Consider the following 51,766-nt stretch of genomic DNA (forward strand, 5'->3'; position numbering starts at 1 on the left):
ACACCACAACCAGCGGCATCAGCTCTATGAGCTCTAGCCCTTCCAGGGAGACCGTTGGAAACCCAGAGCATCCCGACCCTGAACCAGACTCTTCTGACTGTGTGAGCCTCAACACAGTGGTGTCTGCCAAGACTGTCAAAACGCTCTCCTCCCTCACACCCCAGTCTCAGACCAATCACATGTCTACGTCTAAGTCCTCCACTGTGTCTCTGGTACCACCTGGCTCTTCGCACACTCTCCCACGTCGAGCTCAGTCCCTCAAGTCCCCTTCAGTAAACACCATCAAGAGTCTGGCTGACTGTAGTTTTATGTACACCAGCCCAAGAGATGCACTGGGCTACGCTACACTGAAAAGGCTGCAGCAGCAGAGGATACATCCATCTTTGTCTCACAGTGAAGCACTGGCTTCTCCTGCCAAAGATGTGCTGTTCACTGATACTATCACTATGAAGACCGGCAGCCTGGACTCTAGATTAACACCTCGCAGGTAAGTTGGGTAGCAGTCTCTATCATATTGATATTAAGCTGAATGTATCTGTTTTTTCTTTCTCTACAATCTATGCATTTATAACTTTTTTCAAATGATATGTATGTTTTGTAATTCTTGAGAAATGTGCTTCGATTTGTCCTAATTCAGCCTGTGCAGCTGTGTGCCTGGGCTGGGGCTTTGTTTTCTGTCTACCTGGGCAACAATAGGTGTGAGCGTGTTGTTTTTTTGTTTGCACCTTCTGCTATGTCTGTCAGGATATCAGATAGAAGGGGTACCTGTCCAGAGCCCAGCGTCTTAAGTTCTTACCGCAGGCTGTCCAGAACTTTCATCCCGCGGTGGGTGGACCTACCCAATGTCCTCCTTGTAGAAAGTAGCTTGATTCAGATACATAAATCAGTCTTTACTGCTTCAGTAGGAACTACAGCTGTATGCCTACAGTTGTGTTGCCATTGCTTTGACCCCTTTAGCCCAATGTAGAGTGTTGCTGGTTGTTGCCTCCCTAGAGCTTTAGATGTATAAATAACACAGGTAGAGATGAGCGTATAGATGTGGCTATACTGTGTGTCCTGATACAAAAAAGGATTTGAATTAGTCACTCATTTGAACCGGTGTGTAAGGCTGCCTTTACATGTGCATGTTATAGACGTATTAAACAAGGGTTTCACCTTGTTTAATTTCAAGATTTCAAGATTTTTATTTGCCATTTATGCACAAACAGTCCAGGCACATAGGAATTCTTGTCCGGGACTCTCCAGGCATTAAGTGAAAAATGTAAGAAAATTTAAGAACTAAAGAAAGAGCTCCTAGTCTAAGCATCAAAGGAGAGCGTTTAAACACTGTATAGAAACAATAGGGATATATAGCATAACATAATAAGAAATACATTTGAAAGACTGCACATGGTATTGCACATTGTATTTTTCTATTGTGTGTTGTCTGCTCTACGCTGTATGAACCAAAGTAGCACACTTTAATACTTACATTGTTTTGTCTGACCACCAGTTTAAATAGCTTAATTAACTCTCTGTCCTACAAAATCTCTGAAATGAGTGAAGAATGAATGAATGAATGAATGGAATATTTGTAGAACTCAGTAAATGTTTTTGTCTGAATTTTTTACCATTTACCATTTTTACCTAAGAACGACATTTATTTCCAAATTTTTTCTTGATAGGGCTATTTCAATATGCAGCTATAAAAAACGGATCACTAGGCACATTGGTGTATTTCAAAGTTATGCTAAGAGCCACTTGACACAAAATTTTTCCACATACTCCCATGTTCCCTTTCCGTCCCAGTCTCTCCCCCCAGATCCTCTCACGTACCTCTCCTCTTGCCCTCCCTAGGTTTTTGAAAGCTCTGAGCTTTGCCTCTCTGGATAAAGAGGAGCTTCTCAGTCCCATCAACCAAAGCACCCTGCACCGCTGCTCTTCAGTGCGTTCTATGGTCTCTAGTGCCACCTACGGGTGCAATGATGACTACATCGGTCTAGCACTACCCATGAACATCAATGATATGTTCCTCATCAGAGACTCAGCCTACTTTCAGCAGAGAATCAGTCCACCGTCTGAAGAGAGGAAACGCTTTCTCTTTGGGGATGGAGATGGTAAAAGCAGCTTTTTGTCTCATTAAACGAGAGAGAGGGAGAAAGATGCGTGCATTTCATGTTACCATTGTTCTTCGTTCTGTAGGTGACCGCCCTGCTGTCCCAGTACTTAGGCAACAGTTCAGTATCTCTGAATTAGTTGTGTGCCGAGGTGACACCCAGAATTTCACGGTGGGTTCGGAGGAGACTGGACTGCAGGAGCACACTGAAGAAAACTGTCTCTATTGTGTAGGAGCCATCGTCCTCGGATACCCCACACAGCCACAAATCAATAGCACACACCCTCGGACTGGTGAGCCATCATAGCTTTCATCATGAATCATTCAAATGGATACTTGAAACTCAGTGTTGAATATAATAATTACCCTCTTTCATTTTTTTCTGCCAGACTATGTTGACTTTCCGTCGTGGGGAGGCCAGAGTGGCCATCGCCTGGAGGTGATGCCTCAGTCCAAGTTCTCTGGGGTGTCAGGTTGCAGCGATGCTGCTGTGTCACAAGGATCAATCTGTAGCACACCCACACCAGGTGACATTGTCATCGGTAAGGCCGTAATTAATCAGTCTGTCCCTTGATATATTTTCCTATTGAATTTTCCTTCCACAACAAAATATAAACACAAGCAACAATAAACACTTGATTGATGATGATGATAAAGGAAAATACAGATCAAATAAGGAAATGACAATAGAAACATGTACCTAAAGCCCTGGAACAGCTTTATTTTTAATAAATGAACTGTGGTGTCATTTAGGTGGAAAGTCGATATCAGAAGACGGCCCTGCCTCTCGAGTCTTGCTGAGGAAGGAAGTGCTCCGCCTTATCATCAACCTCAGCTCCTCTGTAGGAACCAAAGGCCACGAAACAGGGCTACTGACGTAAATCTCATTTACTTATTATACACAAGTTTTATAGGGGGGTGCTTGTTCAATCAGAACAATAACAAAAGGGTTTTAAATCTCTCCCCTCTTTTCAGGATAAAGGAGAAGTTTCCGTACGCGTTTGATGACATCTGCCTGTACTCAGAGGTTTCGCACCTCTTGGCTCACTGTATGTTTCGTCTGACCTCACGACGTTTCATACAGGAACTCTTCCAGGACGTGCAGTTCATGCCAGTAAGATACAAAATCACCTCTTTCCCTACACTTTCTGAGCCTACCACTACATGTATTCAACCATTTTTTCTCTTTTCCAGATGTATGAAGAAGCAGAGGGAATCCTGACAAAGCTACCAAAACCTGTTGAGGAGGATGTTGTCCCTCCGACAGAATCCTGATCACCCTGCCTCCTTTTGTGTTCCCTGCACAGCCCTGGTCCTGCCACTTTACAAACATGGAGAGAACACTGACTGAGAAAATATTATATATATTATTATGGCTCTAAGGATGGGAAAAATATGGCATATTTCTGTTACTCAAAACAGAGTAATATAGCCAAGGATGAAGAGGAAGTGGTCATCATCATTACCTTTCTTCTGGCAGATAGAAGCTGGAAACAAAGGACGTCAGTATCTCTAAACTAAATCTAACCCGACACGCCTAACGATGCTGTCTCAAGACTTTTTTTTTTTTATTATTTTAAGGAAAATGGGGGAGCAGTTTAACCAAATACAGATGGGTTGTTAATCTTGAGCAACACTCACAGATACATCAACGTAACGCTTAAGGACAAGTTGGATCATCAAGACAAAGACTCAAGCTGCGTATAAATAAAAAAGAAGGAAGAATCCTATCAACATTTTATCTCTTTCCAGAGGTGTTTTTCTGTAATGAAATGAATAAGGCATGTTGTTGTGTCTACCCAGTGATTCCTCAGACCCTGCGTTTTTTTCTCCTTCTGAAACAAAACACTACAGAGGGGTCGTGTTGTTTTTAAAACTTATCTGGGGCCTTCGTGGTTCTTAATCCCTGCCCGACCTGTGATCTGTTCTAGCCAGATATGTGCTTTTGCTTCTCTTGCCTCACCACTTCCTACAACCTGTAGCCTCTTGTCAGCACAGACAGCCAATTACTTTTCTATTTCTTGTATCTCAGACAATCAAACATCACTAGTATTGTATTCTCTAAAGCACTATATATATATATGTCACACTTAGACAGTACATGAGGAGAATAGCATGTAATTTAATGCTACTATATGCCATCCTTTACTTGCTTAGGACCTTTAATGTTTTTCTTCAGCCATTGCATTATTAGTAAGTTTCTCAGGAGATGGGTTGATCTTTAGGGAGATGCTCAATTGTAGAAGCTTCAAGATTCATTACAGATTTAGTACTAGACTCTGCTCACGGACACTTTTAAAACACAGCATAAGCTCTGCAGCTACCCAACTCTATGCCTTCATACATCTGTGTTTCACCTCCACTGCATGTGCAACAAGCATGGCAATTTTGTAACGTCACCTTAACGTGTTTCTTGCTTGTAAAACTTTAAAAAAACATAGGTTGCCATTACATGCTGCCATTACATTGTAGGAATATTATTATCCCTAAATCTGTTTCCACAATGCAATATCACTGTTTGTCATTGGCTGAGATGGAGGAGGGAGCAGGGGGTATCGTGATGACTAAAGGATTTGTAAAAGGTTTCCAGGGAAACGGGGGGGTCTCTGTTTCCATTGGCTTGTTTTTGCTATAATGCTGCTACACAAATGGACTCATAGAGAGATGATTCATAGATCAGCTGAGTGATGTCAGATCCGATCTATTTATTATATGTCTGTACTATAGAGTGCGCTCAACCAGAGAAGAAAAAAGTTATTTATATTTTTTTCCTCAAGACTGTATTATAATTTAATTTGTTTTTTGTTTAGTTTTTTGTTTTTGTTTTTTTGTTTGTTTTTTTGCCTGAATCGTGGTTTCCCTTGTATAATGTGTACAGTATGTTTTTGGGGGCATTGATGACCTAAAGAAACATACAATCCTATCAAAGGGATGCATTGTTAATAAAACAAAAGTTGAAATAACCCAGTTATAGATATTTTATTTTTTTCTCTTTTTACAATTTTCATTTTCAACTCTTAGATTACTCATTTGATGGCAATGTCATAGCATCTTTTTGGCTAAAAGTGCGTCTCCTATAAATATGAACCTTTAGCGATCAGCCACCTGGTTTTGAATTTTGTGGTGGACAGGGAATGCATGCAGCAGGGAAAAAATGTAATGCTGATCAACTCACTGATCAACAGGTATCACAAAACATAATGCATCACAGCTTAGTAGCTGCAGACGGTTACCCATGCTGCTTCCTGTGCAGCACAACATGTTGTGGCTAATTGTACATCTGCAGAGGTAATATTTCATCATTAAACTCCCTTTTTGTAAAGATAGAAAGATGCAGCACCGTAATGCTCAAGTTAAACCATCAGGTGCCATACATTGCAAATAGACACAACCTTACAGACTTAACCTTAGTCACTTAGATGTCTGCTGTTAAATTAGTTAAAAGAACAACCACTGCGATATAAATTTAACACTACATGAAAACACAAACCTTTAGTATGATGACAGCAGAGTCTGTGTGACATGCTCAGAAGACACTTGCAATTATCCTTGTTATGTTTGGGCAGCCCTTGGTAAAATGTGTGGGGTCTGCATAGTATTTCTCATGATCATAGTTACAGGATGTAACTATGCCTCAAAGGAAACTAATGAAATAAAAGACATAATATAACACATAATAAACACAGTTAATATATTTTCACTGATTGCATGTTTTACAGCAATAGCATCAAACTATAGCGTGGCATCCTGGAGTGTGTGTTGCTTTAATTCAATCTGACCAAAGTAAAAGTGTCATATAGTCACGCATATAAAATAATTTCATTCAATAAAAAATACAAAATTAATTTCGGGAACATCTGTTGACTTCTTATCCTGTTACACAATTCCACAATTGAAAACCAAATCTTGCCCAGGTGAGAGAGACGTGTCGTTTCATGTGCTGAGACAGGGAGGTTATTGTTTCTGCAACAGTCCACCTGTTTGTTGTTGTTTTCGGTCCCTTTAGTTCACTTCTGAGGTACAGTACATAGTAAGTTAATGATATCCATATCCATACTTGACCATTCCAATGTTGCTGCAGTTTGATACAGGTATTTTGTTAGAGGTATTTTACTCAGCAGAGCTTTTATAAACAGTTTCTATTGGTGATGCTCGTTTTTCTCCTCCTGCTGGTTTTCTATAAATCTTGAAGGTCTGCTGGGAACCTTAATGAAATCAGAGTCTCTGTCCTTTTTTCGTCTCACTGTCTTCATAGCTCATGTTATCATAGGTTGGACCCACGTTGCTCCTTGTCTCCAGCTCTTTGCTGGCCTTTGATTTGGCCTGCTGGAGCTGCAGCAGCACTGCCTTATTCACACCGGGACCTGACAAAAAGAAGCATAGAGAGTTAGTCCTTGCTCTCAGTTGTTAACCTGCACTGCATAGAAAGACCTGCAGAAAATGCACTATATACCAAAATAGCTGAGCAGCACAGGGAGGAATATGAGTCCATGAGCCATCCCCAGAAGTGTGATGACAAGGTTTAAGCGGAAGAAGAACATCTGGATGAGCTGCGCTTTAGCCAACGCCAGCACAAGAATGCCTGGTAGATTGGTCATAGCAACGCCAGCAAAGACCTTTCGGGTACAAATGAATGCAGTTAACTCAGACAGCTGGGGAGGTATTAGGATATTTACTGTATACAATAAACTGAGTGACACATTAACAATGACTTCTGTGGACAGAGTACTGTTACTTACTGCACTGCCCATATTGGCTGTAGCCTCCATAGCTCTTTCTGCATGCGTGGGCTTGGTGCTAAGTGCAAATGACCTTGTCATATGTGACACAAACTCCACAGAAATGCCTACGGCCTGCAAATGACATAATAAATGTAAGACACTTTATACTTTTATAAAGAAATGAATAAATAATAAAGAGGGAAAGAAAAATAAAACAAAAACAAAGAAGAAAAACATGTAAGACAGCCAACTAGGGCTTGGACATAGGAAGCTATTAAATAAAAGAATAAACTGTAGTTTAAATTCTTAGTTTGACTTAAGCTGGAAAAATACTCACTAATCATACACTACCCATAATACAACTTATCTTATGATCTTTGAGTGCTGAATTTGTAATGAGAATTAAAATGAATTGAACTTGTACAATCCTGGACATGTTCTTACCGTGACTAGATTGATCAGGGCTACTGCATTGTAATCGATGCCCCACAGTGTCATTACACCAACGGTATCCACAACGATCATGATTATGGTGAAGAGGTTGAGCAGGCCGGAGCACAGGTCCAAACCCAGCAGCAGACAGCACACCAAGAAGGTGGGCAACAGACACATGGAGATGTTGAAGAGCCCCTCTGGCACAATAGTGAGGTACTGTTCATAATATACATAAGTCACCCTGGAAGAAGGACGGAAGAAAAATAATGGTGACAAAATACGGACTGCTTTCATCTAACACCAACATGTTTGTAAAGGCGGGAGCAAGACATGAAGGCGCTTGGGAGGTTAAGTACATACGTGTAAGGAAATACTTCAAAGTCAGGCGAGGTGCCTGATATATTCCTCATGCCCAGGGTGATATTGTGGGCTAGCTCTCTGGCCGTCTTTAGTGCAGCAGTGTACTCCTGAGAGTTGGTCAGAGGTATGTGGTAAGCCATGAACCGAGAAGCTGCGAACACAAAGACATCATTTCTATTTACATGAATGTACAATAACGTAATAAGATCAAACAATGAGAACATTTTGAAACCACTTACCTATAATCTCTCCACTTTCATCTCTCACCACAGCTGTGTCATAGGCTCCTAGACCGCTGTTAGGAGACACAATAAGAAGTGAGAATGTACTTTGTTTGTTTGTTCGTTTGGTTGTTTTTGTGTATGTGTGGTACAATACACACCCTTTGGCGCACTTCAGGTCCGGTCTGTTACCCAGGAAGTCAGGAAGGAAGCGGTTGAAATCTTCCACACTGGGCCTGAGGACTCCATCTCCAGGAGACGCCATACAGTTGTTTGTACAGGCCCAGACAGCTAATAAAGGAGCAGAGAAGGTGGTGATGAAGTGTGTCGTCACACATAGAGGGTCTTAAATGGTTAAAATGGTGTTTTCAAAGCAGCAATCCTCACGTTCATTTGCAGAACAGAACTTCCCAGTATTTGGACCGATGGTGTACAGGCGACAACATTTGGATCCAGGGTTGAGCCAGTCAATGAAATCATCTACCCAGGAGTTAGCAGGAATAGCCAAGTAGGATCTACACATCACACGATTGATGGGTTAAGACAGCAATTCAAGCTGAGATCTACATCTAGATCACAAATACAGATGGGCTTCTTTAAAAGTTTCCTTAAAGAGCAAGTCATTAATTAGCAAACCCTGCTCAAACAGAGGGGATTGAAGCTGCAGTCCATGAGCTCAGCCTGACATAACGACTGAATGACTACGTCCATGACATACAGTATGTCATGTGTTGAATCTTTACAAAAACTCAAAGTAAAAATGTGTTTGTGGTTATTTTAAAGTCATCTAAATTTTCAGGTGTATCACAATGAACACTGTGTTAGATAGTTCTCTACTGTAAGTGTTACATACATAACAACAAATGCATTCCACAAAATGCAGCTATCCACGTAGTCATTTGCTTTATTGTAGCCATGTCATCTTTGTTCAAGTAGAATACAGCCTCTGACTCTACAAACATTTAGACTGTCTGTCTGACATGACTAGTCAGAGGCACCTTTATCTGCTCAGTGGTTTCATGTAAGTGTGTGAGTTTATCATTAACTGATCTGATTGGCATGAAAGAGGTTTCTACTATATCAGCAAGTTCAAGGATATGCCAATGGAAATTAATGATGATGTGAAGGACAAAGTTAGAAAATGTCTCTTCAACGAAGGAACGGGCTGATGAAGAGTTTTGCTGAGATTCAACAGCGTTCGCAGAGTCACTGACTCACCGATCAGGGTAGTCTGTGGCATACTGGATCTTCTGGGTCAGTGAGAACTGATCACAGCCCACACTGGAGCAGACTCCATTCATGCCCTCCACAGAGGTGAAATTGTAGCCTTTCCTTGTTACAAAATAAACAGGAACTCCGACTTCAAAGTATTTGTACAAGTATTCAAAATAGACCAACATATAAGAGTCCTGCAACAAAAACAGAATAATAATAAATAAAGTTATATATGAAAGAGCAGTGGGCAGACAGTGACATATATATGTTTATATTCATGCAGCTTACTGTGCTTACTGACCTTTGGCATAGCCAACTCCTGATCCAGACCCACCTTCACATGAAACATGAGGAATAAGCATCCGCAGAACGCAAAAATGAAAACAAACATCTGAAAAGGACACGAGACAGAGTGTATTTAACAAATATCATGTGAAAACACAAGCAAATAATATATATATATATATATTTTTTTTTTTTTATTAAGTAAGAGTAACGTATGCCATAGCAAAACAATTTGTAGCTTTACCACTATGATTCTGACGTAGCAGTTCAGTAGGACAGGGGCGTAGTATTTCCTCATGAGGGGCCGCAGAAACCCCTCATTTGGCTTGTTGGGCCGCTGGGTGGACACTGTAACACAGCAGAGCAGCTCGCAGCGGTTGCTGTCTTGGCGCCGGGCATCCAGGGACAGCAGTGCCACAAACGCTGTCATCTGCAGAACAAAGTCCATGACGACGGCCAGAGCAGCGTAAAGAGCAAAGGTTCTCACTGCTGGCATGGTGGACAGGGCCCCTTGGGTAGAGCAACAGTAGCTGGTTAACATAATGTAATGGCCCCTTCCTACACGCTGAATTGAACTATGTCAATCTTCCTACCTAGGAAGAAGCAGACGGACTCAGAGAGACTGCACAGGAGCATGCTGGGAGCTACGTTGCCAAGGACGCGACCAATCTGCTCCTCTCTCTTTTCTCCTGGCCTCCTTACATCTCTCTGCAAGGAATAAAGAGGAGGGTAACGTCCACATATTTCCCCAAATCAGCGATCTGGTACAGTTATGCTGGGCACAGATGAACCCACCTGGTACTCCAGAACAAAGATGAAGATGTTGTCGGCTCCTACAGCAAGGACCAGGAACGGAACGACCTGCAGAATGACCAGGGACGAGGGGATCCCTATCCAGGAGTAGAAGCCCATGGAGGCCAGGACAGAACAGCCGACCACCAAGATCCCACCCAGACCCACCAAAACCTTAGAGTCCACCTGCAGGACACAGAGATAAGATTCAACTCAGTGAACCTTTCCTGTTTCTCACACCTTTTGCTTTATCATGTGTTCAGTTCTGTATAACTGCATGGCCAATAAACCTGTGTGCTTCACTGCAGAGATAAGCACTATACTGCAGCAGTTTCTCCATATCGCACAGCTGATAAGTACGTTTTCAGATTTAATCTCTTCCTGCTGGCTTATTGTATCCCAAGCACACGTTCCAATTTTACGGTAGAACTAGTTAGTAGTTACCGATCCAGTTAAGACATTTTACTTAAAATCCTTTTACCAGAATGCGTTTCCATGAAGAGTACTCCCCCAGTGCCACAGCGATGTACACAAAGATCACAGCATAGCTGATCATGAAGATGGGGATGTCCTCTGCTGTTGTTCGATTGATCTCATCCTCCAGGGACCTCTGTGGAGAAAAAGCAAAAGACAAGGGATCTGAGTTGAGATTGTGATGGAAAATGAGAAGAGAACTCCACACGACCCCTTCAACAGCTTTGACAGCACAGCTTTATCAGCATCAAACTTTAGTTCTATAGCACCTATCGTATAGATTCATGCCATTCAAAGTTCTTTACAGACAACTTACAGGCTGATAAGACAGAACAAATGAGCACAGTAAAGACTATATACTAGGGTACTGATTTTTTTTTCTCTTCTGCAATCTTGCCGCAGTTACATAGGAGAAGAGGGGGGAGAAAGGAGAGATGACACAAGCAGACTGAAACCAGGGACATTAAAATGACAGGCTGAGGTCATAAAACCTAGGCTAGTGATGAATTACTGAACGTTATTGCCACAATCCACTTTAATTTTATTGTAAATTAACAGTTGTAAATACTGTATTTGTAGAAAGTAAAACATGAGATGTTTATTTTGTGAGATCCTATAATTCACTGTACCTCTGCCATGTACGCAAAAGTGAAGTTGCAAGCAGGGTCTTTCTGGTATTCCTGCACAATTCTGAGAAACTCTTTCTCCCACTGCATGGCCACTTTAAACTTGGGATTGTCACGTGCATAGTTGTTGAGGGAGAAGGTCAGGATGAAAGCCTCAGCATTAGTGTAGTCATCATCTGGCAAAAGCAACGGGTGTAATGTAAAGTGAGTTAGAAACGTGTTTTTGTACTTATGGGATGTGTAAAAGATGACATCGAGAGCCACTTACTCTCGTAGCCTCCCACAGCCAGAAAGGGAAAGACTGGAGCTCCGTAGTCAGCCATGCAGCTCATACCTAAATCAGTGATGTCTTTAAAGGACAGAGGAGAGCTTGAGAGTAGAAGGAAGGACAAATGGAAAGGTTATGTTAAACTCCCTAATTGCACGCGAATCATCTGCTTGCAATCCCGTTTGATCAATCTGTACCTGAGGCAGTAGATTAGATGGTCTCTCCAGTCCACCTCTTTGGTCACTCCGAGCTCTGTCATGTTCACTTTAGCATTAATGTTATCCAAGCTGTTCTGGAAGTACTGCGGCAGGCTGTTGACTGCACAGTCTGTCAGGGATGGGTTGGAAGGGTTCAGTGGTGCAAAACACACATCTTTCAGACTTGCTGTGCTGTTCAAATCGTCTGACCAGAACTCGATGTTCTAAAAAAGAAAAAGATGCGTCACAATAGTAACACAGGAAGCTTTTGGAAACACGGTAAGCTCTGAGCTTGGACATTTTCTTTTTACCTGTATTCGCTTCTGAAGCTCCAGCAGCTGAATGACGAGATCTTTGGACACAAGTCCGCTAAAGTTCTGCTGTCCAAACAGCAAAGAGTTATAAATATGGCCTTGTCTTCCAGGCGCTGTCAGGATCACCTGGTTTGTCCTGAAGAAGGGGTCAAAGTATGTGTCATGGAAGTCTTTCTCCTTGCGGGCACGACTGCTGGGAGCAGACCACAACTCAACAGGGTCAGTGGTGAGCTCAATGGACTTGAGACCAACAGAGAAAGCAACCACTATTGCAGTGGCCACCAGGATAACCTTGAAGGAAAGTAAAAAAATGAAAGATTAACATTGAGACAGAGGTCGTCCTCGTTTGGCTGATGAGTGTTGTTGATATTTATTTGAATTACTGCAGAACAATGAAGTGAACACTCTGCTTCACAGAGTTTAAAGTGAGAAATAAAAAAAAACCACTTACTGTGAGCGGATAAGAGGCTATGAAGGTTCCCCAGCGCTGAAACAGTAAGCTCAGGAAACTATGAGCTGCCAGGCTGATCCTGTCAGTGCAAGTCACCTCTGATGGATAAATGACCTGCTGTGTCACATCATTACTGTTTTGGTCTTTACATTTTGTCTTGTGTTTCTCTTCACTCTTTCTTTGTTTTGACCTCAGCATGAAAGAGACAATTAGGAAGACAAGGAAAGCCAATACCAGGAGACAGAATAAGATGACAGAAATTATGAAGAAGCCATCCACCCCGAACAGTCTGAGGGGGTCAGAGGGTGGTGGGGGAGGCGGCACAATCGGGCAGGACTCTTGGCAGTCCTGGCAAGAACAGACCTGACCTCCTGATGGTGTGGTCTCGTTACATTTAAGAGCGGTTCCGCTGTAGGGAATCACACCCTCTGGTAGAACTGTAGTGTCTCCCTCCTTCAACAACCTGAAGTCAATGTCCAGCGGAGCCAGACCATTACTGGAGTCTCCCTGGAAGTCATACCAGCGCTGGGCGGTGCACAATTTGGCCCCATATCTGCCGCACATGGTACCAACAGCAAAGCCTCCTGTGGCAGGGATCCTGACATTTTTACAAGACTGGAAGGCGCCTTCTGCAAAGCTAGCATTGATGAATGCCTGGTAGCCCACCACAGCCTCCTTTTCCCGGCCCAAGTAGGTGACATTCATCACCTTTGTCACTTTTACTGTCTGGGACTGATTAGGGCTACATGTGGTAATACAGTGCAGGTGGGCAAAGTTCTCAGCACAGGAAGGACAGCGGATCAGCACAACCTTAGAAAGAGTCAGACTCGTTTCCAGGGAAGTCAGCTGTTTGATGGAGCAGCAGGCGTACGTGTTGTTTTCTCCACGGTCCAGAATGGGACACACCTGCAACAGGAACAACACCTTCACAAACTGACAGACTTAATTACAAGCTTGATTTGTGTTAAACAAACAATTTTGATGTTATTGATCAAACACAGGCAAAGATGAGAATAAAGAATGGGCTGTGCTTCATTCGTCTCCGTGCACTAATCATAATCTACTGTACAGACCTGTTTGAGTTTCTTGTAGTGGTCTCCTGTCACAGGTCGGGCCTTGCTGTAATTGAGACAGGGGACGATAGGAGGAATGAGGGTGGGCCCCAGCAATGGGTTACGACCACACTCCTCATAGAAAGCGCAGTAGCCTGCCTCATGTTGGGCCTCTGAGAGCACCTACACGGATGACAGAATTAAGAAGACACACTTAATGACAACCAGAAATAAAGACCAAACACTTTTATTCACAACTCAAATACATTTTAAAACAATGATGATTTAAAGGCCTCCACAAATTTAAATAGAGAAAATGGGAAATTATTTGTACATATTTAATATTTGTCCATGAGATGTAAGATTCAAGCTAGCTTTATTTTCATGTCATTGTATTTTACAGTGGCATTATTTAATTACTATTTTGTATTTGTTTGACTAAATTTCCTACTTAATTAAACACATTTTATTTATCACAGTTTTGAAATATAAATTGTATATTCTGTAACTGTGTGTTATTTAATCTGGAACAGTTCACTGTACATGTCATTTTTTTCTTTTTAAGCATGTCACAGAAATAAAAACAGAAAAAAAAGGAGACAGGATCCTGCAATTGTAACTCTATTTTCTTTATATATATATATATATATATATATATATATATATATATATATATATATATATATATATATATATATATATATATATATATAACCCTATAAAAATTACCTACAGAAATGAAATGAAACGAAATACAATACAATAATAATCTAGATCCATGTATTTTTCATGCTTCAAAGAAAATAGTGTTACAATCTACATATATATATATATATATATATATATATATATATATATATATATATATATATATATATATATATATATATATATATATATATATATGTATTACTTAATATATATAAATATATATAATATATTACTTAAGTAATATTTAGTTACTTTATTTACTTTAGTAATATATTACTTGCACTTATCCATAATTTGCTTTTGATGCAACATTTGTCAAATATTTTCTCTTTGACATTTATAGTGTGTTACCACATAATCACATTCATGATTCGTAACATTTTGTTCTTTATTCATAGCTCACTAAATGTTCCTTATATCTCTAACTGCTTACAGCCTCAGTCTTTAATTTACAATGGAATTCACTACATTATTGTTCTTTTCAATCCTGGTCACAGATCATGTTTTACTAAAGATCTATTTCTGTACTTTTTAATAATATAGGCATGGCCATAAAGCAGTGTGAGTATTTGTTGACTGAAAACAGAGGTACAGTATTTTATAACAATGCACCATTTAAGAAGTATAAAGTACAGTTCCCAAACAACGACAAAATACTAGAATAACTTACCATACAAGTCAGAAAAGTGACCAGAGCTGTGACGCAGATCATGATTCCTGCAAGTGTTTCAGCAACAGAAGAGTTAGGGTCCTCAAGTGCAGTAGGATGGCGTGTACGTTAATTACTGCTGACGGGTTGAAGGATACATTAGACAAAGTCAGACAGTAAGAGGTGCTCTGAGACATCCGAGCTGTCCTCTACCTCCTATCGTCTGTCTGCCTGCCTGTCTAACAGTGTTAGGGTGGGGAAAGGGGAAACGTGGGGTCCGACATCACCACTTTCTGTGATGTCACAGTATTCTTATCTGGCCTGATGGGGCTGCTGGCCAATCACAGCTATGGATGATCAATTCTTCTGTGTAATAATTAATATGGGTGAGATTTTTGATAGGGTTGCTGGGAAGATTCAAAACAGCTGGGAGAAACCAAAGAATAATCCAAAACAGCAACCGCTCCGAGTTTTCCACACCTACCTCGTCCTTATCTAAGTCATATATTGTTAGTGACCCTTTGACCCTACTGGTGTTCCCACTGAAGATCTGATCAATCTGCTCACAGCATATTGATCAGCAGCATGCTACAGACTGTAATAATCAGTTCCCGGATCACATCCTGTAATCCAAGATTCATTTCATAATTACTGATATCACATGTCAAGGACAAGTCCAAGATAAACATGACAACCACGGCTCCATGGGTGCATCAGCGCAGTCAGGTCGAAAGTGCATAAGCATTTAAATTTCTGATAAACAGAGATGGTAAGAAAGACAAGGAGAAACGAGGCCAGAATGGTGTTGTTCTTTGTTCTCTTATATAGAAGCAGCAAAACACTTTTAACAAACTTTTCTCCAGGATATACAGTGGTTTACTCTGGTCTACTGTAAATAAAATCATTTATACATACATTCATTCATTTCTATGCATATTTATGTCTTAATTATTTTATTCCCGCTCAGTTTTATTATCGTTGCATAGCCTTGAGTCTTGTGCCAACTGATCTGAAAAAACATTTTATGATGACTATCAAGGGACTCTGCCCATTCATAAAAAATTGTTTACACCCATTAGCCAAAATTCAACAAGCATCTGGGCGTCTGAGAGAAATCATATTGCGAAAACTCCAAAAGGGCGCAGACTCGGAATAAATATTTGCTGCTACATTTTGAACTTTGTAAAGATGATATTAGAAAAGTTATATATGATGTACAATAATACATGTGTTATTTCATGATCTACTATTTTAAACGTACAGAAACATGTATTTATTTATTTTATGAAGAAATCTTTTCCTGTATGTACTGAACAACTGCTTCACCAATAATAAACGTAAAATTCATGCATGGTTTTATTCTAATGAATATTCTGCAAACATTTTTGACATCAGATAACTTCAATGGACAAAGTAAGAATCACAGTGACTTCCCTAAAGAGTGGATTGTTTTGCACTCATACTTCCATAGACAAAATATGAAATGTATTTTATTTTATGTTTATTAATTTATAAGTTATATAATATATAATATATTATACATATGTAATTGATAACACATACCTTTATTCCAATTAAACTGGGTGTCATCAATGAATTAGGAGTCACTAACTGTTGAGTGGACATTAACCAAAAAGCAGATTGTTTCCCTGAAAGATGCAACAAAGGGATGTGACAGCAGCAATGCACAAAAGACAGAATTTAGAAAAGAAAACAACACAAATGATCACGGTGTTAAATCAAAATTTCTCTGATGATCATTAACAAGAATCAAACACTTTCTATGAAATCTACGTCCAAGCAGTTTGAGTATCCAACAAATTATTAAATATAATTTGACAATTATTTGATGATATTCTTGTTGCTAAATTATTTTAACAATGTTTAGTGTTACACATGTTTTACTTATAAAAGCAACATAAAAGTTTTTACAGAGGGAATAAAGAATGTTAATATTGATAAATTAATTATGGTTCAAATTTATTTTACCAAACCATGTTTATCTGACACATATAACTAAATACAATTAGAACAAAGAGCACTTCTAAAATAATGTTTTGCATTTCATTTCTGTTCTCCATAATATTTATGTATTTTTTTCCATTTTGCACTATTTAAGAATAAGACAACACTGTTGTTAATTAGGTTCAGGTTATGTGCACTGTGGGATTATTGGATAAAAGAATGATTGTGGTTATATTAATTTTTTCAGACTGTAAAGAAAACCTACTCACGCAAAAAGACGTAAAATGTACAAATTGATCTTGATCTTTAATCGTTTTAACTTAAGATATAAACACTGACAATACAAGGCTCCATGATCAAATGATTTTGGTCGGACATGTATTATATTTACAGAAATATGATCATACAAGTATCAACTATCATACATTACTTTGCACGTCTGCTAAACTGTGCTCTTCAAGTGGGTTAAACAGAACTATGGAGGGATCTCTTGCCATCAATCCTCCACGGTACAGAGTGCTACAGGGTATCGTTCTAACCAATTTGTCTCTAAGACCTCGATGATCTCTACTCCCGATAAGACACACTTTCCTTTCTTTATGATCGAATCCTTATCAGGCATTAAGTGGTGAGCGTGCATTGTGCTGGTTTGTTGTTGCAGCAAGTGCTTGACTTTTTGGACTCCAATACAGGTGAAAGGTAGTTTTCTCAGAGAGGTACTGCCTATAGGCTGAAAATCATCTGTTAAGAGGATCATCACATATCTGCAATTACCATCAGGTTTGGAGGCTTTGATATTTCAGATGATTTGCTGAACTTACCTTCAATACATCCCTGAGTTTACTCTTAAACTACAACTGTTGATCCAGGCAGATATTCCAGTCTGTGACCCAAATCCTAAAAGTAAAACTGCTCCACATCAACTAAGATCAATAGAATCAACTCTTCGCTAGTCCAGCAGCTGTTACGCAAGCTGAAACTGTTGCAGTTCACTTCCATCGACACGGTCCTTATTTACAAACCAGACTCTCTCTTGTTTCTATGTGTTTTACCTTAGCAGTGACTAGATGAGGGGGTGACTTCATGAAACTCAAACACTGGATCATGATGTAACAAAAGTAATAATAAATAAAAAATTGACTGAAAATTAACTCAGTGCTTTTGAGTTGAGGTTTAACAACAATTCTGTGAAACTGGCCTGGAAGAAATGATGGTCCCTTTCATAGTTTGTTGCGCCACCTTTTAGGGCAACCACTGCAATCGAGCATATTCTATAACTCTCAATGAGACTTCTGCACCTGTCAACAGGTAACTTTGGCCCACTTGTCTCAGGTTTGAAAGGTGCTTACTTACTTAAGACTGCATGTTTCAGCTCTTTCCACAGATGTCCAATAGGATTTAGGATCAGGACTCATAAAATGGTCACTTTGTTCTCAGTCATTCTTAAGTGTTTTTACCTGTGTAAAAACACTGTGTATTATCCTGTTGGAGGAACATGAGGTGTGACTGAGACCAAGCTTTCTGACACTGGGCAGCAAGTTTTGCTCCAGAATGCCTTAAAAGTCTTGAGATTTCATTGTACCCTGCACAGATTCAAGACACCCAGTGCCAGATGAAGCAAAGCAGCCCCAGAACATAACAGAGCCTCCTCCATGTTCCACAGTCTACTTTTTTTTGTGTGCTTCATTTTTGCGTCTGTGAACATAGAGCCTATGTAACTTGCCAAAAGTTCCAGTTGTTCCTCAGCTGTCCAAAGGACATTCTTTCAGAAGCTTTGTGGTTTGTCAATATGCATTTCTTTATTATTTGCTTTCAACAGCGGAGTCCTCCTCAGTCATCTTCCTTAACTCCACTTTGGCTCAAAAAGTGGCAGATGGTGTCTCTTTAGTTTTCTGTGGTCCATGTTCAGTGTCGTACACACGATGATACCAAACTGCACAGTGACCACTTTTCACCCTTTAGACAGACTGACTGATTACAAGTTTGAAGACACCTGTGAAACTAATTACAGAACACACTTTAGTTCAACATGTCCCTATGGTCACATTATTTTCAATCTTATTTAGGGGTACCATCATTTTTGTCCAGGCCAGTTTCATTAGTCAGATGAGTTCATTTTTAGTACATTTTGATTTATTACATTTGTCAGTTTCAAGTTATTTCAGTGACCTTTGTGGGTTTTTCTTTCTTTAACAGAAGGGTACCAACATTTGTTTCACGTCTGTATGTGAGACTCCTGATGTGACGCAGATCAGCACTGAAATCAGAAACACTTGTAAGTAACATAGTATATTTACTCAAGCACTATTCTTACTAAATACCATTTAGATGTACGTGAACCTTAAAATTGTACTTTTCAGCTTTATTGCTACTTACTTTTTGCTGGTGTAGATTCTTATAAAAAATACACATCAACTAATAAATCATGTATTATAATGAACTACCCACCTGTCAGAACATAACAATGAAAATCAGAAAGTGAAATCAGCTCCACTTTTGCCAAGTTTCTATACAAACAGAGATCTCTGACATGTATGTGTCTTAGTTACTAACAATCCTCTGTCATAATGATCACCTTCGGGTTAAACATTTTTGTTATAAACAGCATCAGTTCAATACTCTTAGTGTAGTACTTGAGTAAAGAATTTTCAGTGGTATTTTTAGGAAAGTACATGCTGTTTTACTTACTCAGTTTGTGTACTGTTACTGCCACTACAGGAAATCAGCACTTGGAACCAGCAGAAACATCTGTAACCGTTTAATGCTTTTGTTTTACCCAAGTAAATGAAGCAATTCACAGATCTGTACATGAATCTCTACTTTCTGCAAGATGTAACTGTATTTTTCTGACTGCACGTCTTAAAAATTCTGTTTATTATGCAGGAACAAAAACGAAAAAGTGTCCAAATTGGACCCTAATACTTCCTCCTCCCCTTTGCCTCATTAGTCAATGCCAGTTACAGTAATAAGGGACTTTTTAGGACACTCTTCCTATTTACACTGTCGCTGCCCTCTGTATGACTTTAGATTGTGTGTGGGCTGAAACTTAATTCTTAATCCAGTGTCTAGGTTGATGGATGAGTCAGGAAATATCAGTCTGTGTTGAATTTCACTGAGTCACCTGTCAACAGAAACCAGGTATATAATCATAGGTGTAATCAGTAACATGAGTTATTAGGTCTGTTCCAGCTGTAACAGTGACGCTGCATTACAGACATTACATCTGTGCTTTACCTGCTGTGAAATTAACAAACATTTTGCTTAATTAGCAACTGGACATAATATTGTTATATGGTTAAGTGCCTCCTTTTTACAGACGTTTTACAGCAGCTAATAAAATTAACATTCATCAATCAGTTGGTTCAATGTTGGTACTCACATTAGTGCTCTATTTCTGTGTTTCATTACTATTTACACCGTACGCTGCCAACAGCACTGTTACACGGCATTACAAACTACTAATCTTTTAACATTGTTTTGCTCTATTTTGTGAATAAAACTGAGTTGTTGTGATCCGAGGTTGTGATCATTTGCTGCCACACAGAGAAATTTAAAAATCATGAATCTCTCTAATATGAATAAAATTCTTAAGGAATCATGAATTTATTCCAGAAAAGTCAACATATCCAGGACAAAAAAAGTTCTACCCCTATGAAAAATACATTGAGAAATTAAGTAAGACACATGGCTCATCTGGACTTTTGACATTTTCATACTAAAACATAATTCAAAAGTACAAATAGAAAGTAAAAAAATAAAAATACATGCAACTGTTCATGTTCATAAGCAATGCTCACCACCCGAACTTGAACATACAGTGAGTATGAAAAGGGGAGAGAGGGGGGAAAACAAAAAAAAAGTACATTACAATTCAAAATCTGCGTTGCTTATTAGGTCCATAGTCTCCAGGTCCAGGGAGGCCTCTGGGGAAGCCACCCTGGCCTCCTCCAGGCATATTGTTGTTTCCTGGACCTGGCATCATTGGCGTATTCTCAGCAGCCATGCCGGGAGTGCCACCAGCACCAGAATTGCCACCCAGTGAGTTTCTGTTCATGGGCATCCCATGGCCACCCATATGCATCCTCATTTCTTGCTCCCTGTTTTCAGAGAAGTTGCCTCTGAAGCCCTCCTGTTGCCTCTTCATCATCTCCTCGTTGCGCATCCTCATATCCTCCTCTCTCCTTCGCCGGTCCTCCTCCTGACGGAGCTCAGCCTGCTTCCTCTTCTGCACCTCCTGGCTGTGAAGCTCCTCCATCCGCCGCAGCTCCTCCTGTCGCCTCAGCAGGTCCTGCCTCATCAGCATCACCTGGTGCTCATGTCTTGCCGCCTCCATCTCAGCCTCCAGCTTCTCCCGAGCCTCCTTCATGTTGCGGTCGACCATTTCGTACTGCTGCTTCTCCATCTCCATCAGGGCCTTCCAGCGCATGGCGTACTCGTACTCAAAGGAGCCTGGCTGAGCAAATCGAGGTGGTTGCTCACGCTCTTTGTGATACTGCTGGTTTTTGTTTATGAGCTTTTCTGACAGACCCTCCTCTTCGTCAAACTGGTCCATAGGTTCTACTGTAATAGGTCGGGGAAAAGCTGTGAGAAGATAGGCACCATCAGTACACTTATCTAAAGCTTTTCTTGCAGCTGGCTTTGACGTGTACTCTACTATCCCCTTCCCTGTGGGTCTCCCTCTGTCATCCACTATGACCACAGCTCTCTCTATCTGACCAAAGACGGCGAAGGCCTCCTCCAGAAGCTCGTTGGACACAAACTCCGGCAAATTCTTCACAGACAAAGCAGCACCGTGTGTAGCAAATCTCACCCGGATTGGCCTTCCTCTGAACGGGGTATCATCCAGCTCGGCTCTAGCGATCTCTGCTATGATCCTAGTTTCCAGCCGGATGAAGCCGAAGCCTCTCTCCTTGTTGACAAAGATCTCGCTGGCCTTCCCGTACTTGGCGAACAGCTTCTCGATATCATCCTCGGTGACACCGGTTGGTAGGTTTCCTACAAACAGCCTGCTGCGCTGGGTGAAGGTTTTCTCCCCGGGCTTTCTGAAGCTCTGCAGGTCCAGGGTTAAGGCCTCATTGGGGTTGGTCTGCTCGCTGGGCTCAGGCTGCTGGCCGTTGGTGTTTGTTCCACCGGGTTTGTTCTGGTCACCCGGGCGGTTTGGGCCGTGGTTCTGCTGAGGGCCTCTGTTTCCTTGCATATTTGCAAAAGAATTAAAAGCCGAGTGGATGAATCACTCTATTAAAAAGACTCAAACCCTGAGCAGACACTGGCGCACAAAGAGCTGCGAAAATGGCGAAGCTGCGTGCTATCGCGACGCTATTGTGACCTCAATTCAGTGCGACATAAGTACATAAATAAGTGACGTAAATTCTGTGCGCCGATGCGACAAAAACAAAAGGCATTTCTCTGCTTTTGTAACGTGTTATATTATGAATGCTCAGTGAATTACCACTGAGCATTCGTAGGATCGATATAGCTAAGTCATTATCATTAATTTTATTCATTTATGTCCGTTCCCTGTTAGATTTGTGTGCTGGTAGCTAGCTGCTACGCCAATATTTTCTTTCTCGCGAGAAGACGTGTTCGCCTTGAAAAAAAAAACTGTTGATGAGCGGGCGATTTCGCGGGAGTTGTTTCCCTTGCTTGTTGACAGGGAATGAAATCTGTGATATCTGAAGTTATATCAAATTAAACCCGATTTACTGACTACTGACTGACTTCACAGTTGCTAAGGTAAGTTCGTGAACTCTATAACTATGATATAGCTCAGACAGCACTTAACGCTGTTCTTATCTGGCATTAACGTTAGCCTAAACTCTTGACCTGCTAGCATGTTAAAACCACGTTGTAAACATACACGGAAGTCATAACGTCTGTATGCAACAAAATACTCTTTTTAATATCTAGTCCTGTCTTCTTGCTTCGGGACAGTCATGTTCTCCGACCTGAGCGTCCAGAAAGACGGCTCCTCACTGCTTTGCCGCCCTGCATCCGATGACCAGGGGCCGGTGTTTGAGAGGATGTCTCTGACTTACACTCCCTGTTCCGACCACTTCAAAGTTGGGGAACGGAGCTTTAGTCGTCAATATGCTCATATTTATGCAGCACGACTAATGCAGATGAGACCCTTGCTTACGGAGAGAGCTCTGCAGAAGTGGGGTTAGCTTATTTTGTTTCTACATTTGGACAATGAAACATCTGACTAATTTTTTCATATGTTATTAACTTTCGCCCTTTCTGCCCCTGCTAGGTTCAGATGTGGTTATCAGGAGGCTGTGTGATCTTCAGATAGGGGAGCAGTGTTGCATTGTGGGGACCTTGTTCAAGCGAATGGACTTGCAGCCATCTATTCTAAAAGAAATCAGCGAGGAGGTTGGTAGTTAAATTTACCACCTGGCTCCCTGGATAAAATGAATCTGTTGTCATCATGTCAATGTTATAACATGTTTCTGTTCACCTCTGTTTCAGCACAACCTGCTGCCCCAGCCTGCACGGGCCAAATACATCAGTGATGTGGATGAATTGATTCTAGAGGATGAGCTCCAAAGGATCAAACTAGAGGGCAAAATTGACAGAGACAAGTGTGTCACAGGTCGGGGGACACTTTGAGAGAGAGTGACACTTTGTTACTATGATGTCACTAATGGATCACAGTGTGTCTTATGTGGATATAAACATATTCATTTAATTTGTGTCTCAGGTAGTGTTATTGCAATATATGGAGCTGAAAGGAATGATGGCAAGTTCACAGTTGAGGACTTTTGCACAGCTGATCTTCCTATGCAGACACCACGACCTGCACTGAGCTCTGACAGGTGAACACACACTTCCTCAGCTTAAATACCAGCAATTTGAGGTGACAGATTCTAAAAGCCTTTCCTGTCTTTGTCCAGGTTTGTGCTTTTGGCTTCAGGACTTGGTCTTGGAAGTAGTCGGGCTGACAGCATGCTGGGGCTACAGTTGCTGATTGACATGGTAACTGGGCAGCTGGGTGACCAAGGGGAGCAGAGTGGGGCAGCAACAATTTCCAGGGTCCTCTTAGCTGGAAACCTCCTGAGTCAAAACACCCAAGACAAGGATGCATCAACGAAGGTGACAAGCAGTGACTTAAAGATAAAACACATTTACACCTTCCTGTTAGTTGTACTTATTCATAAAACATTCAATGACCTGTTTCTGTTTTGCCAGGCCAAGTACCTCACCAAGAAGACACAGGCTGGCAGTGTAGATGCCATTCGTTTGCTGGATGAACTGCTGCTTCAGTTGGTGGTGAGTATGTCTACTATCCTGTGCGTAGGGTGTGTATGAATATGCAATTTGTCTTTATTCACAATTAATGATATTAAATAATTTTTCATTCATTTTTCATTTTATTAGAAATGTTGTCACTATGTTCACATTTTGTGTTATTACATAGAATTATTAAGCATTTTTACAACATTACTTATCAGCTGTACATGTCCAAATTGACATAAGGTTATGTACTTGACAGATTATGACAGAAAGTGAAGTGTAATACAATTATTATCTACTGCTGTGCATCACTGCCCCTCTTGTAGGCCTCTGTTCCTGTGGATGTGATGCCAGGCCAGTATGACCCCACCAACTACACCCTCCCACAGCAGCCACTCCATCGCTGTATGTTCCCCTTGTCCTCAGTGCACCCCACATTACTGCTGGCTTCCAATCCATACCAGGCTGCCATTGATGGAGTGAAGTGAGCAATACCACACACGCACTTCTTGACATGTAAATTTAACGCTTAATTTGCAGTGAGTGTGCAGATGTGTTTAGAACCTGGTTTTTGTTTGTTTTGTCCAAGGTTCCTGGGCACATCAGGCCAGAATGTCTGTGACATTCAGAGGTACAGCAGCAGGGACAGTCACCTGGAAATACTGGAGGAAACGCTGCGACTCAGACATTTGGCCCCCACAGCCCCTGATACTCTAGGTTTGTCAGACAAATTATTGTAGAAGGCAGACTTTCTGGCTGGTGATGGCTTGGATTTTTCACACTGTTCTATATGCATTTTGTAGGTTGTTACCCATTTTACCAAAAAGACCCTTTCATCTTGGAAGAGTGTCCCCATGTTTACTTCAGTGGCAATGCCCCAGTCTTTGAGTCCAAGCTTATCAAAGGTCAGTGTGTACTCGTAAGAAACTTGTTAGATGGTCACTGTGGTTTTTATCTAAACATCAAAGTATTTTGATTATTTGTGTACTGTTATTACATTTGATTTGATTTTTCTCCTTACTAATGTGCCAGTATATTTTGTTGTCTTCTGTTCCTGGCAGGTACTGATGGGCAGGAAGTCCTTTTGGTTACTGTCCCAGATTTTAACAGCACTCAAACAGTATGCCTGGTGAATTTACGTACTCTTGAATGTGAGCCAGTCACCTTCTCTGCCTTTTCGACTGACGATGAGGAAAGTGAGATGAACATCAGCCATTGAGGAGCACTATCCACAAACGTTCGGGCACCTTTTGGACTATTCATATATATTCAGCAGTCTCTCTTACCTACAGATCAATTCCGCCAACATTTGGCCAAGAATTATGAATTGTTGCTACACCGTTGCTGTCCAATATTATAAAGGTCAAACTGCCTTATAAGACTAGCTCTGTAAGGCTGCACAACTTAAACAAGTCAGGTGACATAAACCAGAAGAGACAGTCATTGCCTTAACAAGCCTTTATTTGAAAAATAATTCTTCTAACAGCTTTTCTGAGTAAACACAACTGAATACTCTTTCTCTCCACTGACACTCTGTTACCAACTGTGATCAAATGCTTTTTAAACCTTTGGTAACTGTTCATACTGTAAAAAAACATTTCTACCATAGATGAAGACTGTAAATAATTCATTTGTATTTTTATGTGCATCCACAATAAACATCTTTTCATGAAGCAGAAAGCATTCATACAAAAGATGAGATGAATAATGAGTCAGAAAAATGCAGTGTGAACTGTCAAACTGAAAGATACCAGTAATTAAATCAGTGAATTTCTGTGAAGAGGCATTTTTCAAGTGTTAAGTAACAGATACACTATACAATTAATGTAGTTAACATTTTGTGCATTCCCATTGCTCATACTGTATATTGTACAAAAGTTTCTCTTTAAACAACAGGCGGTGTGTTTTTGGTTTCATAGTCATCGATCTCGCCCTCGTAGTTATATTCCAGGAGGGTATCTGTGAACCCGTCAGGTGTCGAGGACAGTCCTTCCCCTATGAACCATGGCTCGTACCAGGATGTGGTGATCTCTGGTGTTGTGGGGATTGTGGTGGGAGTTGTGGTTGTGGTGGTGGTTGTTGTTGTTGTTGTTGTTGTTGTTGGGGGCAATGTTGACAATCTTGACATAGTTTTCCCATTTTTACGGCGTTGAATACGAGCTATCCTGATCCTCCTCCTCTGTTCAGGACTGAGCTGTGACAACCTATTGTTGACATCAACCCTGCGCCTGTTGCCATTAACAACTGTGGGATGCTGTGCTCTGGTGGTGCCGTAGCTAAGTCGTATTGGCTTGTTGCCATGGAGTGCCATGATCTGCAGGGAATTTAGGCAAGACACTTTTAGGTTTCAGTAATAAGTGTATGGTCAGAGCACTGTTTGGCAGGACCTTACCTGTTTAATGCGATCCCAGTTGGACTTGGCCAGGTTGAAGCTGCAGGCGGTTGCTCCTGACTGATAACCCACCACACAGAGTTTAGTTACGGGGGAGAAGCCCTCAGCTCGAGCCGTCACACGGTACTCCCCCGGATTCAGCAGCCTCCAGTAGTCTCCGGTGGGAGCTGCAATGGCAAGGGTGCAAACGTTTTACTTGAAGCAATCAGCAGTGAGTGATATTTAATGTCACAGGAGTAAACATGAGAATCAAAGAAAGGAATAGAGCGGAAGGCTTTCACCAGACCTGTTGTGACATCATGGTTTATTCCCTCTACAGATATAGTAGCGTTTCCAATAGGGTTCCCCTGCTGATCCTTCACAATGCCCCTGATGCCGCGATTCACCTGGATAGAGAGGGTGATTAGAGTAAGAGTAGTTACACCTTCTCTCCATTTAGCTTGTTACCATGTCAATATCTCTGTATGTGCACTGAAAACAAGGTGCAGCTGAGGCTGGTGGATATATCGTAGAATACGTATTTTGGTGACCACTGATACCAAATTCCAAACTATTCAGTAGTAGTTGATATATTTCAAGTGAAAACCAGTTAGTCAGAAGATGACCATAAATGGACCACACATTTCTGAAGAAAATTATATCATCCATCAAACAGTTAGTTGGTTGAGATATGTGAGTCTTAACCAGGTGGATGGAGTGACAGACCAAAATTGCAAGCCATAAAGACAGGGGTGATTAAAAACATAGGACTTCAGCTGGTCATTCATAAGGGCCAAAGGGCACAGGATGTGTGTTGAAATTCTCCAAAGCATTGTTCATAAGAGTTCAAGTTAAAAAATACCACCAGATCAATATGTCCTGCAGTATGTTCGAGTAGTCTGTCCCTAGTTAGTCAGCACACTGTACACCACCACTGTGTGAAGTGAGTGAGTGTGAGTCACCTGCTCCATGAAGATGAGCATCGCTTCTCTGTTCTTCTCCCACTCATACGCCAACTCACTCTGGTGAGGGAACTTATCACAACCCAGGAATATGGACAGTTCAAAACAGTTTGTGTGTAGGTAACTGAAGTCATTCATACCTGGGTAGAAACACACAGAGAAAGGAACCTCAGAACCTGTGTTGCACATATTGTCCACCAGAGTGTGTTATAAACAAATGCTGTCAGTTCAAATAAGCCTAGTGGCCTCTACTTACTGCCTGTGATTGGCTTCCATTTGGCCCGGTTGACGATGCCCAGGCCCCCTGCAGCAGTGTCTCCGTGGCAGGAGCTGAGGTAGTTGTGTGTCATAGTCAGGTGTGTGGAGGCATAGGAAACAGCTAGCCATCTGAAGAGGGACTCGTCTGCAATCACCCGAGCCTCATCCTCGGGTTCAGCATACTGATGGCCCGTGCTCCTTTCTCTGTCGTCCTCCTCCTCTTCTCTGTGGCCATAACCTTGATTGTAGCTGTGATCATAGCCTTGATCGTAGCCATGATCGTAGCGTTGTTCATAGCGTTGTTCATAGCCGTGCTCATAGCCGTGATCATATCCGTGTTCGTACCGGTTGTCACTGCCATGACCCCTCCACTCCTCCTCTGGCTCGGCGTATCCCCTACTTCTCCAGTCTTCCTCTGGCTCCTCGTGGTAACCCATTCCCCACTCTGTCCCCTCAAAACCGTCTTCCTCATACCTGTAAGAAGTGAGTCTACTTGAGCTGTTTGACTGTTGCTGAGTGCTTCATGGACAGTTAAGCAGGAGGAAAGGGATGTGCATTTTTAACTCAGAAAATTAATCATCAATGTGTGTGAAGCAATGAAAGGGTAAGTCATACTGTCTCTTCTTGCGGCTGTGGGGTTTCTGGTTCTGGGCAGGCTTGTTGAGACGTAAGCTGTCATAAGGATAGGCCACAATGGTCTCCCCGCCCTGGAAGTTCGCACCCAACACAAATGGATGGCTTCTCATCCAGGAGATTATGGCTCTGGTTTCCACAGCAATCTGGAACAAAAACAGGAAGATCGTAATCATACACAGGAGGAAAAACCAGTGTAAGATCAGTTACTTTTGTTTGCCGAGTAGACCAAAAAGCACAATCCAAAGATTATTTGCATCTGTTGTAGAGGAAAATACAAGAGCTCTTAATCAGAGATATTTTGTCCTCAGCAGTTATGATCAGCTTACTCTAAGACACTATAATTACTTTTTCCTTACTGAGCTATTAGTTTCTAAATTGTCTGGTATTGGCACGTGATGGTTGGGGGTGAGTTTGGGCACCATGCCCTTATCTTCAGCATCCCACAATATGTTGTTCAGGTCTGGGAAGTTCTGGAAGATGTCAAAGCCGTCGTTAGTGAAGTGTCCTGTCGTCCAACTACTTAGCTCTGGTCCCTGTAGAGGATAAATTAGAAATCACTTTAGACCACACGCATACTATGATTCGTTGGCATTTCCTGTTTTTGTTTGTCAGTTAAGTAGAAAGATGATGTTTTTTCTATCACTGACCACTTCAAAAGCTTCTTCATGTCCGTCAGGATTAACCGAGGGCACCAGGTGGATGCGTATTCCCTCCACCAGCTGCTGGGCTCTGGGGTTTCTGTCTTTGTACTCTTTGCACAGGTACTGCATGAGAAGTAAGAGCATCTCCCGGCCCACCGCCTCGTTTCCATGGATACCTGCTGTGAAGCGGAGCTCCGGCTCACCTGCGGAGGTAGACAAACAAGATTGTAGTTTGTCTCTACACCATAATCTGCTGACTTCCACCTGGTGTTATTAGGATTTACAGGAATCATCGGTGGTGTCATGGAGGCCCAGCAGTCCTCAGGGTTGAATTTTAGTCAGTCAGCCTTTCAGACAGTTCATAATAATAAATACATGTCGAATATTGTTTTGATATTGATAGCATATAATAGAATACACTGCAATATAAGCAATGTAAGTGTCAAAAAACTGCTCTGCTTGTTTCATGGTCATATGAACGCATCCCCACCTATTTCGTGCTCCGTGGGGTTTCCGGAGATGACCATGGCCATGATTTCCCGACCCTTGGAGCTGCGGCCCAGGCTGTAAAGGCTGGTGATGTTGGGACACTCTTCATGTACTGACTTCATAAGCTGAACAGTAAAAGTGCAAAGTAGGTTACATTGGTGTTAGTGTGGAAAGCTCATGTTGCCCTCTGGTGGTTGAAATAATTAAGTTAGAAGTAATAAGCACTCTGGTTTGGCTTTAATATCAGTTTGTATTAACATGAAGTAAAGCAGGCCGACTAGTCCAATGTTATATTGTTTCACACACATTATTTCAGTTTAGTCCTTTGGGAATATAACAAAACCCAGCACAAGTTCAGGTGTTTGTGTGCAGGCATACTCACTGCAACCATCTCTGAGTAGCTGTGATGTTTGAACTTCAAATAATCCACTGGAGTCACTTCATTTTGCCTGTACTGCACATCAGCTGGATCTGTGCGAGAGAGAAAGGAACAAAAATGAATTGTTAATTTTATTTTAATGCTTTGATTATGTTTGCATAAATGTAATGTATGTGTTTGTGAAGCTCACCAGGCAGAGGGCAGCCTAACACCTCCAGCCTCATGCACAGGGAGCCGTTCCAGCTCTGGGGGATGATTCGGATGTAGCGGGCCACAACTGGCTCTGCCAGCTGGTTCATCACTGGAGTGTCCATATCACTGTTTCCAAAGAACAACTAAAACATGAGGGGAGAGATGAGAGGAGAGTGAGTCAGGAAGGAAGGAGCCAAAATACACAGTGCCATAAGTGCCATACTTTTAGGTGAACCTACCCAGTCAGCATATCCATCATGGATGGTGGTCCATTCTCTGCTGTCATTGCTGAAAGCCAGGTAGTAGGACGTCACAAAGTCGCTCCTGAGAAGAGACAGCATGACAGAAATATGTTAAATGTGGAAATGAAAGACAAATTCATTCATGTGTTTGTGTACTTACTCATTCAAGGAGTCTCGTCCCTGGGTTATGACCCCTGTAAACTCTGTATCCCTGCGAGCATCTATCTCAAACCAGTGAATCCTGTCCTCTGAGTTTGCACACCATGCCCCACCTCTCATGTTATCCTCATCCTCAGAGCCCTGGGAACCACAGAGACCAAAAAACATGCTGCTGAGTACCAACGCAGACACATCTACAGTGCAAACTGAAAGAAAATATGCACTGACATGCAAGCCATTGAAATTCAGATGGCTTGAAGCAAAAGATCAGCAATGGTAATCAGAACAATACTAATAAGCTTCCACCACTAAGCTGATAAAAAGATTCCTAGACCATAAAGATGGGTAACCATAAATTGTCAAAGCAGCTAATGGAAGTGACAGCAATACCTATTATTTCCTAACATGTGGCCGGTAGCTGGTGTTTATTTCAAAGCCTGGCAGAATGTAAGTGATAGCTGAAGTCTATATAAATAAGTTTTCCGACTGAGGAAGCCTTGCACTGATTGCTGTGTACCTGCATGTTGAGGCGCGCCCTCTGAGGTGCAAACCTATACTGAGACATGGACGAGGCTGAAAGCTGGTCTGACTCGATCTTATGGGACTCCATCCCCAGGGGAGGGCACTCTGCCACGTACACACACACACACACACACAGCAGAGAAAATCAAATATAAATTGAATTAGTAAAGCTCGTGCATTTCTTCTTTGGATTTGGACACTCTCTTTGGGATAATCTTACTCTTTGGCTCTTTGAAGACACGTGGACGGTTCTTGGCTCGATCCTCTGCCTCCTTTAGCTTCTGCGCTCTCTCTGGCAGAGGTCAGAAAAACAGTCTTAATGCAAAATAAATTGCACTGTCTTGGCTGAATATTCTCTCTCTCTTACTCTGCCCAGAAATGATCTAGGAACTCATCACTATTTTGGAGATGTTGCATGCCAAGAATCCCTAAAGAGGACCAAGAGGGCTTGAGTGTAGTGGAAAAAAGGCCAGATGTTGTGATTTCCCTCCCACTCCAAGTGTGTTCTAATCAACCCTAGATCATCCCGACCCATACCGTGACACAAAGAACAAAAATAGGATGAGTGCCTGAAGTTGTACAACGGGAAAGATGCTGCAAGCTCTCTCACTCACTGTACGCACATGCACAAGTGGGCATGTGGCACATGGGGTGCATGCATGGATGTGCCGACACACGTCTGTTTTTTTTTTTGTGTGTGTGTGTTACAGACGACGGTGGAAGCCTCATAAAGATCTGAACTTTTGCTCCAAGACTGCAGCGATCCATGCACACAGGAAGTGCCCTATTGACACCAATTCCGACAGTATTATATATCATCAGCTTCAGGCTTCACTGCGTAACCACCAGCTAACCTCAGTAATGCAGAAGACACGTGGCAAGAAAGAGCTGAATGCAATACGAATTAATTAGACCCTCAGTCACTGGATTCTGCCATATTATCTCTTTCTTTACCACTGAGTCTGATCCAGCTTATGTGGATCCATCTCCGCTGACCTCCCACTCACCCTCTTTGCTTTCAGTCAGCTTACGAGAGGTTTCTGAACTTTCTGCAGGCCTGATCTCCATTTAGTTATGGAGCAATGAACTTTTGTTTCTGTCATGCAAGTTTAACTAAATACCAAATATCCTGTGGTGTAAAATTACATCTGCTTTCAATTACAACACAAATTTGATCCAAAGGAGCAAACAAACAACTTTGATGTGTTACCTTCGCACCATTGTCACAGGCTGTGCTTTTTGCCACATTAGCACATATTTGTATATGTAACCGACATGATTAAGTGGTGTAAGCGAAGAAAAAAAACCCTTTACCTCTCTCTTCCCTCTCTCTTTCTTTATTTGCTCTCGCTCTCTCTTTCTCCATCCATTTTTCATTCATCTCATCTTCTTTCCTCCCTGCAGAAAAAGAAAATCATGCATAATTTGAAAGAAATACACCAGAGCAACGTACATAGTAAAAAGGTTACAAAGGATTATTCATAAATCTGGAAAGTTATGACTTTTTTCCCTTTTCATGCTGTTTGTTTTGTTGGCAGGAAGTGTCAAAGCTGCTTTACCAGTGGGTATAAAACATTTCAACACGGCTCTGATTCACGTGTGTCTGTGAGCTTACTCATTCCGTAGTCGTCATAATCATCGTACCAGGTAACCTCGTATGGAGGAGTGGCTGTGGGTTCCTCTGCGTAAAAACAAACAGTCAGACAAGTCATTCAGAAAGAAAAGACTCAGTGGCATTGCTGCATTACGAGTGAAATTTTAAGACATCACATGATTTATTCTGCAAAGTTTTACAGGTCAGTCCAGCCCTGATTTATGTAACCACAACAAGTGTTCTCTGTTTGGATGCAACTGCAACGACTACCATGTAATTACACTGTTAAATCTTTCATTTATATTTATAAGACTCATTGTGGGATCATAACACGGCTGTGCTCTGATGACAGAGCGTATTTTCACTCCACAACAAACGTATGGAAAGTTTTGTTGACCCTGTAACCCACCCACTCCTAAAGGAAAGTAGGGCAGGACAGCTCACAGACATACTTTAATGTTATCCCCATGTGCTGACAGCCTGAAGGCACAGATGGTATGAACATTTCATCTGCAGCTCAACTCCAGAGAGATGTTTTATTAGTTACTAAATAAGTGAAGACTTGACCTATAAATTGATGGGTGTAAATTGAATTTCTAATTTGCGACAGCAGTTACCTGGTAGAGTTTCTACTATGATTTCAGGGCTGACCTCTTTACCATCAGGGAACGGAAGGTTATCTGGTGTCTCATCTGCGGAAGTGGGAAAAGCAAAACAATTAACAGTGTGTACTATGTGGGTCAGAAGCAGACCGAGAAACAGGAGAACGTAACAGAGGAGACGGGACGGGCCAGAATCAGTGGAATCAGTGGAAATGCTGGAAGAGCAGACGTGCAGTATAGTATGATGGAAACACATAAGTACAGATCCTGTCCAGTCCAGACAGGTTCCACACAGCCAAATGAAACACTGTTTCCAGCTCCTGATCATGTGGAAACAATTGTTCTGTCGCTGCTGACTACAGGTGGACAGAGGCTGGAGGAGATGGCAATGGTCATAAACGGTTTTGAGCATTAACCTAAGTCTACAAATTAGATTAGAGTAAGCTGTGCAGCTGTGGTGAAGGTTCACGCTGCATTTCTGCATTTAGAAGATTGTGTATTCAGTAAATGCTTGTTGCTTTTCTTTTTAGCTCTCTGAGCTTCTCCACTTTCACAGAGAGGACTTTCTCTGCATAAACAACCACTATTGCACAATCCAATTTGACTAAATCCTTTTTAAAAATTTCTTAAACCTAAATTTGGTTTAAATCCAAATTTATTTTAATTTTGTTCTTTTTGTGGTGGCGTCTGATCCTGTTCATGTTTAATAAACTGTCACCCCACAAATGTCTTCAATCAAAACAAAGCACAGAGAAGTAATAACTCAGACATACATGTGGCGTCCCAGTAATCGCTGTCATCTGTCCCAACCTTTCCATCAACCTCAGGGGCAGGAGGTGTTGGTTCCACCTCTTTCCAGCTGTCATATTTATCAGTCACAGGATTGTATGGTTCTTTCTCATCTGGTTTCCAGTAGTCATCATAGTTGTCGGGTGTTGGTGCAGGTGGTTCTTTCTCATCTGGTTTCCAGTAGTCATCATAGTTGTCGGGTGTTGGTGCAGGTGGTTCTTTCTCATCTGGTTTCCAATAGTCATCATAGTTGTCGGGTGTTGGTGCAGGTGGTTCTTTTTCCTCTGGTTTCCAATAGTCATCATAGGCGTTTGTTACAGAAGCAGTTGGGACTTCCTCCTCTGGCTTCCAGTAATCGTAAACATCTGTGATCGGTATCTCGGGCTCAGACCTGGACGGTGTGGGCTCAGGCCCCCAGTAGTCATCCTCCGATTTCCAGTAATCATTGTCTGACAGAGAAAAAGATAGAAGGGCTGACTGACTGTGGGCTCACATGGTGTCTACATATTATTATGTTTTATAGTTCTCAAATTTGCATTTATAGATTTTTCACTCTTTGTATTTATACAAAACTACAAAAAAACTGAGTGACCTTCAGTGCAGGACTTAAAATTTCCAAGGGACTGTTGAGAATTATTATTAGGCAAGAAAGAAAGGTCAGATTAAAGAGAGTTATTTAATGGTTGGTAGATTCAGATGCTGTGTGTTAATGCTAGTAGCAGCAAACCAGCCTTAATGTGGAAAATGCGTCAAATTCTGCTTTCAATTCTTCACATTTAGCTTTTTTTAAGGAAGTTACCATGGGTGGATTCCAAATCAAATATTAATAATGCTGTGAAGACTCTTCCACAGGAAACTAAAACGTAAGATTGAATCCTCCTCCACTCCCACCTCACTGGTTTTCTTACAGTCCCTAACAATGTACCACTCACCAACATCAGGATAGGGGTAGTCAGTGTACGGCTCCGTGGGTGGTTCAGTTGGGATGGCTAGAGGCAGCACAAAGACACAAGGTCAGCAACATTCATTACTGTCTTTTAAGTACAAACACTGCTTATTAGTCTACTCTGTCATGTCCTCACGTGTGGTGGTAGGTGGTAGAGTTGTAGTTGTTGTCTTCTTGTCCTTCTTCTTTCCCTTCTTGTCAGCTTTGGGCTTTTTGGTAGCGTTGGGGTCTTTTGGCTCTTTGTTCTTCTTCTTGTCCTTCTTCTTTTTGCCCTCTTCTGGTGCTCTTTTCACCCTGCCCAGAAAACCTGGAAAGACGAGGAGAAGCAAAACTTGGAGAGTGACTCACTCTTATGTAGAAAATGAACTATGTATTAATGTAACAATATATTCACATGTAAATGACATTACATTATCATACAGCTATAACTGAGCATTAAATGTTTGTTTGTTTCCTGCAAAGTCAAAATGTAACACAGCTGTCGGGACATCCAGACAGACAGATGCATTTCAGTGGTCGCATGAGGACCATCAGCATTTCCTTCTGAGGTTGTCTAAAGTTCTGAGCCACTTTCATGGAAAACACTGCTCTGTTTCCATTAGTTGTACTCTGTTAACCACAAGTGAGTTTTAATGACACAAAGTCTGTCCAGATACTCAGAAGAAATATCAATCTCAGCTTAGCAGCACAACTTACCACTCAAGAATGAATCAGGGTGAGGCATTAAAGAGTTAGTTTGGACTGGTGGGTGTGACATCTGAAGCTTATTTAGAAAGCTCCAGAGAAGAGGTTAGTTCCTCACATCCGTTACTCCTCAAAATTCAGTCCTCCAGCATGAATGTACACTACAATCACGCAAGGTTACAGTATGAAAACTGTCTGACAGATATTTGACCTTTTCTTGTCAGGTGTGCCTGTTCAGTGTATTCGCTGCTGTAGTAGGGGACAGGTGAGCGCCCGGACTTGTTTAAGTGTGTCGGAGCTGTCAGACACTGAAGGAGCGGGCATCTCTGTCTATCTTTGCTCTTGCATGTCGTGTCATATCTGACCATACCCAAACAGCTTTGATGTCTTGTCTGTGTAACATATTTAAAATTTGAATTTCTCCACTCACCTGTCTTCGCAGCCTCATCTGTGTGTCTCTTGGCTTTATTGCTGTCTCTCAGTGGGTGTGGGTCCTCTGCAAGTCCTTGCTCCCTGTTAGGGTCATCCAGGGACTTGTTTTGCAGCTGGTCCCCTGCCTGCCTCTCCCCTTCTCCCGTCTGTTGCAGAGAAACTATCCCCCCAGCACTCTCCACCCCTCTGGGGATCCAGAGGCAGCACAGGGCCAGCAGAGCTACAGACACAACCACAGTCTGGCTTTTCATACCTGCTGCTCTTCCAACTGCAGAATCCTTTGGTTTGGAGTTTTTCTTTTGTCCGCCGCCCAATGCTCGATCCAAATTATCCTCCACAAGATTTATATGTCACCCTTTCTTCTCCTGTGCTCTTTCCACGTGATCCACACTTTTACTCCAGCAGGGAGATCTCTGCAGCTCCACACATACCCACAGCCACAGTGTCAACCAGGCTCACACTGGGCTAGACGGAGATGGATTGGGAGGGGGGTAGGGACAGGCACGGAAGGAAGGGAGGTGGGTTATAGAGAGAGGCAGAGCAAAGCAGCAATCCAGTCAAATGAATATACTTGGTTCCTAATTGCCCTTCAGCTACGGTCAGCTGAAAAAACAGCGTAAAGCTAGAGGATCCCCTTCACCTGGCTGACGAGTCGGAACAGGTGCCAGACTCAGACAGGATGAATGGGCAGGTGAGGCCCTAAACTCCTGGGTGGTTGGGGAAAAAGAGTCTTGCTTCTTTTCGTCTGCAGCTCCTGCTGAATTCCTCTGCGGAGAGCTTCAGCCCTGCACACTCACCACACAGCAAAACAGCAGGAGTGAGGAGTGACTCCCAGGATATTGAATTCCACAAAAGGAGGAGGATAAGAAAGAGGCAAAAGGAGGAGGATGGGGGGGGGGGGGGGGTTTCTGCGTGTGTTAACAAAACCAAACACCGCTAATCATTAGTGAGAGGAATTCAAGGAAAATGAAAACAGGCAAGAGAAGAACATGAATTGTTTCTCAGCCCAGAACTCGGTTAGGAGTGGGTCTTTGCTTTCCAACTCGTCTCTGTGGTGCTCACTCGTTCTTTCCTCAGGTCTTTGCATAGCTCGCTTGCTTTGTTCTGGAGAAAACGTTATGGCACAGGGGCCGCAGAGGTGCACGTACACACATACAGGACGAGAGAATTGTTTGAGCAGATGAATTAAAACCCTTAAAGATCTGGGGGTTATCCGCCTCCTCCTCTGTCCATTATTTGGAGATCCTGTCAGAGAGCTTTCAAATACTGGATGTGTAGTATAATTTACCACCAGTCTAGCCAAAGTAAACTTCTGTTCCTTCCTAGTAATCCAGAGCCGCCTATTCACAGTGAAGAATACGATATGATGTGATGACAGAGATTGTCAGAATTCTCAACAATCACATTTTCAATTCTAACCTTATTTAGAAACAGTGCAGTAAATGTAAGTAAGAACATGAAAACTGCGCATCAGTTCTAGGAAAAGGCTGTTTTGTTCCCCCACTTAAGCAGCCATTTCTACGACAGTGACCTCATCTCAAGCTTTCGTCCCAGTTTCCAAAAAACTCCATCACCACCTGTATTCTTCCATGACAGGAAGTTCAATACGCAGAAATGCCAGAAGTAGAAGCGTTAATTAAGTAATAAAAACACTGTACAGTGCACTGACGTTCGCTTGAATCTACTTTGGCAGTCATAACAATGATTTTCTTCCAAATGGGTTTCAAACTGGGATAATATGCAGACAAGACAAGCACACGCACGCACACACACACACACGGCTGCACTGCAAAATCCAATCATATCAATGGGGACATGACTGTGAAGAATGCAACAGATTATTCAGGCTACAGTGGCCGTGCAGAGTCACTTTTTACTGGCAATGACGCAGACACATGCAGGGGAGCTAGACGGGAATGTGTTTTCTTTGAACTCTATGTAAACATATATAAAGACAAGTTAAAGCATGGAAATCAATTCATAAGACTCATAAAACATGTAAATGTAAGACAGACAGAATAGTTAAGGAAAAAAATAAGAAACATCTGTTATCTAGTGGAGGGAAGAATGTTTTGAAACTGGATTTCAGTACATTTTTGGAAATTCTTGCACAAATTCTTGAAGACATCAGGGCATTGAACTAGCTTCATTAAAGAGAAACTGTGTAAGTGAAAATTTACAGTGTTTTGTCGCTTCAGTGGTGAACAAATGTTCTGTGTTTTAATTCACTGAATAATGAACTAATGTAATTAAATCTCAGATCATACAGCACACAACACTGTCAGGGGCCATTGTGTTTGCATAGTATGTACATTCACTTCTAATACTTACAGTTGGCTGCTTATATGATGAGCATGAGCACTAGACAGCCTTGAAGTAACTTACACATTGAGCACTTACACATAGACCAGGACACTTTACAGAGTTTGGTTTTAACAGACTTGACATCACTTTTACGTGCATCTGTAAATCTCTATAGGTCAGCACAAGAAGAGCGGTATGCATTAAGTGCACAGCCTCGAGCTGAGCGTCTGCATCTACTGGGCAGGAAACAATGACATCAGAGAGCGAGAGGGAAAAAAAAGTAGAGAAGAAGAGAGTTGGGGGAGGGAAGTCGAGGGTAAGAGTGAGAGAAAAATCCTGTAATCCAGCAGGCTCACTAGGTACAAATGGAAGCAGGTTTATAAAACTCCATCCGGCTCTTCTCTTCATTTTCACTAGGTACCCAAATGCATTAACACTGCAAAAGGACATGTGATACATGGCAGCTGTCAGTGTACTACATTAATAACACTTTAAAGGGCACCTGATTATTGTAATTGAAAGTCGTTATTGTATTTGTCCTTTGCTCTCTACTCAGACTGCTTGCACATTATATAATGCTAATACAAGCACTGAGAGCCCAGCAGCAGCAGTAGAAGAAAAAAATTTGTTTATGGAACTGTGATTTTGACTGGAATCATTTTCCGACCTGACTATGCTGTGATTCAGCAGATACACCACAGCCCAGTCATCTGGTGCTGTGGGAATGGAGCCATGAGTCTGATTTAGCACAGATGTAGAAACACGCAGCGCAAAGATTCCTTTGGAAACATCCCAACTTTATTGAACCACGACCAAAATCCCCCTTTCTCTGATCAGCTGCTAATATTTCAACTGAAGTGGACTAATGTCGAAATTAGCTTTAAACGATGTTTAAGTGACTTGTTTTCCTGATGAAAGATGAAGCAGAGACTGAAAACGTGTATAAATCTGGGAGTACAGACAGTGTCTACACAGCCTGCCAATATTGGTGTGCCTCCCTAATGATGCAGCATCAGAAAAACGTACTAGGTTCACTTAAAACTAAACAGTCAAAGGGAGAGTAAATAAGGATCAAGCTTAAATTTCACAGGAGTAACCGAACACTGCTCTAAAAGCTAAAGCACCGACAATTTAGTGGCAGCATATTGTAATGTATAAAATAGATCAAAGTTTAGCTTCTGCAACTGAACATGTTTGCTGATTATTTGTGTTGTGTACATGGTGATATTTTACAATACTACTACAATACAGAAAACACCATGTGAATTAAGTAGCACCTTTAGACTGATACACCGCTCACAGTCGTAGTCATTTCAGAAGAAGATCTACCAAAGTGTGCACTCTAGTGGCTGAATTACTGAAAAGCTAATGTCAATACAAATATAGCTTGGACTAACAGTCCAAAGCAATTTCAGAATGCTCAAAAAATAGCAATAATAAAATCTAAAAAATAGAAGTGAGAAGAACCAGATCATCTAGTTGTTTAAGAAAAAAATCTTTTTAAGCCTCTGAAATTTAAAATGTGCTGCTTCCTATGTTTTTCCATTACTTCAATTTGATTGATTGAAAACAGACATTTGGTGTCAGCTTGGGCTTAAAGGACCACTAATGACTGCAGGTGGTACTGAGAAACCTTCAAGATCTTGAAAAGAAAAAAAAAAGAATAAAATATCTAGGCCATCTGCTCTTTGTCAACTTAAACTGACAATGGCATTGTGCAGTTTGACACCTTCATATAATTTTCTGCCAGTAAAAAAGGATTACAATACAGCACAAATATATTGAAAACTATGTAGGAATAAGATCAAGCCAGGTAAACATTTCATAACTTCAACAAAAAGTCAGTCGGATTTAGTGACTTCACCAAGAAATATTGTTTTTAAACAGCATTTATTTAGCTTTATCCATACAATACATTTAATGTACAACAGCACATACTGTATTCTGAAATAACTCTCAGTATAAAATAGGGCTTCTACAATCAAGGTACAGTCATAAAATGCTCTGAAGGACATGACAACGGCAACAGTAAAACACCTTCATATAAAGCGCAGGATACTGAGAGAAGTGATGCCGAACCGCTGCTGTACGAAGCAGAACTTCAGACCACACCTCTCAGAGTATCCGACATCCTGCAAGAAGCAAGAACCCGTTTTTTTCCCCCCCCCCCCCCTTGGTTCATGTTTCATAAATTAGAAGATTCCAAATGATGATCAACGCATAAGAAAGATGATCTATTGCAACCGCTGAAAAATATAACGTTTGGTACTTTGAGAGGATAAATCAGGCCTTGTTTGGATCTTGAATAAATACCAAGGTCAAAGCATACGTAGTATTGTGAGCGCTAATCAAGCCAGTATCTTTACAATCATATACTGAACAGTTTGTGACTGTATCTGTAAAGACGAGATTGTTTCTGAGTGTCTTCCTGACATTAAACACTGAAATACAGCAAAAGTACACTGTACTATCACTGAAGCCACAAGAAAACCAACTAATTTTAATGTTAAACATCAGCCAATTACAGATTGGTTTAAAAAGGATTTATTTAGCTGCAGATGTGCATCAGAGCATGTGTATATAGTGACGATAAATGTGTCTTTAAATAGAATATACATAACATTGACCAGCTTTCGTGTTAGTTTGCGATTATGTAGTGCTTCAGGTGTTGAATATACATTACATAACATTTCCAATTGGTATGAGAAAAGGTCTAGGTACAAAGAAAAAAAAAAGGTTCTGACTGAGAGGCCAAACAAACATCAGGAGAGTGAAAGGAGAGATTTGTCTCGAGTCTTGAGGTAAGCAATGTGTTTCAGTATAATGCCCTACAGACAATCATACAGTTACAATCATTAATTCTCTATGTACAAACGTCCTGATTTACATACACTGTACTGCTCCTCAGTTTAATATTGAATAAAACTAAATGTGAGAGCATATCTGTGGTGCAATTTTTTCAATGAGGAGGTGAATCTAACTCCATGAAGCCTATTTCATGAGGTGGGTGACAGTGAACAATATGGCTATTGAAGATGGCCTGTTTCCTCTTGCATACATCACACATACTATCATATATCTACAACAGTGCAAATTCTCCTCATCAATCAGAACACTTGCAAACAATTGGCAAAACTACACCGGCTCAAATTTGAAGTTCTACTCTGACGAATGGAGATGGCAAAGAATAATTATCTGAGGAAAATGCTGACACTGAAAATGTACATGCCTGTGCATACTGTGTTTTCTCATAAAGCCAGTAGGTCTGCATGTTTTAGGGGTCGTATCAACTGTTCACCATGTTACATGAATGGAAAAAATCGGTGGCTCAAACAAAAGAAACAAAGGACGCAAGGACGAACCAGCACTCTACCCCACCTCCTTACTCTTACCCTGCCTTTGCCTTGTACCTCACTTGTAAGTCTGCAAAATGACTAAATGTGAATTTAATTGTCAACTGGATGTAGGCACCAATTTTACTGTCGGACACAAAAACATGTCTAGCCTAACCCATGTCTCTCCAAAACACACACTGTGCCCCCTAAACGTGTGCTTACTGAAGGAAGTTTAATGAAAACATGAAATGAAGGTGCTATAGTATTAACAGTTTGCGCACTCATTGACACTACGGACTGTAACTGAGACGTGACATCAACAAGCTTTACGAAGAGGAGGCTATAGGATGCTACAGTACTAGTGCTACCTGAACATGCTACAGATTTAGACTACGACGATGGGAGAAGGTTTCACATTGGCACAAAGCAGGAACCAGCTTTGCTGAGGAGCTCTACCCATTCCAGGCCACAGAGCCGCTGAAACCAGCTGTGTCCAAAACCAACATCTGTTTTTTTTAACAAACACAAATCAAAAAATGTGTTGGTTTTAGGATAAATATTGTAAAAGTTAATGTAGGTACCATTTTTCACTGACAAAAGTACTGTCTTTGCAGGTTGATGGATCAAGTACTTAGTAAAGCTGGCTTATTGTGTGCAGAGGAAAGCACCCCATCTGTAGTCAGTTCCTGTCAAAAGAGACACACACACACACACACAAACACACAATCACACACTCACACTCGCACGAACCCTGAAGTTAGGAACGATATCTATCGTCACACAGCACTATCGTTTTGATTATCATTGAGTAATAGCTGGGATTGCATACTGTACCATACATCTACTAGGAGAGGCACCCTTCATCAGTATCAGCTCATTCATTTCACCACATATGCGCACGCGCACACACACACACACACATTTTGTATGGCAGTCATTGTGAGGCCGTTAATCTACTCTTTATCAGTTTTTTATTTATCATGTGTGCTGCCTTACCCTAACCCTAACCATCACAACCAATGGCCTCACCCTAAACTTTACCCTAAAATCTTGTCTTTACCCCCAAAATTCTCTCCTTCTCATTGTGAGGACCGACTAAAATGTCCTCATTTTGTAAAAATGTTCTCAGTCCAATGGTTGAAAATTCCTCACAATGACAGCCACACACACACACACACACACGCACAGAGGAATATTTTTTTAACTGGTCAAAAAAATTACAATCACCTGCTTCGTAACGGAATGTAGAGAAAGCTCAAAGCAGACCTTTACTTTAGCCGGGACCAATCCAAGCAGACAGACTCAAAAGTATCTCGTTAACTTCGACTATGAAATGTTGAGGAGTCAGAGGACTTTCCGATGTTCTGTTGAATGTTCAACAGTGTTAAAAATCTTTTCTGTAGTCACTCAGCTATCAGTTTAATAAAATTCTGAAGTGCTTTTATACCACTGTACGTTGTCCCATATTTAAAAGGACTAAAATATATATTTTTTAAATTATTTAAAATATATTCTCCCATATTAAGTGGGAGCTCTGGACATCTAGCTATGACACCCATGGCAACTGGTTATGCCTCCACAATCTGGACACACTGCCCATTCTTGTTTGTCTTTCATGTGACGTATATTTCATTTACACTAATAAAGTACGCAACGTGATTAGACCTTTAAAGCAAGCTGCATTCAAAGTCTACTGAAGATTGGAGAACAGTGTCGACTAGTTATTACTGCTCCGCCCTCGAACTATTCTGTAACCTTTTGTGTTTTCTATCTGCTCCTCGGCACTCATGCTGAGAGAGACTTAAAACTGGTTTGTTTTTCCAGTCATCATAAAGTTAACAGAGCATTTAACAATATGCCTAACAATGCTTCTCTTCAGTTGTATTATGGGTCATTAGCATACTTTGTGTGATGGAGCAGCATCTTTGAAGTTCAGACAGCCAACCCTTTGAATAAGCCACTCCATGCTGTGTTCCACCTTCTGCAATGCTAACATAAAGTAGCCTGACTGAGAGATTGTGGGAACATGTGGACATTTTAGACTTGTAGGCATGTAGAGTTTAACCATAAGAATTTGGCAGTTATTGTTTTGACTACTGAATCCAAAAAAAGTGAAAACATTTTGTTGTTGTTTTGGTGACATCTTGTGTTTCTGACCTGCATTAAGTCTTTATGTTTCACTGTTCTATTTTCTCTGTTTAAAAAAATAAATTAATAAAAAAAAAAATGTAATTCTAACTCTGAAAGACCCCCAAGTGTAATCTGATCAAAGTGCAGCACCCCAGCATCAGTGGAAGGAGTTGAAGTGTTCTAACAGGTTCAAATAGCAGGTCCTAGATCTGGGTCTGGTGGGGTTTCTTCTTCTAGCTCTTTGAGTAAGCCACTTGCACATACACTAATACATATACTCACAAACAGGATTGCTTACACACGCACACACACGCACACACACACACACACACACACACGCACGCACACACACGCACGCACACACACACGCACACACACACGCACACGCCTAGTGCTGCCTAGTGCTGCCTAGTGCTGATCTAAGCTAGTAGTCTAGCTTAGATCAGTCTGGCCTCCCCCTCCATGTCTGGTGGTAGATCACACACTCCTGTGAAGTGCATCTCCTTTCCCTTGGTTCCCTGTCCTGTCCCGGCTCTGGCCTCTCGATCCCCCATGCTGGGAGAAGGCTGTTGGGCCTGAGGGTCTGGGGACATCCCACGCGGGATCCCACCCACCTGCCTTTCTTTTAGGAAGACCTCTAGTCGACGCAGCATCTGCTTGGGGTTCTTTTTGGCAAACAGCTCCACTTCTGTAGGGTTAGTAGAGAACATTGAAACTCATGTTAGCATGAAAAACTGTTTTTCACTATTTCTGCATCCAGAGCAGAAGGATTTGTTTTAAAGAAAGAGGTTAAGAATTTTGGGAAATGCACTTTGCTTTCCTAGAGTTAGTTAGACAAGATTAATATCACTCACATAACGGTTTACCAGTAAACATAAAGATGGCAAAAGGCTAGGGGCCAAGAAAATAGTTAAATCAATTGACAAAATTGCCTACTAAGCTCATTGCTTTACACATTAACATTATATTATCTCTGCAAAACAACAATGAGGGAGTGGCTCCATGATCTACATCATTATCTGTTTTAAGAATCAACTCTCACTTCACTAAAACAATCTTCTCAGTACAAATGACTGAACAAAGTCAACAAAGTTGATTTCAAAGTGCTTAGTAATAATTAAAATGTGCCATTATCTTTACCTTTAAGTACAAAGCCAGAGTCAGCAATGGTCTTCTGTTGGGTCTTCCACAGTTGATACAGATGCAAATACGTAGCAACATAGAACTCATTCAGAACACCCACCACTTGCTGACGACGATTGCATTCCCTGGTGTGACCAAACTGAGTGTTAATGTAACAGAAATGACAAGTGTTTCCTCTAGGACTTTGTTTAGCAGCAATTCTGTTTTGCATGTAATGCCACAAGAGTATTTATGCATGCCAATAAAGGAATAGCTTAACATGACCCTTGAAAAAAGGTCTTGAGGCCCAGATATTGGGAATCTTCAAAAAAATGTAAATATTTTTATTGACCATAAATAGACAGAGGCGGAGTGAGACATTAAAGACAGCCTGGTCCCCAGCCCAACACAACAGAATGTGACAATGCAGTCCCAGTCAGTGTTGTACTACCTTAAATGTAGTAGTATAGCATACACCAATGACATCAACGTGAATTATATAATATTTCAACGTTGTGTTTTAATTTGGCTGATGTAGATTATGCCATAAAAATCTATATGTTAGAACTGAACAGTTTTTTTTCAGTCATCTTCTCAGAGTTTGTAGCTTAACACCTTAAATAAAAACAGATAAATAGATATATTAAAAATAAGAAAAAGAAAAAAGAAACAATGACTCACTTGGACAAGGCTTCCTCTCTGAGTACTTGCAGGGCGATGCGGGTCATGTTGATTGACATCACACTGAATGGAAAGTTCTAAACCAAAGAAATTACAGATAGAAACTTAGGTCAACAAGAAACAATTCCCAAGACCAGAAAAACAAATCCTGAAACAAATTTGTCTTGTAGCCAATTTTATATATGGCCTTTCTAAAGGAATTCTTTTTTTGCTCTAGTAGCCTCTGCTGGAAGGATAGAAATCAAAACAGCACACCTGGAGTGTCTGAAACTGTCTTAAATGAGATTCCTGAATGAGTTGGCTATAATGAACATAAGCATAAAAACAAAAATTCACGCATTCATCCATTTTTTGACTTTGGCTTGAGCAAACTGCCTTAAAGGGGGGTCTTTTATGATATGGTGATACCTGTGTAGCATGTTGTGATAACTTGTAGATGTCTCTAGCCAGTGGCAAAGTCTCTGGATCCATCACAAAGTACAGAGCATGCATCAGTCCAAGGAAACCAGTGCCACGAAGGTCAGTGGCAGGGTCTGTACCTGCAGAACAAACAACAAACCAACAGAATTTCCTTGTTAGGTATAAATACATTCACTAATAGTGGATACAGACTTGTTTTGGAAGTACTCATTAAAGCAAAACTCTGTTGCTTAGAGGCAAGTGGAACCTTCCTTTTTTATTAATTATTACATTGTTTGAATTATTTTGATTAATTAATGGGATATATAGGTCTTTTACCCTGAAAGCCGATATTTTCCCAGTGTGGTCCAAAACGAGGACAGTCAAGTTTGCTGCCAATCAGCCTTTTATAAATGGTCTGGAGGACACGCATGTGGACTGTCTGGCTGTTGTCAACTGGGCCTATAGAACACGAACGAAAACACACACACACACACACGCACACGCACACGCACACACAGTTCATTGGAAACATGAGTTTTATACCTGGCAGGATATTTAGACAAACAGGACTAGCAAGCACACACTTACACTGTGCGATGGCAAAGACGAGATCCCTCTCCTCCAGGAGTTCCCTGTGCAGTCGTGGAGGTCCAAAGAGGAAGTGTGTGATTGCTGCAAGACCTGTCCTGCGAATAGTTGGCTGGATGTTCTTCTAGAGGCGAGTGCGGCAAAAATAAATCACTTTAAAATAATAGTTGGAGCCATCATAAAATAGTATTTCGTTAGTATCTCAATTTTAATTTTAATATGCTTTATTTTCTTACTAAACTGAGCAAAAGCAAATACTCTAATGACATTTTTCCCCCACTGTGTTCACTGCTGAAAACCGCCTGCATATTATAAATTCTTTATATCTAATGACTAATGAGAAACACAGGACATGCTTTGAGAAAATGACATGGAATTTCAATTGTTTCTGATTTGTTTTTCTTTTCTGTTTTTGATGTCTCCACTCAACACTTCCTCCATCTTTTCTACAATTTTTTTTTATTTATCCCTTCTAGTATCATAACAGCTTTTAATATATCATCAAACTCAAGGTGTGGGAATAGTTTCACCAATAGAATTAACAATGCAGAAATGTACATTATGCTGAATTCACAATATATAGCCACTACTAGTCAGAACAACTTATTTGTTCCTGCAGATCGTTCACTGCTTTTATTTGAGATCTGAGATTATTTCAAAAACTGCCTTTAACAGAGAATTTTTAGGATGCAGTGTTTTCTTACTAGGAAGTCCCCGAGGTCTGTGGTCTGGAAGTACTGCAGGGCTTCGTTGAAGGAAATGAGTGAGGTTGGGGTCAAGTCCTCAGTGAGAGCTGGGAGATATTAAATACAGTTATTCTTTTAAGACAGCTGTACAAAAAAGTCCTCTTTAATGCAAACAGATGAAACAGCTGGATAATTCCAACCTGGTTGGACATTCTCCAGAGCCTCCCACTCCTGCCTGGCCTTTTCCAACTCCACATTTTCCTCTGTAAAGAGAAAAACAAAGATGATCGTCTACTGGTCCAATGAACAATGTTGCACTGGTTGATACTCCACCAGTTTATTGTCATTTATTATAAATCCCTCCTGTATAACAGACTTGCATCATCCAGAGCTCCACAGAGACCACACATTTCCTCTAAGCAGGTAACCTTCAATCCTATGGGAGGCTTTACCTGAAACAAATGCCCGGTATCTTGGATACATTCACATATTCCTGTGGGAAGAGGATGTCAGACAAAGGAGAGATTGTGTGACAGTATGCGTATGTTACCTGCAGCCTTAGGCTGGTCCCCTCCAGCTGCCAGGGTCTGCAGAAGGCCATTCTGCTTCAGTGCTGAAATCTGGACAATAATTAGATAATGAATTCTCTTAAATGAAATAAGGGTCATGTTTAAAGTAAGATAGTAAAAAAGAAATGTAATTACCGGCAGGGATCTGAGTGGTGTGCTGCCATTTGTGTGGTCTTTAACATCATGACCAATAATGAGTCCATTCATGAACTGTGAAGACAAAAGTTGCAATTTCTAAATAAAAGCCCAGAACGCAAAAAGAATCAAATTAATGAGAAAGAATTGTACGTATACTCACAGGCTTATGGTTGGAGTGCCCACTGATGATCTCCTCTAATGGTTTACATTCACGGGACACACCGTTCAGGTCCTAACAGAAGAGTAGCAACACACAACAGATGTTTCAGACATGTACACAGTGTCAGAAATAATGCAACTTTCACTCCTTTTAAGACAAGTATTTCAATATCACAGCATGCCTCATTTTATTCAGATATAATAGCATTTCAAACTGATGAGTACAACAAGAGATAAGTACAGTACAACATGTGTAAGAATAAAGTAAGAATAAAGTAATTAAGGGTGCACTTCCTTTGAGGAAAACTGTCTCTGTCCTGTTGCACTGTATCCAGTGAAGCAGGGGACATACTCATCCAACTGTTTACAAATACAGCAATATCCAATGATAGAGGCCACAGAGCAGGAGGTAATGTTACGGCTAGAAAACCAAGGCAGGGATAAAGGAAATGCCCTGTCAGCTGCCACCATGGCAACATGCCCAGCAAGCCAGACCAGTGATTACAGCTCAGGCACTGGGATATCTGTTGACCTTAGGCCTTAAGTTAAACATGTGTGACAGAACTGCTTAAACAAATGAACATTTGATTATTTAACATCAATAAGAGTGCAGAACAGAAAGGGAACATTATCCCTGAGGGTCACGATATCAATATGGCAACAGTGGTAGAGATGGTACCTACTTCCACTTTGTTGAGCAATACAGCAGGTGTTACTTTCTGTTTTAATGGTTAAAATGCTGTAAACCCAAACACTGGAACAACATTAAACAGATAAAACCTTTTAGAGTCAAGGTGAGATAACGTTACCTCAGAGCAGGATGTGACATCAATGTTCTCTTCCATTGCATATGAGTATGTCGGCTGGCGAGTGGGTTCCTGATCCTGGTCTCTAAAGGCTTTTAAAGTCATGGACTAAGATGGGCTGAGGAGCTGATGCAAGGATCACCATGGTTTCTGTAGTGCACATTTTGTAGTAACTGCAAGTATCTATGCTTTTCTCATTTTTCCTCATGTACATAGAGAGCTCAGGACCCACAGTCACCAGTATAATTTCATAAAACTGTCACTGGTGACACAAATCCACGTTGCACACACCATGTTCACTGTATCTGTGGAACAGTGATAACTGTGTGGTTATTGATGGTAGCCTGTTTTTACTAGCTACTGCAAAGCTTAAGAGAGGAATGTGCAGGTATCCGTTTACAAGAGCTGACTCAAGGAAAAGGCTAGCCATCAACACGCAAGTTTCCCAGAAACCTGCCTCCTTCCTCTCCTCCACAGATCTGCTCGGCCAGTGGGTCCACTCCTCAGCCCCTTCAGATGTACACAGAAGCTGGATGATGGCATTGCTTTTCAGGGCTGGGCTCTCCCTTCCCGAGACACTTCATTAGTTTGGCACTCGAGAAAAATCCAGTATGCACCCAAGGTACAGGTACAGCTGCAGTTTAATTTACTTGCATCAAAGCTGTTTTATGTCTTCAGCCTCACATAAAACAGTTGCACATGTCCAAAGTAAGAACTGCAGGTGTCCAGCAAGATGTGGGTCATGGATGGAGTTCTTGTATGGCTCGAGTCCTGAGGAGGGGGGATGGTCATATGTACACAATATCTGAAAACTAGACCCAAAAGGTTAATAAACATTTGGTTATTAGCAACACACAAATCAATCTTTGTCTTGATTTTATGTACCCACGCAGTGATGTGAAAAAAATCACAAAAATGGCTAATACTGATAGAAATATGGATTTAATCACGTCAAAATTGAATGTAGTTTAAGGTTATATTTTTCACAAATTTTGATGTGTCATAGCCGGAAAAGAGCAGGAGAAACACATTTTGTTAACAATGTCTTAGTTCTGTTTAGCGTGGCAGTAAGCTATACCAGCACATCAGCATTTAGACTACCAGGTCCCTGAAACTTTCTCACCTACATGGAATGATGTCATTTATAATGTTATCAATTACAACAGTGCTTTTTAAGGGCATCATAAATTTAAGGTGTATGTACTTTGAGTATTAAATATATTTACTAATGACATTAAAATGAACTTTGATGCACTGAACTACACAGCAATACAAGTCTCAATCAACTAAATGCAAAATGTGCATTAATATTGACTCAATAACACAATAGTAACACACTTACAGTGGTCATGTTTCTGCGTTGAATACTTTTCCTTTTTGATATGTAGGTACTTTCACTTCGACGTTTAAATGCATGAACATTCATATTGTTAATTTGAACGTTACCTCCTCTGCCACAATCTAAATGACACAAAGGTAGAAAATACCTTTTAAAACGTGTAAGTCAAGCTTGACAAACACAATGTCGTGACAAAAATCCCCAAATATATTACACAAGACCATCATGTTCTGCCTCCTACCTCACAACATTTCGCCGCTTTGACAGCTACAACAGCATCCTAACGTCAGCTAGGTAGCAACCAACAAGCTAGCAATATGTCAGCTAGCAACCCCGCAGGCATAAAGACGCAGCAACAGCTTTATTACAAACCGAGAATGCAACGCCGACATAAATTCCCAGAAACTCAGGCTTATTATGCGACAAACGCCTAAACGATTTATGTCTTGAATATCAACTGCAATAAAGTAGTTGAGCTAACACAAGAAAAGCCAGCTGTCAGGCTAACTAACGGGCTAGCCGTAGCTCTATTGAACTGTAACGGGGATGGAGCCTGTGCCAAAATACGACAGCAAAACAAGGATACATTTGCTTTTATCTTTAAGGTGTATTAAATACGCTACAATACATTGCGTACTGTGGGCTGTCCGAATACATTATGTGCTGTGAAGCATTTTAAAAGTACCTGAGTTTCTGATTGTTTCTCCCTCCAATCTCAGCTTCCCTTCCCCCGTCCAGTGGCCACGGTTATTCCAAATGCATCTTGGGAATTGTGGTTTCCCGTCAACTTCAGCTTCATTACGTCATCGTTCTCTCTTGTACAAATTGTATGTTCTTGGTAAAAAGGAACCTGTGATCTCATTTTTTATGCAGAGACACCTCTTATAAGCAAGAAATCCCTCTTATATTCTTCTTTGTAAGAGAAAAATACAGTAAAAAGTGTTTATTTCAGAACATTTATTAACATTTTCATTATGAAAGCACAAATGCAAAGATGTTTTTCTTTTGACTTAAACCCCCCAGAAAAGCTTAAACAGTGTTTGATGTGTACAAACGTTTACCTACATTTCTCCCTGACAGGAAAAAATGTGATGATTGCAGTTGAGTTTCAGTCAAGGGCGCACAGATGGATTTTGGATGGGGAAAAAATAAAAAGATTTAATCAAGGCCGTCATCAGTGCCAGAGATTCAACATGAATGCCAGAAAGCTTGTTCTGTCCTCCTCCTGTTTCACATTATTACTTATCTGTGCTGAATAACTTTCCCTTTCTTACTTCAGAATTTCTCAAGTCCTGTCATTACATAAATAATCGAGTCACACAAGATGACTTCAGTTGGCTCCAACTCTCCTCACATCTGTTCAGATTTTGAGAGATTTCAAGCAGATGTCAATCATTAGACTCGGGAACATTCTTTCAAGGAAAAACTATTTGTTGTGTGTTGCACAAGCCAGCGCTTGATGAAGTCTGGTTTTTAAAGGACACTGGAGACAGGCTCAACCAAAAGTGGCATTGGTCTTATATAAATTCCTCAAAAGGTTCATGG

General features: G+C 41.1%; 6 protein-coding genes across 10 annotated transcripts in view; 2 read left to right on the plus strand and 4 right to left on the minus strand.

Moving 5' to 3' along the window:
• The window catches only part of LOC113150616 (rapamycin-insensitive companion of mTOR), a 20,382-nt gene extending 15,329 nt beyond the window's left edge, over window positions 1–5,053 (plus strand). For 2 of the 3 annotated variants that reach the window (XM_026343194.1, XM_026343195.1), the window contains exons 31-37: window positions 1–487; window positions 1,837–2,096; window positions 2,182–2,388; window positions 2,485–2,637; window positions 2,849–2,972; window positions 3,071–3,209; window positions 3,290–5,053. The exon at window positions 1–487 is cut by the window's left edge and continues 612 nt beyond it. In XM_026343194.1, the coding sequence (XP_026198979.1) occupies window positions 1–487; window positions 1,837–2,096; window positions 2,182–2,388; window positions 2,485–2,637; window positions 2,849–2,972; window positions 3,071–3,209; window positions 3,290–3,370 (1,451 nt within the window). In that variant the 3' untranslated portion in view covers window positions 3,371–5,053. Of the gene's footprint in view, window positions 488–744; window positions 826–1,788; window positions 2,097–2,181; window positions 2,389–2,484; window positions 2,638–2,848; window positions 2,973–3,070; window positions 3,210–3,289 lie in introns of all 3 variants that reach the window. The other variant, XM_026343196.1, reaches the window with a different exon arrangement.
• Window positions 5,054–5,131: 78 nt separating this feature from the next.
• Window positions 5,132–15,175, minus strand: npc1l1 (NPC1-like 1). The gene is made up of 21 exons (XM_026342230.1): window positions 14,888–15,175; window positions 13,528–13,689; window positions 12,455–13,360; window positions 12,001–12,294; window positions 11,690–11,913; window positions 11,493–11,593; window positions 11,228–11,400; window positions 10,606–10,734; window positions 10,128–10,310; window positions 9,926–10,040; window positions 9,577–9,842; window positions 9,349–9,438; window positions 9,051–9,241; window positions 8,220–8,347; window positions 7,994–8,123; window positions 7,851–7,906; window positions 7,612–7,762; window positions 7,261–7,492; window positions 6,835–6,948; window positions 6,549–6,711; window positions 5,132–6,459 (listed from the first exon to the last, which is right to left on the minus strand). The coding sequence occupies exons 1-21, from the start codon at window positions 14,927–14,929 to the stop codon at window positions 6,311–6,313; spliced, it is 3,999 nt and encodes a 1,332-aa protein (XP_026198015.1). The 5' UTR covers window positions 14,930–15,175; the 3' UTR covers window positions 5,132–6,310.
• Window positions 15,176–20,410: 5,235 nt separating this feature from the next.
• On the minus strand, window positions 20,411–22,157 carry nono (non-POU domain containing, octamer-binding). Its single transcript, XM_026342701.1, has one exon. It carries the CDS (start codon window positions 22,026–22,028, stop codon window positions 20,703–20,705), a length of 1,326 nt encoding a protein of 441 aa, XP_026198486.1. The 5' UTR covers window positions 22,029–22,157; the 3' UTR covers window positions 20,411–20,702.
• A 110-nt stretch (window positions 22,158–22,267) lies between these two features.
• On the plus strand, window positions 22,268–25,379 carry pold2 (polymerase (DNA directed), delta 2, regulatory subunit). The gene is made up of 11 exons (XM_026342700.1): window positions 22,268–22,564; window positions 22,763–22,990; window positions 23,082–23,203; window positions 23,300–23,423; window positions 23,532–23,646; window positions 23,725–23,923; window positions 24,020–24,100; window positions 24,391–24,548; window positions 24,654–24,781; window positions 24,868–24,969; window positions 25,126–25,379. The coding sequence occupies exons 2-11, from the start codon at window positions 22,765–22,767 to the stop codon at window positions 25,281–25,283; spliced, it is 1,413 nt and encodes a 470-aa protein (XP_026198485.1). The 5' UTR covers window positions 22,268–22,564; window positions 22,763–22,764; the 3' UTR covers window positions 25,284–25,379.
• Window positions 25,380–25,507: 128 nt separating this feature from the next.
• Window positions 25,508–36,779, minus strand: si:ch1073-459j12.1 (inactive carboxypeptidase-like protein X2). 2 transcript variants are annotated; one of them, XM_026342699.1, is made up of 23 exons: window positions 35,961–36,779; window positions 34,983–35,153; window positions 34,833–34,889; window positions 34,071–34,349; window positions 33,885–34,013; window positions 33,127–33,201; window positions 32,531–32,596; window positions 32,230–32,313; window positions 31,136–31,207; window positions 30,911–31,020; window positions 30,395–30,534; window positions 30,232–30,316; window positions 29,991–30,135; window positions 29,804–29,892; window positions 29,423–29,546; window positions 28,939–29,135; window positions 28,648–28,824; window positions 28,271–28,434; window positions 27,654–28,129; window positions 27,398–27,537; window positions 26,743–26,842; window positions 26,457–26,623; window positions 25,508–26,378 (listed from the first exon to the last, which is right to left on the minus strand). In XM_026342699.1, the coding sequence occupies exons 1-23, from the start codon at window positions 36,211–36,213 to the stop codon at window positions 25,950–25,952; spliced, it is 3,729 nt and encodes a 1,242-aa protein (XP_026198484.1). In that variant the 5' UTR covers window positions 36,214–36,779; the 3' UTR covers window positions 25,508–25,949. The 2 variants fall into 2 exon arrangements, with proteins under 2 accessions (XP_026198484.1, XP_026198483.1); XM_026342698.1 differs by having other exon boundaries at window positions 33,885–34,349.
• Window positions 36,780–40,431: 3,652 nt separating this feature from the next.
• elmod3 (ELMO/CED-12 domain containing 3) lies at window positions 40,432–50,987 on the minus strand. Of its 2 annotated transcripts, none has more exons than XM_026343659.1 (13): window positions 50,907–50,987; window positions 48,886–49,694; window positions 48,078–48,149; window positions 47,915–47,989; window positions 47,761–47,830; window positions 47,411–47,473; window positions 47,229–47,317; window positions 46,525–46,645; window positions 46,273–46,395; window positions 45,943–46,073; window positions 45,535–45,611; window positions 44,872–44,999; window positions 40,432–44,419 (listed from the first exon to the last, which is right to left on the minus strand). In XM_026343659.1, exons 2-13 carry the CDS (start codon window positions 48,985–48,987, stop codon window positions 44,169–44,171), a joined length of 1,302 nt encoding a protein of 433 aa, XP_026199444.1. In that variant the 5' UTR covers window positions 48,988–49,694; window positions 50,907–50,987; the 3' UTR covers window positions 40,432–44,168. The 2 variants fall into 2 exon arrangements, with proteins under 2 accessions (XP_026199444.1, XP_026199443.1); XM_026343658.1 differs by having other exon boundaries at window positions 46,525–46,648.
• Window positions 50,988–51,766: the final 779 nt, after the last annotated feature.

The sequence above is a fragment of the Anabas testudineus genome, chromosome 9 (assembly GCF_900324465.2).
Source record: "Anabas testudineus chromosome 9, fAnaTes1.2, whole genome shotgun sequence".
In the NCBI taxonomy this organism is placed as follows: Eukaryota; Metazoa; Chordata; class Actinopteri; order Anabantiformes; family Anabantidae; genus Anabas; species Anabas testudineus.

Bases quoted from the DNA above. Each gene is read 5' to 3' on its own strand.
- elmod3 (XM_026343658.1), bottom strand. From the start codon at position 48,987: ATGACTTTAAAAGCCTTTAGAGACCAGGATCAGGAACCCACTCGCCAG. The intron at 47,990-48,077 runs GTGAGTATACGT...TTGTCTTCACAG, and splicing joins GGCACTCCAACCATAAGCCT to TTCATGAATGGACTCATTAT. The intron at 45,000-45,534 runs GTGAGTCATTGT...TGGTCACACCAG, and splicing joins AGAGAGGAAGCCTTGTCCAA to GGAATGCAATCGTCGTCAGC.
- npc1l1 (XM_026342230.1), bottom strand. From the start codon at position 14,929: ATGATCTGCGTCACAGCTCTGGTCACTTTTCTGACTTGTATG. The intron at 10,735-11,227 runs GTACAGTGAATT...TTTTCTCCACAG, and splicing joins CTTTTGCGTACATGGCAGAG to AGGTCCCTGGAGGATGAGAT. The intron at 7,493-7,611 runs GTATGTACTTAA...TCCTTCTTCCAG, and splicing joins TTTGAAGTATTTCCTTACAC to GGTGACTTATGTATATTATG.
- pold2 (XM_026342700.1), top strand. From the start codon at position 22,765: ATGTTCTCCGACCTGAGCGTCCAGAAAGACGGCTCCTCACTGCTTTGC. The intron at 23,924-24,019 runs GTGACAAGCAGT...CTGTTTTGCCAG, and splicing joins ACAAGGATGCATCAACGAAG to GCCAAGTACCTCACCAAGAA. The intron at 24,549-24,653 runs GTGAGCAATACC...GTTTTGTCCAAG, and splicing joins GCTGCCATTGATGGAGTGAA to GTTCCTGGGCACATCAGGCC.
- nono (XM_026342701.1), bottom strand. From the start codon at position 22,028: ATGCAAGGAAACAGAGGCCCTCAGCAGAACCACGGCCCAAACCGCCCG.
- si:ch1073-459j12.1 (XM_026342698.1), bottom strand. From the start codon at position 36,213: ATGAAAAGCCAGACTGTGGTTGTGTCTGTAGCTCTGCTGGCCCTGTGC. The intron at 30,317-30,394 runs GTAAGTACACAA...GTCTCTTCTCAG, and splicing joins GGACGAGACTCCTTGAATGA to GAGCGACTTTGTGACGTCCT. The intron at 26,624-26,742 runs GTCTGGTGAAAG...TTGCCATTGCAG, and splicing joins AAACCATGATGTCACAACAG to CTCCCACCGGAGACTACTGG.